The sequence below is a fragment of the Arachis hypogaea genome, chromosome 10, assembly GCF_003086295.3.
Source record: "Arachis hypogaea cultivar Tifrunner chromosome 10, arahy.Tifrunner.gnm2.J5K5, whole genome shotgun sequence".
NCBI classification, from domain to species: Eukaryota; Viridiplantae; Streptophyta; class Magnoliopsida; order Fabales; family Fabaceae; genus Arachis; species Arachis hypogaea.
This window is the reverse complement of record NC_092045.1, coordinates 78,183,897-78,255,985: the sequence shown is the minus strand read 5'-3', so window position 1 is coordinate 78,255,985 and position 72,089 is coordinate 78,183,897. Positions and strand designations below refer to the sequence as shown.

At 34.5% G+C, this 72,089-nt stretch overlaps 2 protein-coding genes and 2 pseudogenes across 31 annotated transcripts; 2 read left to right on the top strand and 2 right to left on the bottom strand.

The window, feature by feature from the left end:
* The first annotated feature begins 21,550 nt into the window (after positions 1-21,550).
* Positions 21,551-24,857, top strand: LOC112715741 (uncharacterized). Of its 28 annotated transcripts, none has more exons than XR_011866658.1 (8): positions 21,562-21,775; positions 21,879-21,963; positions 22,865-23,096; positions 23,196-23,277; positions 23,983-24,070; positions 24,294-24,350; positions 24,431-24,539; positions 24,632-24,857. XR_011866658.1 is itself a non-coding variant. In XM_072205022.1 (8 exons), exons 5-8 carry the CDS (start codon positions 24,037-24,039, stop codon positions 24,701-24,703), a joined length of 276 nt encoding a protein of 91 aa, XP_072061123.1. In that variant the 5' UTR covers positions 21,566-21,775; positions 21,869-21,963; positions 22,865-23,096; positions 23,196-23,277; positions 23,983-24,036; the 3' UTR covers positions 24,704-24,857. The 28 variants fall into 28 exon arrangements, 5 of the variants coding, with proteins under 5 accessions (XP_072061123.1, XP_072061124.1, XP_072061121.1 ...); XM_072205022.1 differs by having other exon boundaries at positions 21,566-21,775; positions 21,869-21,963; positions 24,294-24,354; XR_011866664.1 differs by having other exon boundaries at positions 21,567-21,775; positions 22,881-23,031.
* Positions 24,858-25,537: 680 nt separating this feature from the next.
* On the bottom strand, positions 25,538-28,361 carry LOC112718268 (uncharacterized). Of its 3 annotated transcripts, none has more exons than XM_025770091.2 (4): positions 28,182-28,361; positions 28,037-28,090; positions 27,796-27,919; positions 25,538-25,710 (listed from the first exon to the last, which is right to left on the bottom strand). In XM_025770091.2, the coding sequence occupies exons 1-4, from the start codon at positions 28,262-28,264 to the stop codon at positions 25,660-25,662; spliced, it is 312 nt and encodes a 103-aa protein (XP_025625876.1). In that variant the 5' UTR covers positions 28,265-28,361; the 3' UTR covers positions 25,538-25,659. The 3 variants fall into 3 exon arrangements, 2 of the variants coding, with proteins under 2 accessions (XP_025625876.1, XP_072060125.1); XR_003160731.2 differs by having other exon boundaries at positions 25,592-25,710; positions 27,796-27,950; positions 28,182-28,347; XM_072204024.1 differs by having other exon boundaries at positions 25,592-25,710; positions 27,796-27,928; positions 28,182-28,347.
* Positions 28,362-34,599: 6,238 nt separating this feature from the next.
* Positions 34,600-40,394, bottom strand: LOC112715739 (methylesterase 17-like; annotated as a pseudogene).
* Positions 40,395-40,449: 55 nt separating this feature from the next.
* LOC112715738 (mitochondrial uncoupling protein 5-like) lies at positions 40,450-41,444 on the top strand (annotated as a pseudogene).
* Positions 41,445-72,089: the final 30,645 nt, after the last annotated feature.

Sequence of the window (72,089 nt, the reverse complement as noted above, 5' to 3'; positions counted from 1 at the left end):
ACGATCTGCATGTATAACTTCTTACACTAATTTAGATCTCGTTGCTTTATTTTGTCGACCACCTTACGTCAGACAATTATTTTTGCACTTTTTCGAGCTTAAATTAGTGCATGTTAGTAGGATAATCAATGGAATAAATAACAAATAATCATTACTGAAAGAATAATTTACAAATGCTATTTGGCTACTAAGAGTTTTTATATTGTAACTCCTAATCCTTATTGTGATGCCTCGTTAAAATCCCCTCCAGAAAAATCCTTGTTGGGAAAAAATCATGAGGTCGGAAAAAAAAGTACATCAGGGAACAAGGTTCGCTTCTTAGCTGTAGTATCTCTTTATATTACATGCGTGGCATGACCTTGGGATAGCAATGTACTTATAGTAGAGTCGTTAACCATCTTTTAGAATGATTTCACCTTTAGTAGTAGATAACCATTCCCCTCTACTGGAAAAGTTGTTGAGATCTCATTTTTAAATGAATAGGAGAGATTATAAGAGTTAGTTACTGCTTCGGACAAGTAGGACTAGGATAACGCTGTTGCGTTTGATCTCTGTGAGGTCAGGTAGGTGTCAAACCGGCTACTATTTATTGATTGGGCTTTACTTATTTTGGGTCTGACTAAGTTGTGGGTCAGAATATGAACAGTTCTAAAGTTTAAATACAAAATAGAAATTAAAATGAATTTTAAAGATAGATACTAATAAAATTAAATTAATACGATAGATTTTTAAAAATAAAATAAATGAATAATGAATAACAAAATATTAAATTAAAAATTAAATCTAGGATTTTGAAATTAAATAATATGTAAAAAATTAATTAATTAATAAAATTATAAAAAATATTTAATAATTAATAAAAATTAAAAAATATTTTATTATTAAGACCACTTAATAGTCCAAATATTTTGTCCAAATATTTTGAGATTATGTAAATGTCGAATTTGTCTACTATATTATAATGAAACTCTAAACCCATGTTATTTCTATAGCTCAGCAACAACCTAGTTTAAAAATAATTTAGCACTAATATTACTTAATAGATAATTCAATAAATATATGTACTTTTTATCGACATTGGAATAAATAAAAATAAACTGAAAAATAATTTAATTATTACGACTTCTAGCTAATTCTAATTAACAAAATTTTATATACACTTAATAATATTTAACAAACTTTTATTTCACTCTAACTTATACACCGCGTTAGATGAAACAATGTTTGTAGCAGCTAAAATTTTAAGTAGCTAAGACATTCTATCATAAAAGACACTAATAGTTAAAGATAATTATTAGTTCCTTTCCTACTACTAATCCCTTTGAAAGCCGCTAAAGCAACAACACACAATACCCCTGACGAGGGATGTGTACAAAGTACAAACTTGTAAAATATTATTACTATTACATTGATTTCTCTTAACATTGAATCTATTATCAATTCTAAAAATATAAAAGTTTAAAAACACGTGTATAATAAACTAATTTGTTATAGTTCAATTTAAAAGTTTAGAGCGATTAACTAAAATGTTGAGTTCGGAAAATATTTAATAATTTCAATAATGATAAATATTTAATTTAAGATGTAATTAGTTTAATATATTAATTATATATTCTAAGTGTTGTAGAAAAAATTTAATAAAATCTAAATTTCAGTAAGAAACATATAAAAAAAATCAGTATTCATTGTGATATATTATTCTTACTAAAACAAGAAGACGACAAAAAAAAAATTATGAGATAAAATTTAGAAGATTCACTTTTAAAGATTGACATTTATTATATAGTTGGCAATCCTCCTAGGATGAATTTAATAAAAAGGAAACAATCAATTAACAATTTATAATATTTGCAAAACAACAATTGATTGAGGAATTTTCTTCAAGAATTAGATCATGCTATGATAAGAAAGACGCTGCATTTGTTATCAATATAAAGAAGGAAGAATTTCTTCTTCAATAATGCTAACGGCTACTGCATCGACTAGCTTGATTAAAAGAAAAAAATATATATTAAAAAAGAGATATCAAACTCTATGTATGTTAATTTTGTTGGGCTAACCGTGGAGAGCTCTCAACCACCGGAGAGATTTCGGGAGGAATCAAGCGAGAGAATATAAGATGAGAAGACACCACATCAAACTCAAAACCTTAAGGTGTCAAGTTAATGGGTCTCTCATCTTATAAACTCCTCACTCTTCCATGCTTTCTTTGATGTGGGACTAACTTCAACACTCCTCACACTTGTAACATTAACAATTTCCCCCGCAAGTGTGAGCCTCCACATCAAGCATCAACTCCCCTCTAGGTCCTCCACCACATATGAGTATTCGTCCATCACACCGCCGCAAAACACCGCGGGACACGCCGCCCGAACCACCTTTGTCGGAAGACTTTCGATGCTTCACCTTGAATACCCCTTAAAACCACCAGACCGATTAAACCATCGGCTCTGATACCACTTGTTGGGTCGACCGTGGAGAGCTCTCGACAATTGGGGAGACTTTGGGGAGGAATCAAGTGAGAGAACATAAGATGAGAAGACACCACATCCAACTCAAAACCTTAAGGTGTCAAGTTAATGGGTCTCTCATCTTATAAACTCCTCACTCTTCCATGCTTTCTTTGATGTGGGACTAATTTCAACACTCCTCACACTTGTAATATTAACAAATTCATCCCAAAAAAAAAAGACAACTAATTTGAGCATAATTTAAATCATATACATAATTTTTGTTTTTTTTTTTAAGCTTATATTGAAATACAAAAAATAAAGAGAGTTGATCATACAAAAATTATTTCATTTTTTTGTTTGAGTATTTGATTTCGAAAATGCACTAGGATTACAGTGCACTTAATTTTTTTTTTTTTTGAAAGAAAGAGCTCAACACATATATCGAGCAGTAAAGACAAACAAACCATAATAGTCATACAACTCCTATGTCATTTCCGGCATTACCATCAACAACATGAGTTATTTACAACACTATTCTGTGGTATATGAAAAGGATTGATCTACGCAGTCTCTAATCCCTGTTATCGTTGTGAAAAATGACATCATTTTTACGTAACTATATAGTTCATATCACTGAGAAGAAGCCAACTAGGAAATACTTGCGTACCTCTTTTCTCATTGACACAGATCTCCAACTCTCAAATTACTCTTTCACAATACCGGCATTGCACTTGACTTTTTTTTATCTAAATTGGGTTAACAATAACACTTAGAGGTTACTAAAACTTGGATTAGTTTAGGTGAGTGACAAGAGTATGAACCTCTTGAAATTGATGATTTTAATCGTTTTTGATTATAGTAAAAATTCTACCACAATTCGTGGTGGAGACTGGCCGTAAATCTCATTATATTTGGAGACTAAATCGAGATATATCGCTGTGTCATCTTCTTTCTTTATCTTTGTTACCGCATATTTAAAAATAGACAAAAACTAAAATAATCTCCTGATTTATTAGTTTCATTATATAAACTAAAAAGTGATTATTTGTATTTTTTTTATTCAACTCCCTTTTTTAAATCACTAAAAAATATTTATAAAATAACAAAAATATTAAAAAATAAATGAATAAAAATATACATGAAATATTTTTGGGACCATAAAAATACACATGATATAATTGAAATTTTAATGTACATATCAAAAATGACTAATGATGGACAAAAATAACCTATCGTTAGTACTTAGTGGAGTTTAGTTTTCATTAAATTTGCAATGTACATGGCATATAATGTGATTATAGATAATGTATGCATTATTCTTTTGGGCAAGTGATGAGGTGAAAATTAACAATTTTAATTTTTTAAAAATTATAAAAAAGTAATACCTAAAGGTTAGAGTGCGTTAAATAGTTGGAACTCTAAATTTATTCCCATTATAGCGGAAGAGAAATGAGAGATTAAGATCGAAGTCATATCTAAGTTTGAGGATAAAAAGAGATTATCATCACGAAATAATAATTTAAGCGATACTGGAGAATATCTACTAGTAGTGTATAAAAAAAATATCTTTCTAATGACGGCAAATGCTACCATGACATAGAGACATTGTTGTTAAAGTCGTGAATACTGAAGAATTTAGATAAATGGTTCTTCCAATATCTGTTTTATAAGGTGTGTGTATACTCATCTTCGTGCCTCCTTTATTTATTTGAATTCTAGATTGACGTTAATTTCTTGTTTTGTACTTCAATCTTGTGTGAATCAAAAACTTTTTAGGTTCCATCTATTTGTGGCATCCCAACCTTTGGATATATTTTATTATTTTTAAAAAATTAAAATTGTTAATTTTCACCTCACTTGTCCAAAATAATAATAATAATAATACACACTCTCAAAATAATCACATTCTATGTCACGTACATAGTAAATTAAATGAAAATAGAGCTCCACTAAGAGTAAGTTGTTTTTGCTCATTGTTAGCCATTTTTAGTATGTAAATTACAATTTTGATTCTATCATGGGATTTTTTTATTTAAACTAAATAAATTTAATATTTTTTGAAATGTGTAACTCATAGAATATTTACTAATTCAAATATGTGTTACACATTTTGAGTATCGAGACACAAAAGTCACAAAAAAATGCAATCCAATACTCAATATTGGGATAAGTAACCGTATTTGAAAACAAATAATTTGGTTTAACTCGGAATACACACAAACCTAGAGAAAATTATAAATGTTTAAAGTTTGGTGTTTAAAACTGAGATTCTGCAGATTTAAAAATTTTCTAAGTCTGATGAGAATTGTGTACGCGATACAGTGCACGCGACGCAAGCATTCTATTCGAGTTAGGCATCTCGCGTATGCGAATACTGCATGTGTACACGGACTACCAAAATTTTTACCCTTGCGTACGCAAGCTTCAACTCACAACGCGAGCATTCCATTTGGGTTTGGATACTCGCGTACGCGAACAGGGTGCCGCGTTTGCGAACACCCAATTTTTCATGCATGCATATGCGAGATAGAGGCTTGCATACGCGAGATCCCTGTTTTGCTGAAAATTTATTTTTCTTCGTTTTCAAAGGTTCTCTAACTTTCTAATCTTCTTTAAGTACCGTTTAAGGATATTATCCAGTAATTAGGTCCTAATATTACAAAAGATTATTTAGTGAATTTCTGTATGAAATTAGAAGACGAAGACTTCGATTTCTGGGTTACTGAAGATGGATTAGTTAAGTGAGATACTTTAATGATGATTAAGGTAATGAGTTGTGAAATTACGGACTAATGATGTTTGAGACGAGTTTAGGACTTAAGGTTAAATGATGACTTTACTGATAACTGAAAATGATTTCTAAAATTCACTGATATATTATTTTATACTGGTACTGTTGAGACGCTATGCGCCTGACAAGGACGGTGGTTAATCCTGCTCGTCGAGGTCGTGGCGGTGGCGTAAGAATGGTGGTTAATCCCGCTTACATTGAGATTTGAGATCTGTGGCAGAGTATCCCATTCGCATTCTTTCAAATTACAAGAGTGTGCCCAACACTATATTCGTGAGTAGTGTACCCGGCACTATATCCGTGGGGGGATCCCACTTATATTCGTGACCAAAAGACGACATTCCCATGGAAATGTGTCGGGTTGGCAATTGAATCGACAATGTGATATCACAGCCAAATAAGGCAGGCATTCATCATGTGCATATTCTATATGATTGCTTGCTTTACCGACTTGCACTGTTTGTCTAATTATATAACATGCTTAATTGCTACTTGAATTACTTGATATACATGATTATACTTGTAATGCTATTACTTGTGTTTTCTACTGGGATTGAGGAGGTTCAGAAGGCGATGGCAATTGGATTGCATAGAGGTTAGGCTAGCGAAAGCTATGGGATAGCAGTGGAATTATTAGATTAGAAATCCCCTAAAATAGATGACATGTTTAAGGATTTAATTAAAGTTAATTTTAAGTTGAATCTTATGCTTGATGTGAAGTTCTAGAATTTCCTCTGGTGTCACAGAATCTTATATCTTACATTACTAGGCACTATTACCATATTAAGAACCTCCGGTTCTCATACTATATTCTGTTGTTGTTTTTCAAATGCAGGTCGCAACCCACCTTAGTGAGTTGCGGAATAGTGACAGAGCGAAGGATCCTTACCATCTTTTGGATTTCTTTTGGATATTTTGTTTAGTATTCTGATCACTTTTGTATCTTTACTTGCCTTCGAGGCTAACATTGAGAGAGATACTATATATGGTATTTTAACTTTTAGAACTCTGTTATGTCTGTATATAACTAGTCGGCTTAAACTCCGCGAGCTAAGGCTAGTATTTTATGACTATTATACTCATATATCTACATATGCCTTTTTATCTTGTATCTATATCTTGTGCCTTTATGCTTGTAGCTTCGTGTGGACGCTTCGCGCTTTTCTGTTTCTATTTTTGAGCTGTAATATATACTCATATATATATTATCGTATAAGCCTTAGAACTGTCATGGCACTTATTATCCTTTGCTTTATGGCATGAGGTAAGCCTTAGGGTAATTAGGGTGTTACATTTAGTGGTATCAGAGCGGTTCGTCCTTGTGAGCCTGAAAGATGGACCGATTGTGCTTCACTGCATACTCTGTGTCATTTTCTTTCATGCTATTTAGATTATCTGCTTGATATTGCATATCATGCTTTTTTATGAGTGCTTTTTCGGGATAATTGAAGCACTAGGCTTTTGATATTGACTGTTTGGTGTAGACAGGAATCCTAATGGCTACTCGCAGATGAGGTCGTACGCGTACATGGGGAGGAACTGAGAATGACCAATCGGCCGACAACCATGCCGAGTTCATGGCGGCAATGACCAATTTGGCAAATACTTGTTGGTTCGAGGAGCTTTGTAGGTTCTCTAGGGTATGTTAAGGTGACTCTGCTGGAAGTGTATAAAGTACCAAGGAGGATTGAGGGATAACATCATGACAGCTATGGCTCCTTTGGAGATTCAAGTGTTTTCTGAATTGGTGAACAAGGTCTGAGTGGTTGAAGAGTGCTCTAAGAAGGTGGCACTAGCAAGTGATCCTTGAGAAGGAAACAATAATAGAGGCTGAGGCAAGTACTTTCAGCCGAGAGGTCAAAACTTTAAGAGGGGTGGATACATACGTCAACACCCTTAAGGTCAAGGGGGCTTTAGGAGGAACAACTATGATCAGTACCAGCATGCCAAAGGAAGAGGTAACCAGAGTAAGACTTTGCCGGATTCCATTTATAACTGTTGTGGGTGTTTTCGTCCTTATAACTCATGCAAGCTAGGTCTAGGTGGGTGCTTTACATGTGAATTGCCTGGACACATGGCGAAAGATTGCCCTCGTGGAAGGAATCTGAATACGGGTCAGAATCAACAAGGTCGAGTGTTTGTTGCGAACACCAATGATGCTGCTAAGGCGGATCCTTTGATGAGAGGTAACTATTTATTTGGTGGAAAATATTGGTTGCATTGTATGATACTGGAGCCTTGCATTTATTTATTGCATTTGATAAAGTTGAGGAACTAGGGTTGAAAATGTTTGAATTAGCTTTCGATTTGCATGTGCATACTCCGTATCAGATGGTTATGACTAGATCAGGTTGTAGGGAAGTATCTTTTAAGATTGAGGATAGAGAATTTTTTCATGATTTAATTTGTTTGTCAATGGTTGGGTTGGAAATGATTCTGGGGTTTGATTGGTTATCAAACAATCAGGTATTGTTGGATTGCTTTGAGCGATCAATTTGGTTTATGCCGGAAGGAGAAAGAGGTCCAGTAGTAGCTGAAGGTTATTACCTGAACTCTGTGTTGGTGAATTGTAGTGGAAAAGTGGCAGCGAATACTCTAGGTGATGAACAAAAGTTAGATCGAATTCTGGTAGTTGGGGACTTTCCTAAAGTATTTCCTAAAGATATTATGGAGTTTTTGCCTCAAAGAAAAATTAAATTTGCGAATGACTTGGTGTCAGGAGTGGTGCGGGAATTCGAGATTCCCACAACTTAACCGGCAAGTGCATGGGTCATCCAAGTAATACCTCAGGTGAGTAAGGATCAATCCCATGAGGATTGTCGGACTGAGCAAGCAATGGTTGTCAAGTAGGACTTAGTTAGGAGAATCAGAAAAAAAGGGGTTGGTGGTTGAAACGCATAAAACAGTAAATAGGCAAGTAAAGAAAGCAATAAACAATTTGGTGTGAAAATAATAAGAGAAAAACAGTTAAGGCTTTGGGGATGTTTACTTTTCCAGACTAAAAGTTCTTACCAACTATTTTAACAATGCATGAGTCATTCCATGGAAAACTATAATTAACTAAACCCTAATCTCTTAATGATTTATTTTCTTCTAACCTTCATTAACTGCCACTCTCGTGGTATTTATTTCCAATTAGAAGGTTAAGTGCAAAACTAGTTTATGGCCACAAAAACCATAATTACCCAAAACTAACAGGATTATATATCACATATCCCAATTAGTTCATGCAATTAGCGATTTAGGAGAAATTTATTTTTGATATGTAGTTCAAGTGAGATAACTCTCTCGAGAATCACAGGAACTCATGTAGAATAAGGGTCATACTCTCGTTCCATCCAAATTCAGAAGATTAAGAACGAAAACAATCCTTGAAATTGAATCAAAACATTAATTAAAATAGAAGAATAATAATTCTAATCCATAGAAATAAACAGAACTCCTAACCTTAACCAAGAGGTTTAGTTGCTCATGACTTACAAAGAAAATAGGGTTATGAAAAGTGCGGCTATTTGATCAGGGATGCCCCCTAAAGGGTGGATCTTATTCCTTATATACTAACCTAATTTGATTCTGAAAATAAAATAAAAAATCCTAAAAATAAAAGATATTGTTTGTAAATAAAAATTACAAAAACAAAATAAAATATAACTAATAAATGTTAAATCCACTTGAGAAGCCTAAAGAGAGGGAATTCGGACAGCACTGCTCGCATTAAACACCATATTGGGTGTTTAATGCCCTAAAGGGGCAGGCTTTCATACGCTACTAGTGTTAAATGTTGGCTAGGCATTTAGCGCCCTGGGGGGGAGTTCTGGTACTGGTTATGTCCTTCTTGGGTGGTAAATGCCAGGCTTAGCGTTTAGTGCCAGATTCGGTAGTGATTTTAGAAGAAAAGTATAAACTATTATATATCGTTGGAAAGCTCTGCCAATTGGCTTTCTAACATCGTTAAAACCGCATCAATTAGACCTTTGTAGCTCAAGTTAGGTTTGTTCAAGTGCAAGGGGGTCAAGGTTGATAGCATCTACTTCCTTTATTTTTGCACAAAACTCTGCCAAATTTGTCCGAATTTCACTTGAAATAATAAAAACACCAAAACAACTCAAAGTAGCATCCAAAGAGGAAAAAAGGGAAAAGATGCTCACGCATCAGGGAGCCAGACCAGTGTCGATTGTGCCGTACAGAATGGCTCCGATAGAGCTGGCAGAATTAAAAACTCAGTTGGAAGAGCTTCTAAACAAAATGTTCATTCAACTGAGTGTATTTTTGTGAGAGCGCCAGTTTTATTGGTGAAGAAGAAAGATGGAGGAATGCAACTCTGTGTAGATTACCGACAGTTGAACAAAGTGACTGTGAAGAACAAGTATCTGTTGCCGAGGATAGATGATTTAATGGATCAGGTTCATGGAGTTGGGGTATTTTCAAAAATTGATTTAAGATCCAGTTACCATCAGATAAGGGTGAAGGAGGATGATATTCCAAAGACTGCATTTAGGACGCGCTATGGACATTACGAGTTTGCAATGATGTCCTTTGGGTTGACGAATGCACATGCTGTGTTCATGGATTACATGAACAAAGTATTTTGTCCTTTTTTGGACAAAGTTGTGGTAGTATTCATAGATGATATTTTAGTTTACTGAAAAATGGAAAAAAGATCATGAAGATCACTTGGAAATTGTGTTGCAAATCCTGAAAGAGTGTAAATTATACGTGATGCGTGAGCATCTTATACCCGTTTTCTTACCATTTTCCAGTTGTGTTTGTTAGATTTTATTTAGTTTTACTTGATTTTAGTGAAAAAATCTCCTTTGGATGCTACTTTGAGTTGTTTTAGTATTTTTATGATTTCAGGTGAAGGAGCTAAAAAGGAAAAAGCTTGCAGCACCCTCCCTGGGCGCTAAACGCCCAACTAGCATTTAGCGCCAGCAAGGGATCAAGGCCAGCACTGTTGCAAACCCCTTTATGGAGTTTAACACCCATCTTTGGCGTTAAATGCCAGCAGCGGTCCGAACCACCCTTCTTTGGGCTTCTTAAGTGGATTTAGCATTGGCACCAAAAACCATTGAGTCCTCAAGAAAGAGGAAAGGCAAGGAGCCGGCCACCGGTTCCTATAATTCACAGAGATTCCGCTCCAAACTACATGAGGAGCATTTTATGATGTCACATACAAGAGGGTTGTAATTCCGGAAGTGAAATTTGCACTTCAACCGGATGAATATCCGAAAATTTAGTTTCAGATTCAGAGGCGAGGCTGGCAAGTTCTGTGCAACCCGTACATTTAGGTCAGACAATTGATGGTTCAAAAATTTTATGGCAACCTTTGGGTCACATACAAGGATGTCACTTGGGTTAATGAAAAGGGCCATCAGAGCTTTGTAAGAGGAAAAATCATTGACTTTACTCCAAGGAGTATCCGACGGACCCTCCATCTGCCATCCCCTGATCATATGGCTAATTGTTACAGTAAGAGGATGCATAGAAAGCAGCAATTGGACCAAGTACTTGCTGAAATAAGAATTTTGGGTGCTCGGTGGAAAATAGGTTCAGAAGGGAAACCGAACCATCTTAATAGCACTGACATTATTCCTCTGGCCAGAGGATGGCCAGATTTTATCCGGAGATCTATCATGCCTACTAACAACCGGTCTGAATGCATTGTAGACTAGACTATCATGATTCACTACAGTATGAAGGAAGATGAGGTGGGGGTAGAGGACATCGTTGCATAGCAAATCTATTGCATTGCCTCAAATCCCTCTAAGAATGCTAGGCTGGGCTTCCCACATCTTATTTACCGCTTCTGTGAAGTAGCTAAGGTGAAGGTGGATAATGATTTCCCGATTCCAGTTATCATTAAGAAGACTATGAAACATCTTAGGGAATACCATAAAGTCCCTAGAGAAGATCAAGCTGAATAGGAGGCTCAATAGGACCATCATCCCTTGCCTCAGGGACACTACTTTTTGCCTCAGGAGTACTGGCAGCAGCACATCCTCTCTTGAGCAGATGAGGATTACACAGGACAGCTGGTGGGAGCAGCTAACTTCCTCCCTCGACCAGATGAGGGCAGCACAGGATAATCAGAACACACTTCTCTATCAGTTAGCAGCGGAGCAAGAGACTCATTGCCATGAGCTTTTCCAGTTGAGACATGACTTTGGGTGCCTAAGAGAACCATATGGACCGCAGCCTGAGGAGAGAGACGCCCACCATGGTGACTAAGGTGGTTTAGTCCCTTTTCACTTCCTAATTCCTTCCATCACTATTATGTTATATTCCTACTTTCTATTGCTTTGATTGCCTCCATGATCCTTAGTATTTTTAGTTCTTATGTTTAGTTTCAATCAGTTGTCTTTTATTTTCCTTTATTTTGAAAAGATGTCTCATGTACCGCTCACTGAGCTTGAATCTAAAAAGAAAAAGAAAAAGAAGTGATGTATTGCATGAGAAGTTGAATTATGTTTAAGAGTAGCCTTATTTACTCAAATGTGGTGGTATTATCTGTGATTCTAAATGTATGATATCAACAGTGCATAGTTGAATTTGAATCAAAGGATGTTGATGCATAAAAAACAGAACTTTAGAGAACTATTATGAATTCTCTGAATTAAACAAAAGCTTAATCCTTGAAGCAAAAGAAACAGAAAAAAGAAAATAAAAAAAGCAAGGTCCAAGGCTCTAAACATCAATGACTAGGAAGGTAAAATATGATTAAAAGCTCAAAGAGTTGTTTTCCTAGCCATATGCTTGTGGTGTGAATATGTCAAGTAACCCTTGAGACAGAGCACTAAGAGTCAAGATCAAGTGTAACTAATAGAGTTTGGCAAAGGCTTTGAGCACCACTGTGTAGGGGTAATTAAAAGAAAAATTAGAACTCAAAGAGAGTTCCCCAGTTAAGTGCTTGTAGTATTTTTGTGGCAAGTAAAGCTTGAGACAAAATATTTAAAGTCACGGCTAGGCTCAAGGCCGCACCAAAGAAAAGATAATGAAAGAAAAGTTGCTATGTTCAAGGATTAATACGAAGTAAAAAGGCCAGAGAATTCATAATATTATCTGAATTCTAATTTCGAATGACAATGACATTCCTCAAATTCAAAGGATAGTGAAATTCCAAAACTCTTCAGAGTTTCAGTGTTTTAAACCCTCTTTGAGATAGATAGGAGCTTAATTGAGCACTCACCTCTCATGCAAAGTCACATCCTAAGTTTATATTAGTTTTGCTTGCTTGAGGACAAGCAACAATTCAAGTCTGGTGTTGTGATGTGTGAGCATCATTCCTATCTTTTCCTAGTGAATTGGCATTCGAATTTGTTAAGTTTAATCAAGATTTAAGTATTTTTGAGCCACTATGAATGCTGCTTTGAGTCGTTTGCAATTTGGTTTATTTCAGGTAGCATTCGGATGGATTTGACAGGGTTCGCGTAGAAGAAAAGGAAGAAAATGGATGATGCTGTCAACCCTGATCTCTCTGCACTTCAACGGAAATAACTTGAGCTACATATGTCCAATTGATGCAGTTCTAGTGGCATGGGAAAGCCAAACTTCTAGAGCTTTTCAACGATATATAATAGTATACACTTTTCTTCCCAACCATACTACCTTGGTAGTGCCTAACTTGGGATTCTCCAAGTTAGGCACCAGATGAAGAAAAAGCCTACAAGTTTTGTACTTTGTGTCTGAGCTCTTGTGTGATTCGAGACCTGTCGCTGTCGATACTACCGAATGAGAATTTTTTTGGAGATTGGGCATGGGAGTCGTCTTGGTGAGACGTAGATCTCGGACGTTCTTGAGAGGTCCCCAAGCTTACCTTGCTTTGCAGGCGGGCTCCTCCATCTGCTCGTACCTCTTTTGTACGAGGGATGAACTCCATAGTCGCGTCAGCTCTCCACAGATGATGCCAATATTCGGTTGCTCATCATAGTGATAGGTCGGCTAGCTGCTACGTCGAGAGCAACATGTTAAAAGGGAGGTATCTAAACTTGGGCACGAGCTCTACGAGGAGAGGTGTTGTCCCGATCATCGGTGGACCGGCAGGTGGGGTCACCTGCAAGGACACTCCTAAAGTAAGCATTCGATGAGGCGGCTAATTAAGGTAAATGTGACGTACCTCTGGAGAGAGAAAGGTCCTTTTCCATTTATACCTTGTTTTAGGGTGGGCTTTCTAACTTAGGCCCGTTCACTTGGAAGCTTCTGTCAACTGTCCAGGTCTTCGTTGAGAAGAAGAGTGACGCGCGAGTCACTTGGCGGGTGCGAGTCAAGGACTCGTCAGGTCGGTAGTCCGTAAAATGGATCCCCGGTCTTTATTAGGCTGGCCTGGAACATATTTTAAACTTTGGTCCACGTAAAAAAGATTTGTGAAAGTATAAATTTATATAGGGTAAAGTATACTTTTTGTCCTTGAAGTTTACTAAAAGTTTCAAAATTATCCCTAAATTTCAATTTGTTTCAATTTTATCCCAGAAGTTTTCGATTTGCATCAATTCTACCTTTGAGCATTAACAGCGATGAAATCACTAACAGACGTTAGTGACGTGGCAATAAAGGAGTTTTGAAGTGGCAACATTGTGTGTGAGTCATTTTTAAAACGTTTTTTAATATTATTTATTTTTTGTTTAAAAATTTATATTACAAAAATAAAATGGCTAAAAATGCCAACCTGAAACCCTAAAATCTTCATCTTCATCTTCATATTCTTCACTCTCTGTAAAACAAGAAACCCTAACTAATGGCTTTCCAAGGCTCTATATCATCACAAAAAAACAGTCGGCGACGACGAACGCTTACATGCAACTGTGGTGAACCCCCTATACTGAGATGGTTGAAGACACTAGAAAATTCTGGCTGGAGATTTTGGGGCTGTGTATACTTTGATGTAAGTTTGAGTGATTTTTTTTATGTCTTTATAAGTTTCTTCAAGTTTTTTTTTTGTTTATGTTATAGATTAGGAAGGAGTGCACTTTTTTTCCTGGACAGATGTAGTTGCAGAGACAAAAGAGACTGAGGTTGCAAGATTGAAGATGATGATTTCCACTTTAAAGGCTAAATTAGTTTATACTAAATACAAACTGTTGGTGGCTGTTATTTTTTGTGTTTTGAATTGGTTTATGGTGATTTTAATATTTTATTTGTGAGTGAAAAATAGAACCCACTTAAGATTAGGATATTGATATGCTTGGGTCTGCTGAAATTAGTAGAAATAAGTATACGGTAGCCGTTTGTAATTAGTTACAAAAGTGTACTCAACTCGAAAATTTGTTAATGTAGTTGTCTTTAAAAACTTAATTACATAAGCCATTAGCAAAATATTTTAGTAACAAAGAAAGAGTTGATCCCATATAATTTAATATAAAATGCCAACATTTTTCATTCTTTCAAAAGAAACATTAGACATAAGATGTGAGACACCTAAGACCCTGTGAGAGCATTTTGAGTCTAACTCCCTTGTGATGAGGGTTGTCCTTGTGAACTTGAAGTTGAGTTGCTCCTAAGTATTCTAGTTGGCTTTGGTAGCTGAAATTTTTTATTCTTTTAGTTGGGTGTTAGGCCTTGCTGCAATATTAGCCAACCTGGTCCTCTTATACACTAATTGAGTAGATTCATCATTCCTAGCAGTGTTGTGCTGGGCTAGCGATGTTGTAGCAGTTTCAGCATTTTAACCAAAAAATATATAATGTTAAATTTTAAATAATACAAATTCATTACCACTGCGCACTAGTTATAAGTATCACAAGAATAAATTTAATATTGGTAAAAAATCTCATCAATACTAAACAATACTGTTTAAGCTAATGATTAATTAGCAAAAAGTGTATACTCATAAAAGAATTTGTGACTTATATAAGCTCAGAAGTTAAGCGTAATCATTAGACTCATCACAGGAACTATGGTGCAGCAAATATAATCATTTAATATAATAATTTAATACAAAATCAAACATAATCATTTAATATAACGATTAATCACCAAATAAGAGATAAGCATTCTTTAATTTATAACAACTTAACACTCTAATGAGATCCAATTAGTCAACAAGAAAAAACAAAAGGGAGGCAACATTTGCTCTATTAACAACTCAACAGTGAAAAAATTAAAAGAATACAATCATTGATGAGAGAATTTTAAAATGATGTAAGCTCAATAGTAGAAGCCAAATGATTAAATTTTCACAGTAATTTTTAACTACCCATTAATATATAGTGCAGAATTTTAAATACGCTAAAATTAAAAGAACATCAATATATAGTGCATAATCTTAATTATATTGAGATACAAGTTAGTAGATTACCTTTTGTTGGTCAGACATAAATGTGCTTCATGATAATTTATCCTCTCCTATGTCATCAATTAAGTTTGAGAGGAACCACTTTTATGAATTTTTCGTCTCAGCCTCCACGACTACATATGAGATCGGTAGAATCTGGTCATTCGGATCCCACTTCATAGCAACCAATAGCCATCCTCCATATGGTGTCTTCAAAAAACAGTCATCAATCTCTATTATGGGTCTACACTTCATGAAACTTTTCTTGCAAGCCTTTAAACAAATATAAATCCTATGAAAAAAATGGACTTAAGTCGATTGATGTATCGGGATGCTCAGTTTGAGCTGCTGGAGGTAATTGGACTTGCAACTTCACAGATGCATCAGGATTGGTGAGCAGTAACTCATGGCAATAGTCGTAAAGTCTTCTATACTGCTCCCTAAAAGTTTCATTAATGTCAACCAGTGCAATCTGCTTGGTTCGAAATGTCTTTGCTCTTGATATGTGCACATTCCACTTCCTAAGAGTCATACTTTGTATGGTGCCCAGCTTTAATTTCGGATTCTCTTCCACTTTCCTCCTGAAAACCTTCATTAGCCACTTCGACTTCATCACTTTTATGCCAAATACAGTGTTACAAGAATGATGATCATTAACAATTCTTAGCTGCCAACTATTTTTATTGGCCATCTTCACCGCATATGCAAACCATTCACACCCATCTCCACACTTAGCCCTCACCCGAACATTGTCCACCACTAAAAATTTTATGTTTCTCCCAGTGTGAACAGCATATGATGTCACAACTTTCTTGAATTCCTCTCTTGTTGCATAGAGTTTCCAGCCTCCCACTTATAATTGCTCATATCCTTTAATTCATTTTGAACGAAAAATTTCTACTTGATGACTTCATCATCCTTACTCAATAGCTCCTCTAACTCATCACTATTTAATTCTTTATTATCGCTTAAACGAGAGCTCTTTCTCTTTTCAACAACCACCTTTTGAGTTTTCTTTAATTTCTCAACAGCACTCTTACTTTTCTTAGACTTCCTTATGTCTTGGTGCATCTCCCTTAAGAGTTATATCAACATCAAATAGTCCATTATCACCACAATAATCATCTTCACTATCACTTAAATAAATATCAGAATCAGCCTCATAATCTGGATCATCAGTGTCATCCTCTACTTTACTATTGTTCCTATCACCAACATTCTGAACCACTTCTTCAACATTTAAATGGACATCAACTAATTCCTGCATTTGGGCCTCTGTATTCACCCCTCTACCTTGGGCCTCTCTAATATTACTTGGCCCACTATCAGCATCCACGTACTCTTCCTCAACAATCTTGCTCCCACCCCCAACATCTAAATAACCAATGTCATAATAGAAATTATCAGGGACTGAAGTCTTATGCACCACATACAAGTCAACCACCTTTTTTTCAACTCATTTATTTTCTATTTTTATTGCTTTTTCATCACCCCTCAACTACTTCAACCTTTCTAATTCTAACTCAGTATCTTTATGCCACAATACTCCAATGTTCTCAATAATGTATCCAAATTTTCTAACTACATCATAAGCCTCTATAACACTCCACCTATCTCTGTTACACCAATCAATTGTTGTCACCTCACTTTCAATATACTCAGTTTTACCTTTATCATTATAAAACTTACCCCTGTGATGAACCCTAACACTGAAATCATCCATCCTGGCGTGATAAAAATATTTTTAGACCAAAGAACAGAATAACTAATCATTAAAAAATATAGATCACGTAAAAATAATATTTTTCACAAACATAGAACATAAATTCCTCAATTCCTGGATCCAATAGAACCCTAACATTAATCAAGAGTGATAAAAAAAAAAGCCTAAATCCTAACCATTCAAACATACAGTTTCAAAATTAAATGGTGGCCTACCTCGTCAGAAACTTTGATCAAAATGGCGCTATCCCAGGCTCCCTCATTGATGACTGAATCCTATCCTAAACTCCTCCCTCGGCCTCAACGGCGTCGCCACCTGCGCCGTCCTGCATGTCACCGCGATAGATTGAAGAAAATGGCTTATGTTTGAAAAAGAAAGCCAATTGATATACTTGAGTTACTCACATATCGGTATTTTGGAGATTTCACTTTCTTTACCACATCAGACATTCTATTTGGCCACATCACTAACGTTTGTGACTTATTTAAACGGCATCAATTTAAAGGATAGAATTGATGCAAATCAAAAACTTCTCGAAAAAAATTGAAACAAATTAAAATTTAGGGGTAATTTTAACATTTTTAGTAAACTTTAGGACAAAAAGTATACTTTATCCATTTATATATTTTAGAGTGTGATGCGTATGGACAAAGAAAAATCAAGCATGTTGATTAACTTGTTGCATACATACACGGTTGAGCTTGTATTCTTGGGCTTTTCATTTTGAACATAAACCAGTGAGCTTCTGACTTCTTTTAATCATAAAGAAGAACATATGAATGTTGGAGACATTGGGTTAGTAAAATTTCTAATTAGAAGAACGAGGTTCTGCTCGAGTATTTTGACAATATTGATATGGACTGTATTTTTTATTTTTGATGATTCACATCTAGTCTTAACAAATTTTTAATGAAATCATTCTATTTAAGAATAAGACAATAATAAATCTTTAAGGATAGTGCTTCACACAATTCGTAAAAATTTATTCTCAAAATTTTTCAATTTATTTATCTATAAATTTTATTCGTACTTAAAGTAGTTAAACTATTACTTTAGAAACTTATTTTTCAAAATAGTTTCTTCCCGTCAAAGATACACAATTTGTTTAAGCGGCTTCAAAATTCTAGTTTATTTTTAATTTTATCAATTAAATTTTAAGTGTAAGGATGCATATATTTCTGATTCTTTAAAAAGTTATTATATAACTTGTTTTCTCTATAGTAAAAAAAGAAATTGGAACATGTTGGAGATATTTTGTATATATTCCAACTATTTCATCTGAATGCAAATTGTACGAGGCCCCCTTAGCTAGGGGCATGTCGTGCAGTAAGCAGTAATAAAGAATATTAAGAGACGTTTAATTTGAGCGTGAAACATGGATACCAAAAAGAAATAATGTTATCAAAGAAAAAGTCCACATTTTGATTGGATTTTAAGTCCAATTTGCCTAACACGTCCACAAGAAAATGAAGCTCATGTTCTGATGTTTTGGAAAACACAACAAATATGATATTGTAGGAAGGATGCCCCATCCCTCACTCGGATAGTTAATGGCAAGCACACCACGTGGATTCTGGGATCAGTGGACCCTTCTAACTTGATGGAACATACCATCCCCACTAATAATAATAATAATAATAATAATAATAATAATAAAACAAATCGATTTATGACTTTTTTGTTTGCGGACATTTAAGTCTCTTAAAATTTAAAAATATATTTAAATCTTTGATTTTTTTAAAATTTGAACATATCGATCTTTGTATTTAATTTGTCCAATTTTAAAAATTCTTTCACATGTGCATCTGTATCAACTAAATCAGTACCATGAAAATCACATTTGATTTTTCTGTTAAATTTGATAGACTCAAGTGAACATAAAAAATCGATATATCCAAATTTTAAAAAGATAAAAAATTTAAATATATTTTTAAAATTTAAAAAATTTAAATGTCTACGAACCCAAAAATTAATGACTTATTTATCTTTTTTTCTAACAATAATTATAAGAGTAATAATACAATTAAATTCCTGTGAAATTTTGTGATAAATGTATATGGACATAACGCACTAAATAAGTATTAGAAAAATTTTATTACGGATTTATAGGTCCTTGAAGCGAAAAAATACTAAATAAGTCCCTAAATAATTACAATAATAGATTTATAAGTATTAAAAACTTTGATACAATTCATCTTTCTTAATCTTTCATCCATAAATTACAATGCTTACAAGTTCTTGTAAATTGTAATGTCAGATACAATTGTTCTTCTTGGTCTTCCACCACTTTCCGACAAAATTCTATAAGATTATTATAATTCTTGAGGGACTCAATTAGTAGTTTTCTTTTCTTTTTTTTTTCCTCCTTAAGAGTCTTACAAGTCTATTGCAATTTTTGTAAGGATTTACTTAATACTTTATTTTCTCAAAAGACCTAAATTACTTAAAAATATAGTTGTCCTATTACTATAACTTTCGATAAAATTAAATGTGCATATATACTAGACAAATGCTTCGTTCATAGTTCCCACATTATTGACTATGATTAATATTGTAGGAGAAAAACACAAAAAACAATTACCTCAAAAGATAACGAAATTTTTGACAAAAAAAAGTTTACCAACATAATTTTTGAGTTTTATTTTTATAGGACAGATTAGTTTTTGTGCCAAAAAAAGTTAATATTTTTTTTTTATATAGAGACCAATTAGTCTAAAATAATATCAAGAGTCAGATTGGATGTTTTTTATTTTTTTTGGAGGACCTCATTGTCCTTTTGAGATAGAGTCAAGTGAAGTATTTACTCTAATTTTAGATAATACATAATCTATAAGATATACAGTCATGATGTATATTTATCTATTTAAACTTTTTAAATAAATAACTTCATAGTGTAGCATATTCTATAGCAATAAAAGAGTCTTTTGTATTATTTTAAATAATTTTATTAAAATTAAAAATTAAAAAAATAGTAAAAAGTTGTATAATAATTTAATTATTTTTTATTTATATTTAATTTTTTAATTATAAATTTTTTATATTAGTTTTAATTAATTAAAAAAGCTAATTAGACTAGTCCATTGGCCCACCATAAAAACTAGATATTGAGCTTGCGTTACTTGACAGAAAAGATTAATATTTTGAATCCGCTTTAGATTATATTATTTACCATATATTTAAAATATAAATCTAACAAAAATACATAGTTAAAGTCAACTAGGTATCCATATGATCATCTATATAAGGTTGTAATAAAAAAGGAGGTTGATTATTATTCAAAAAATTCGAAGAAAAAAATATAGTTATTATTATTATTTCTATGTGGTGTTATGATGTTGGAAATAATTATAATTCACGTCTATCTATCGTTCAGTTCTTGAAGCTACATAGAATGGAATAATAAATGTGGATAAACCGTGACAATTTTTTTAGACTTTGAAATCACTCCTGCCAAACATGTTAAAAGAAAAAAATCGAGAGAATAAGAAAGCAACACAAGGTTTCCACTAAAAAAACTATCGGAATAATAATCGATTTTAGCGACCAAAAAAATTGGTTGTTAATAGAGATTGATTTAGCGACCGATACAAAATTTTTAAGACCAAATTAATATTGGTCGCTAAATTAGATTTAGCAACCAATTTTAGCGACCAATAAGTTCGGTCTCTAATAGCAACTGAATTAGCGACCGATAAGTTTCAAATACAACTAAAATATAATTGGTCACTAAAATCGGTCGCTATTTTTTTATTTAGCCACCGATTTAGCAACCAAAACGAAAATAATATCTTTGGAACTGTTGGTCACAAAAGCGGTCGAAATTTTTTATTTTAGTGACTGATTTTGCAAATGATAGTGAAATAGGCTAAATAACTGTTCGGTTGCTAATTCAGTCGCTAAATTACTGGTCGCTAAATCGGTTGCTAATTGTTAATTTAGCGACCGATTTTAGTGACTAACATAATCAGTCACAAATAACCACTAAATTACCAACCGACTAGTTTTATACAACTAGAATATAAATGGTCCCTAAAATCGATCGCTATTTTTTAATTTAGCGACAAAATTTAGCAACTAAAACAAAAGAAAAAATGTCCTTGAAACTCTTGGTCACAAAATCGGTTACTATTTTTTAATTTAGCGACCGATTTTGCAATCGATCTATAGGTAAATAGAATAACGTAGTAGGTTGCTAATTCGGTCGCTAAAGTTGTAGTCACTAAATCGATTACTACTTTTTAAATTAATTTTATAAACTAATCAGTGACAAAAACGGTCGCTAAATTTTAAAAAAAAGATATTATCTAAATTACCCTCACTAACCCCTAACTCACCCAACCATTCTCATCTTCTCACTAACCCTAACAAATCAGTCTCTAAGCACTATTGTAGTCTTCTTCGCCAACGTCTTCTGCGAGCGTCTCGCCGCCGTCTCCTAAGGTCCCATCGGCGTCATCTTCTCTGGTCTCGACACCATCTCCTGAGGTCTTCTCACCGTCTTCTTTTGCAGTCTCGGCGTCGTCTTCATCATCTCCAAGCAGGTAACCTCCTAATCGCCGATTCTGATCCATGCTGTTAGGTTTGGTTTTTCCCCTTTGATTAGGGGTTTAGCGATGTTCTCCCACCAACATTAGTTCCAAACAGAATGATCGTCGCTTGGAGATATTCTCACTACTGGTGGTCACTCTGAGCTCCGCATTCCTCCCTCTGCATCATTCCAACACAGCCGGTAAAATTTTTCATGAACTCTTACGGTTTGCGATGTTTTTTGAATTTTAATTAATCTATTTTTTGGTAAATTTTGTATAGGTTTGCAATGTTTCCTAATTTTAATTTGAGTTACAGTTATGTCTTAATTTTAATTTGAGTTACAGTTACAGTTATAGTTTCTTCTTCTCTGTAACTAGTTTTAGAGTTTCAAAGATATTTGCTCATAGATTTTCTTGTGCCCTATTTTGGTAGAATAATCTAAGTGTCATTTCTGTGGTGCTTGAAGGAATTATTCAGTGAATTTTTTATCTTGATCTGCATCGTCTTTGAATTAGGCTGTAGAGATGAGAACTCAGCAAGACAAGTTTGTTAGGTTGGTTTGATGAAAACGTGTATTTTTTATGTTATGATGAGGATGATTCTGTATATGCTAATTTTAGAAGTATTACAGTTGAAAATTCTTGCAGCAGAAATTAGATGAAACTCAAACCATTCAAGTAGGTAAATTTCTTGAATAGCTTGACTCTGACTCAGAATGAAGAAGTGGTGGAACATTTCTTGAAGAAAAATTTAGCTGCTTGTAGGATTCTCATGCTTTTATTTAATTTTGCAACAAAACAGTTATGTCTGAAGTATTAACCATATATTATATTACCAATAATATTTATTCTTTAATATATATGATTAGCAGCTTTGCTATGCATATTTATTTCTTAAACACCTAATCCTTTTTATACTCCTTATTGATATCTATTGTCTTGTTCTTGGATTTTTATGTGGTCATCTCCTTTAGCACAAACTTATTTATAACTATTGAATTAAGTTTGATGTCTAAAAACACTCCACTTTTAGGTATTCAAAATATAATTTCTCTATAAACAAGTCTTACTACCAATTTCCTTTATGAATCTGGACTTCAGAAAGTTTGGTCTGTAGGTATTTAATCATATTCCCATGAGAACTTTTGTGAAAGTACCATCAACCATGAAAGATAATATTATTGTTCTCATGAGATATCATCCCACTTGACGTGAATGTTGATGCTGAAGAGTCGGACGAAGATGATGAAGTCTCTGTTTTTGATAAGGTTTTGGTGCTACAGACTTTTTTATTTAAAATATATGAAAATTTGAAGGCTCAATTAAACACGAGGTATCATGCATTTTGTGCTTATTTTGATTGCATAAGAATTAGAAACGAAGTTTTTTTAATTGGATCTCATTTGTTTTCTTCTCAAATTTTGCTCAAAAGAATATTGATGATAGTGAAGATGAAGACTTTGACGACGATGAAGAGGAGGACAATGAGGATGCTGATGATGATTTTTCGAAAAGTAAGCATGAGTTTTATGTGTTTGCATATGCATCAAAGTTATTCATTAGATTTGATTGAGATGGATGTTGTATATGATAATATATAAATCCTACCTAAAGAAAGTTACCTTAAAAAAATGCTTGACCTCAAGATTGAATCTCAATCATCCTGCTTTGGTAGTTCTAATTACCTTAAGATAATGCTTGATCTCAAGATTGAATCTCAATTATCCTGTTTTGGTAGTTTCAACTTATATTATATGCATTCTTTTTTGAAGGATGGGGATGCTGGAATTTTGAAACCCAACTTTAAAAGTACTTTTTGTAGCAATCTTTATAAACCATATATGTGAAGGTTAACAAGTTACATTTGTAAACTGACACAAGATAGTATTATTGGTTTGCAATGTAGTCATATTAATTTTCTATATAGATTTCTTAGCAAATGACCTAAAATGTAACCATATTAAAATAAATCCCTATGTGATATATAGGCTTGCAAAAATAAGATTTCTGCTGGGGGGTTTGTGAAGCAGATAATGTTCAATTCTGCTTGGGGGTTTGTGAAGTAGCAAGTTGAATAATCTAATGAATGGAGTAGGTGTTGAGGACGCAGCTCGATTGTTTGACAAACTTGTATTTAGCAGCAAAAACTAGAGTTTATGCTATTTTTTAAATTATCTTATCATTGTTGTTTATAATGTCTGCCTTTAATTTTGTACAAGTTGCTGGACCATCTGGGCAGATGACATGGATTAGAGGTTGTCTAAAATATTTAGATGCCAGCAATATTATTGAAGTCATTGATAATAGGTTGATTGCTCTCTTTCTGAATTCACAGTTTTGTTTGGTCTAGACAGTGAAATTTGTAGGTACAATAAGAATAGTTGTTTATCTTCCAATGAAATTCCTTAACTGAATAAAGAGTAATTATTGTAAAGTTGATGTTGTATTACATTCTATTTGAAAGGGATTGCATCTCATGATCCTGTGTCTGGGACTATATTCTAACAAAATTTTGATTTGATTTATGCAGTTTGTTATGCATACAAATGGATTATATTGATCTTGATTAAATTCATTGGCTTGATCGGTTTGTATGTTTATGTTAGCTTACGTATTTTGGCTTGACTGATATATCATAATTCTTCAATTAATGCATTGACATTGTAGGTATGTTCCAATGTTTGGAGAAACTGAGTATGAACCAATTCATCAATACCCTTCAATTGGTATAGGTGAACAACTTGAAGCTCTCGAAAAAGCTGTCAAAACTGGGAAGGTAATTGGTATTGTCAATATAGTACAATTTTCGATCTTTCAATAAATAATTACCGAATCATGACTAATAAAATGTATTGAACTTCTTTGCAGATTAGATATGTTGGTCTTAGTAATGAAACTCCATATGGCATGATGAAGTTTATTCAGGTTGCTGAAAATTAAATGGAATTTTTTCTACTTTATGTAAATGAATTTTTTTTCTTTGTTTGCTTTTTTGTATACATTTGTAGCCATTAGCTATAAAGCTATCAATATACATTTGGATTGTAAATTATAAATTTGATGTATTTATGAATTTTGTCTCTTTTAATTTTTATATTTCGATATAGATATTGTGAATATTTTTTGTATTTATTTAAAAAATTTATCTATGTTTAATTTTTTTGTATTTTGTTGAAATATAATTATTTATAAAAATCAAGTTTTAATAGTGGTATATGTGAAATTAGTAAAAATATATAATTAGGAAATCAATAACAGTGAACGATTTAGCTACCAATTTTTTTAGATTTTCATATCAGACATTAGCAACCAATTTTATCAGCGACTGATTTAGCTACCGAAAAGTTGATCGCTATTTAGCGACCAATTCTCTCAGCGTGTAACCACACAGAGACTTATGCTTAAGTCATAAAACAGGGATGGCAAGTCATTACGATCTCTGGAAATAAATTTAGTACATATAGTAGTATGAGAAAGGTTTATAACTAGGAGTCTTTAAAGAAAAAGGGGTCAATCGAAGATGTTTAAATCGAAAAGCGCAACACACCGATCGATAACATGAAGGAAACAAATAAAGGCTAAGCTAACACGAAGAGATATACAAAAGTGTACCAAAATACAGATATCAAGACTCTGGACTTGGTTTGCGAAGATAACCGGCCCGAGCATAGGAGTATATATACATACATAAGAAAACTACCCAAAATGAAGCCCAAAACACAAGATACAAAACCTGTTTCTCCAAAATAACCTCTAAGAGGAATTAATACAATATATATATATATATATATATATATATATATATATATATATATATATATATATATAGTGGAGAATATAAGTATCTAAACAAGTCTATATAACCCAAATACAATGCTGAGAGCTAAGGATCTTCGTCAAAATAGAAGTCTCCAGCATGCCTCAGCGAGGAGCCTCACGTCCTGCATCTGAAAACCACAAAATTCGCATGGGTGAGAATCGGAAGTTCTCAACATAGTAACAGTGTCCAAATATCTAACATGTAATGTCCTGGGAAAGTCGAAGATAATTCTAGAACTTCCAAATTTATAACCAAAGCATATAAATATAACTAAACCATGAGAATGAAATTAGGTGACTAACTTAACGATCTTCAGTCTAACTAAATGTCCCCTTTCCAAATCCTGCAAACCTCCCAACCGCCAACAGTAACTTGATATGCAAACACAATTAGTTCATCCAAGGAAATGCACAAGTAGGAAGCAAATATAACAGTTAAGCAATTAGCAAGTAATGATGCAATCAATTAGGCATTCCAAACATATCACATATGATGCATATGATGCACGCCTATCCTAGTGGCTGATGAGTCTCATCTGTCGGTTATAAAGCCAACCCAACAAGTCCTGGTAGCTAACCATTGGACTGCCCCTCTGTCGTGCATCCCCAACTCGAGTTATTCACAATATAAATCATAATTTCACATATAACACTCTCACTGGTGTATGTTCACAGGGGCGAGCTCATCCGAAACTTTCACAGTGTCCGGCCACACTTACGACATAGGGTTAGCAAAGTATCGAGTCTCCACCGGGAGCACGTGGTAGCTAGCAACTGCTTTCACCCAGGAAAACTCGTATCTCAGATAGGTGGAGTGCAAACAATCATAATATCAATAATTCAATTCAGCATATATGCATTCATTCTCAGCCATACATTAACATTCATCTCAGCCACCCGGCTTAAAATCATAATTCATAATCAATAATAAATCATCATCATGCATAGCCCTTCGGCTCGTCTCATACTCAGCCATTCGGCCAATATCATACACCGCACTCCACCACCCTCCTCCACAAACTCATATCATCATTATTAACCATAACTTATCACAATATTCTCTTTCTTCATCCACAAGTTACCTCCTTCCCTAGCTTCCTCTCAATAACTAGGAATTTACTTTGATTTAAGATTTAAATGATGAAATTAGGGGTTTATAAGCATGAAACAACATCTCGGAAGGCTACAAGCCTGTTGGAAATGTGAAAGACTTGAAAACAAAAACTTTAAAAAAGAACAGGGTGGCATGCGTACGCACAGGGGTGTGCGTGCGCACGTCCAGAAATGTTTTCAGAAAGTGTGCGTGTACACAGGCTTGTGCGTATGCACAGAAAGTAAAATTTTCATTATTGAGTGCGCGCACAAGGTGAGCTAGCGCCATCAACAGGTTGGCATTCCCACCGTGTGCGTGCGCACAAGGCTGTGCGTACGCACAGATTACAAACCTTCGTTGGTGACGTGTGCACACAGGGCGTGCTAGAGCTCCCATCAGTAGCCCTGCCCCCGCCTGTGCGTATGCACAAGGTTGTGCGTGCGCACAGGTTCAAAGTTCCACGGGATGTGCGTGCTCACACATTCCCCAAAATTTAGATTTCTACCAAATTTAAACCATTTTAAAGCTTATGAAATTATCTTTATTTTTATATAAAAATCATCAAATTCTGAAAACAATAACTCAAGATATGTTCTGTTGAAGTTCATCAAAATTCCATTTTTACCAAAACTCATAACTCCCCAATTTTTAAAACATACACTTCCAATTCTCATTTAAAACCAAATCAAAACTCACCCTTCCAACATCAGTCATTTCCAAACCTCATTCAATCACTAACACACCAATTCTTCCATATTTATCAAATCTCAATTTAATAGTTCAATTCTTGATCATCCTTCCCTATCTCAATTTCCAAACAAATATTCAATTTCATCAATCACCATATATATACACATATCAATATCACACTCCAAAATATGCTCATCAGCAAGAGCTTCAACCTTATCATCAATTAAACATATCAGTCCATATCACATACAACTCCACATGCTTTGCCAACAATCAACACCACTCATAATCATTCAACCAATCTTTATATATTCAATTCAATCCAATTCATTCAACAACCACATCAATATTCCAAAATCCTATCCTAGGGTCACTAGCCTACGTTTTCATAACCACATTACATTTTAGATACAGAAAATTAAAACCATACCTTGGTCGATTCCCGTTCCACCCTGAACACTTCAATTTTCACTTTTTCCTCAACTTCCAATGTCCCAAAGCTCCCAAAATCAGATTTCCAAGCACAAAGATCTTTTTCAAGCTTTCCAAAACCACTAATTAAGCTCCAATACACATATATAAAGTCTAAGCCACAATATCACACCAAAACACAATAACTCAATACCCAATACCTCAAATTCAGAATTTTGCTAGGATTTGAGATCTCTTACCTTACCCAAGAACCAAGGAGGCAAGAACAAGCCTTCTCTTCAGTTAATTTGATCCTATAACACAAAAGAGCTCAAAATTTCAACATTTTTGCCCAAAATTTTCAAAACTAAGGACTGGGAATTCTAAGAAGAAAACGTGGATTACCTTAAGAATAATTGTATAGGTTTTGTAGAGCTCGACGCAGCAGTTGCGTGGCCACAAATGGTGCGTCGATCGGAGCTCCACATCAAAAGTTATGATCAATGGAAGTTGGAAGTGAATAGGAACAAGGGTTTCATGTTTCTCCCCCTTTCCCTTTTTAATTTCAGCGTGTGTGTTTGTTTTGGAGAGGGAGAGAGCAGATCTCTCTCATTAAATGAGGGCTTGACTGGACCCTAGGGCCCAAAATGGGTCCGGTTGGTTCGGTTTGGCCCGTTCGGTCGAATCTTGGACTGATTTTTTTAAAATTGGTGTCAAAATTCTCGTTTTAATTTCCTCTATCATATTAAACCATAAAACTTACATTTTTCATTTCCTAGAATATATTTTAATTTAAAATTTAATTAGTTATTAATTAACCAGATTTTACACAATGGCCAATTTAGCGACAAAAAAAGTGGTCACCATTAGCGACCGATTTTATTAGCGATCGATTTAGCGACCAATATCGTTCGGTACTAGTTTGGTAGCATTGGTTGAAAATCGGTCGCTAACGGTTAGTGACCAAAGTTGGTCGCTATTCTTAAATTAGCGACCAAGGGTTTAGCGACTACCAGAATCAGTCGCTAAATCGGTCGCTATTTCGATAATTTCTTGTAGTGATCAAACAAAAAAGCAACCAACAAAAAAATACTAATAGATCATACCAAAAGGATAAAAAAAACACAAAACAGATAATGTGCAATCATGCAGCATTATAACATTGAGCATGTGTCTTCCCTAACCTTATCCTCAACACTAAATGCCTGCTCCATTGGTAGGTAAAGAATTTCACTTCCTCCTCCACTTTCTTCATATTTATATTATGGTTATTAAACACTATCTAATTTTTGTGCTTTTAGACACACCAGACTACGCTAAAAAAAATATTAACCAATTCTTCCTAATATTCTTTCCAGTCCTTATACCTACCTAAGACTTAAACTCTGTCTTTGGAGAGTTAGGCCACACCCATCTCAAATTACAAGAACTCAAGACCAAGTCCTATAACCTCTAAACGATTTTACATGTGAAAAACAAGTGCTAAATAGTCTTTGGTGTTTCTTGATGCAACACACAAAATGCCTTAGATTTTAGTATTATATTACATCTATATAGTCTATCTCTTCTGTGTATTTCATAGAAATCAAAAAGTAAAAAGATGTATTTTGATTCTTGATTTCTTATTGAAAAGACGCGTGTTTTTCAACGGAAATAAAAAAATGTGTTCAATCAATCATATAATTTTTTAAAAATAACATACTTTAAATATGAAATTATTGTAGAAAAAATTGTATAATTAAAAGTAAAATATTAAAACCATATTATAAAAGCACTTGTATGTAAACATGTAAAAAAATAAAATTAAAATTAGTGTATCCAAAGATATTAAGAATTTTGAATTAAAAAGAATAAAAAATCTGGTGGAGGGACTAATTTGATATACAACATTCAATTTAAAGAACTAAAACGAATCACTTAATACAAAATTAGGGATTAATTTGGTGCATCTACAATTATGATAGTAGTGGATGACATGTAGCACAATGGCCAAATAGTATTGTGACACATGGCACATCTGTCCATGATAGCATGCCACATGTCACTGATCGACCCGTCATTGTATCATTATCCGTAACCAAACCATGAAATAACACGTATTACTAATGGTCCACTTAATCAAGTCACATCAGCATGTGGTTAATGAAAAATGAGTTAGAGACCAATAAAGTGTACTTTTGTCAATCTCAAGAATGTAATTGCTACAATTAAAATTTCTGAAATGATTTTGGTACACGAGACCAATCTCAAATACCACTTTAGAGCATAACTCATTATTTACAAATTACATAACTATATCTGGTATTAATAAATTTATTTTATTAAAATTTTGATACATTTTTTTTCCTTTACTATTCTACATATGGTTTTCAATTTAGTTCATGATTCTATGTATATCTTCATGGGCTTGATTGCAGTACAATAACCCTAATTAGGCAAATTTCGATCAACTGGATAAATAATAACATTTCTAAAAATTAAATAAATAAGTTGGACAAAGACTTGATGTCTTGATTGATCTAAAAACAGTTTCATGGTTGTTCCATTGACTAGGACCGACATGGAAACCATAGTCATGGATGTCTACATTTATGATCTCCATAGTGTTCCAAATCTCATTGCTTTAAATAGATTTACGAAAGTGCAATTTGACCAACCATAAAGAAGTATTATTTTTTTTTCACAATACACCTCCTTAGATACTATTAAGGTACCATCCAATATCTTTCTGCTCCCTTTTTCCCACAAAAGCCGTCTGTTCCTCTTAGCAAGAATCTTAGATATTACTTTATATATACAGTCTGCCATACTTATCGGTCTGTAGTCCTTTATGTCATTCTCTCCCCCGTTTTTATGGACTAAAACAACCTATGTCAAATTTGTCTTTCTTAGTAATGTTCTTTTATCGAAAAACTCCTCTACCATAGCGCAAAAGTCATTTCCTATCACCTCCCATAAGCTTCTAATGCTTTCAAAGTTAAATCCGTCAAGGTCTGGTGCTCTTGTTGGCTCGCACTCCCTTACTATAACTTTGATATCTTCTTTTTCTAGTTTCTTCTCCTGCCATCTTGCATTTTTCTTCTTAATTTTACCCACCAAAAATTTTTCAAATCCAATTTTCTAATGATGTTCCTTCGAATAAAGTCTAGAGAAGTAACCCCTTCTTTCTCTCATCACCCTCTCTGGTCCCTCTATGATTCTTCCATCAATATATATTATCAATCAAGTTATCTCTCCTTTTTATCTTAATAATGATATAAAAATATCTTGTGTTTTGATTCATCTACGATATCTACCTTGACTTAGCCAATTGTCTCTAATATTTCTCTTTCCTAACATACTATTTTTCTAGCATAATCTTCATAGTCCTACTCCTCGCCAGTAGACATTCATCTACCTCTTCCGTCTTTATCTTTTCATCCATCTTTTATATGTCTGACTCTAATTTCTGTAACTGATTTTCAATGCAACCAAAATTTCTTTATTCCATATCTTTGAATTTTTTCATATTTCCAACTTGTCTAAAATATTTAATCCCTCCTTTTTCATAACCTCTTTGAAGCTAGCATGTGTTATCCAAGCATCTAATGTCCTAAATAGTTTTGGATCCCAATCCATTCTTCATAAATCTATCATTAATGTACAGTGATCCAATAGAGCTCTTGTAATACATTTTAGTAGCAAAAAATCAAACCTTTCCAACCATTCTACATCAATGAACATCTTATTTATTTTGTTGCAACATCGTCTCGCATACTAGGTATATTTCTTGCCTTTCAGTTCTAAATCCATCAATTTTATAGCATTCACCCACTCTTTAACCTCTTTGCTATTTTTAACAAAGATTTGCATCCCACCCCTATCCTCTAATTCTAAGATTTCATTGAAATCACCCCTATCAAAATAAGAATCTGCCATCTACCGCTTAGCTCTATGAGTTTAGACCATACTATTTCTCTACTCTATCATGTGCACTATAGACCACCACTATACCTTAAACCTAAATCCTAAAATCTAAACCGTGACATTTTTCTATGTTTTTTGTTTTTTATTTTTTTCATGTAAACCCTTTTAGCATCGAACAGTTTATTCACAATTCAATACAAGCATAAATCGTGATCTTCTATAGCAATTCATGTACAAATTTTGAAATCTTTACCTCTTATAACGATTTATATAGAGTAAGTTCAGGAACAAAATGTAACCATTAACCAAATATTGTCATTGGGTAATTTTGAGCTCCATTTTATTTATTTATGTAATTTGCCCTTAGAAAAACATCCTCCTCCATATTTTTTTTCTTTGTCCTTCATCATCCTCCTTTTCATTTTTTTCTTCATTTTCACCTATCCCAAGTCACCGTTTTCTACCGCCGGAGCTACCCACACTGTAATTTCTTGTTCCATCTTTTCCATCAGCTCCCTCTTGGCTCTCTGCCTTCTCCCTTATCACACCATCGGCGACCCTCCTTGCCTTTTCGGCAGAACCTCCTGCGCCTCCCCTCCTCTCCCTGCTCGCGCCTTAACTTTGTCCCCTATCATAACTTCTGTGTTTTTTCTTGCCGCCGTAGACTTTTTGCACAGTGTCGCGATCATCCACGTTCACTGTCACCAAGTTGTTCACTATCACTACCATCACAGGTAAGTTGGTTCAGGTTCCTAATTTTCTGATGTTAGGTTTCAAAGATTGTAAATTAGACTTCAATAATTTATGAAGTCAAACTCTCTTTGTTTCATTTTTCTATGTTGTTGTTATTATTGAATTTGAAAAAGTTATTTATTATTATTTTTGTTGTTGTTGTTGTTAAATTTAAAAGATTTAAAATATGGTATTATTGGTGGTGGTGACTGATAACCATAAAAAAAGAGACAGTACTATAGTGATAGTGACAAAAGGATATTTGTATAATCTAAAAAATTATTATGTTAAAAAAATAATTTTAATATTAAATATAATGTTAATAATCATTTTTCATTAAAAAAAATAAAAATAATTTTGATTTTAATTCCAAATTTTAAAAATAAAAAGAATACTTATCCCTCTGAATTGTTATGTATGATTGTGAATAAAATGGTTATGCAAGCTTCGCATATATAGCTAAGTTCCCATATAGAATATGTTCTTTCCTTATTTCCCATGGTCGAAGGATATTAATTATAACAAAAGTGATGAGGATAGCTAGTGATGGACAGCAAGACTCCTTATCTAAATCATGTCAACTATGATTTTTGCATAGCATAAGGTAGCAGAGCAATAGAGGTACTTTTGCCATTTAATTCCTCAATTATTTGTTGCTTTCTTCTGATCTCCATGTGGTAAAAGGAAAATGCCATGGAGATCAGTCTAATGGAACACCTTGGTTTTCAACCCACTCACACTGCACATGCATATTTACGTACATTATATTGGACACAACAAAATGCTAGTTAGTGGATTCATTGAATTGGATGCATGCCAATAATTTTAACGTGTTCTCAATTTAATTGATCAACACGTAGGGTTGTTTTAATTATAGGATTTAATGTTTTATGTATTATAAATAAATTATCATATAAATAGAATGTCAATAATAATTACTCTGTTGGTATAGTTTTAGCTGATTAAATATATGCGTAATTCTTTTTATGTCGATCAATTTCATAGGACAATGATTCATAAATTATTCATTATGATGAATAATAATAAAATTAATTTCTAAACAATATTTTTGTCTTTTTAAAATTAATAAAAAGTTATTTTAATCTTTACAATTAAATTTAAACTTTTAATTTATAATTTATACAAAATATGTAATTCCTTTTTGACAACAATAAAATAACCGTCAATTTTTTCGTCCATAAATAATAGATTTTTTTATTATTTTATCGATGCTAATATTGCTGACATCTTTCCCATTAGTATTATTAATTTAATTTTATCAATAGTCGAACTATCGATTAAATTAGATTGGATTTTTCCAACGATTTTGCCGTAAGTAAAATCAAAACATGTTGTAGTATACAATTAAATAATTTTAATCCTAAAATCATATTTTAGTCTTTTAAAATTAACAAACAAATATTATTATTATTTTTAAAATTCAAATTCAAATTTTATCTGTAAACAAATTAATCAAAAAATTTATTTTAGTCTTCTTAAAATTAATCCTTAAAGAGATATTTTAGTATTTTAGAAGTTAGTCCTTAATGGGATATTTTAGTTTTAAAATTAATTAAAAAAATATTTTAGTCTTTTTTTAAATCAAAATTTTAATTTATATTAGAATCAAACAAAACTAATCTTACAAAATTATTTTTGTCTTTTAAAAATTAACTAAAAGATCTTTTTATATTTTTGCAAAATGAATAAAAGAAAGCATAGTTTGGTGAGGAAATTAAAAAGGATATTTTAATTATTTTATAAAATTAATTAAAATTGTATTTTAGTCAATTATAATTTATGACAAAAAAATTTAGATTTAATTACTCTGTTGGTCTATAACTTTAGTAAATTTGCAATTAGGTCTTTATACTTTAATTTTTTTTCCTTTTCAATTGAAACTCTACCCTGTTTTCAATTTTGTAATTGTCATTCTTAGTGTTAAAAAATATTAGAGTTAACTGAATTTTTCTGCAAATTGAAGGTCTCCACAATTAAAAATCTAATTAGATCTTTTGACTACATATTTTTTAAGAGAAATATTCTGTTAATTTTAATATTTTTTATATAAAAATGACCTAATTACAAAATTAAAAACAGTGTAGGAACTTAATTGAAAAAAATATAAAAACCTAATTATAAATTTAATAAAAATATAATGACCAGCAGAATAATTAAATCAAAATTTTAATATAAAATATTATATAATATATTTTTAAATAATATAATTCACTTATCACATTCTTATTCATCCACATTTTTGTTGTACCCATAGGTGTTAATTTATCATAACTAATGAATTAGACATGAATTTGATGTCTCACTGACTCGGAAGTCTCATAATCACAGCACATTTATTCATGTATGGAAGCTAATTAAGATGAAAGCTAAGAAGAAAAGAAGTATAGATACATAGTTATTATTATTAATTAGTTGCATCCAACGTCAAAAGGTAGCAGCAGCCTTAACGAGGAAGCCAAAGAGAAGGAATGGAGTGGAGAAGAAAGGGCTATGGTCACTGTCCAATTCATAAACAGTGCAAGGTGGCCAACTCTTAATCATGGCTTCCTGTTGTTCTGCCTTAATCACATTGTCATGCCTTGTCCTTATGTACACGCGCGCCACCTTCTCCACTTCTTCCTCATTGTTATTGAATCTTGCACTTGTTAATGCTTGTACTGGCCCTGCCCTTAGCAGCATTTCAGCTAGGGTTGAATCCTGTAATTATCAATATTAATTAACATTCATTCATCATCAACCAAATTTAATGAATTCTTTTTTAACCTCATGAGGGCTCAATTGGTATATGATTTTGCGTTGATATTCTTTCTTCACCAAAGCACTTGTTGGAGGCTTATCTGCTCCCAATCCAAATCCTAGCTTGTATACATCATCACCAAATTCTGATAAATCTGGTGCCCCCTGCATTCATCACAAGACTTTCTATCAATCATGGTCAATAATACTTCCTACCTTTTTAAATAGTTGCCAATTTTCTTTCTTTTTTTTTAACAAGTAAATATCTATTTATTAAATCAATGTAACATTATTATATTTAGAGTAAGGAAAAGTCTAAGGGTCTGCAACTTTTGTATTTTGTGGCCAACACTTAACTATCAAAAGAAAAGTGAGTGATCTTCCACTATTGGATGTAATCTCACATCATTAAAAATATTATTGATGGCCAATTGATGGTTACAAAACACAAAAGTTTCTGGCCTTAGCACTTCTCTTAAAGTAATACTCGAAAATTAATTTTTCTGAGCCAACATCAGTTAATTTTTTAAAATTATTTTATTTATTTATCTTAAATACTAAAACCTAATTTATAAACTCTTAACTGCTAAATCTTAAATTATAAATGATAAGCCTAAACCCTAAAGTTAAATAATACTGGTTAACTAAAAATTAATTCCTATAATTTTTCTTACATTTATCTCGCCCATATCTTAAAATTAATATATTTGAGAGAATATATAAAAATAGTAAAACTTATTTTTATTACTATTGTAATTTATTTTTTTAATTTATTATTTTTAAACTCACTTAACCATCAACTGAATTCCTTTAATCTAATTCTTTTAGTTTAATAATTTTATAACATATTTTATTTTATATTTTTAAATATTAATAAGTAACTAATTACTAAAAATAATAAATTTTGATAATTTTCTAATATTCTTCTATATGAAAAACTAGAAACAAATATTTATTTGAATACCAAAAGAGTATATCTTAATATTTTCCAAGACTCACATGCAACTTATAATAATAATAATAATAATAATAATAATAATAATAATAATAATAATAATAATAATAATAATAATAATAATAATAATAATAATAATAATAATAATAACTGCAGCTCCTCTTCTGCTACTAGCACTACAACATAATGCTACTAAAAGTTATGGTTATTAATTAATCCCTTTGTGACTTTTCAATGATTTACTACTTCCGAAAGACAAACTGGGCGTGTGGAAGAGACAGGGTTGTCGGAAACACTAATTTTGTTTGAGAGGATAGAAGAAAGCAAAGATTTTTTACGATGCTATGTCTCCAAATAGCATAACATTGGCCATCAAAGGTTTTTACAATGATTAACACAAGGATTGCCATTTTATAGGTGGTTTAATTTGGTACACAGTTATTGATGATAAATTTAGTAACAGATTGAACTCGCTATAATGATTGTGAATAATGATTATTAGCTTTTGTTCGTACACATCTTTTGATAGATTGGCTTAGCGTAACATTAGAGTGTTCTCCATCATTTTGGAGAAATAAAAGCAAATTTTATATGCTACAATAATAGGCCATATGCATCATGGGTCAAATTTCAAAATGCATAGCAGTTCTGTTGACCATATAAAATTGTAACTTGTTTAATTTTTAAAGCCAGAAAAATAGGTCCGGTGAGAGACCTTAACCCATATCGACTAAATTTAAAATTCGAATATTATGTCAAAAAAAAAAAAACTTGTCTCCCAAAAAAAAAGGATAGAAGGGAAGTCTAAGTAGAATGTATTGAGAATGTATTTTTTTTCTTTGATTGAATATTTGTATTTGGATATGAAATAATTAAGTAGGCACTTAGAAGTGTGATAATACATAATGAATAATTCAAATTTGATATTTTATTAATATAATTAAATTTTGATACAAGTATAAAAAATAATTATTTTCTTATGTGACATTGTATAATTAGATACATGTATAAAATCATTTTATAAGGACAACATATCAAAATTAAATTCTTATTAATATAAAAAATCTTTTAAAAATATTGTTATATATTATTTGAATATATTTTTTGAAAAATTTTTTATATGTTCATGTATCTTGTTAATTGAATTGTATAGTTTTTCTTTTATCTACACAAACACATAAGTTTTTAAAAGAAAATTGAAATAATACTTATATGAAATCTTTTTTCAGTAATAATGGATTAAATTATTAAAATTTAAAACGAACCTTGTAAAAGACGTAGAGAAAAGAAATCCCCCACAATAATTATTATACATTTTGTACCAAAAGAAAAGGCCATTTTGGTGCTAAAAAAACTGCCTTGTTGCTGAACAGCTGCAAGTTTGTTTGTTTGTTTGTATATGGCGAAATTCTCAAAGAAAAAACGTGAGAGTGAGAGTGGGTAGAAAAACATTTGTGATTTGTCAGAAAGAATCATCAATACCAAGTTGGCAACCAACCAACCCAATTATTTTAAGAAAAACACAGTATATCATATCAACATCATCTTTGCTGTAAAAATTCTTGAAGATTCTAAGCCAAATAATGGCTAAAAATTTTAATTATGAAAATGAGATGAATGATATATTTTAAAATTATAATTTTTGGTATTTTTTAAAATGATAGAAAATTTGTAAATCGATCTTTAGATTTGTGTTTAAAAAATTAAAAAATTTTTGGAGTATTTGATTTGTGTACTCCAAAGAGGGTCTTATTTTTGTTTCTAACACTACAGCTTCTAAAATATTTATATACTCCATAACTGTATCTTACACCATCTTACACCATTCCCTTTTCCTGTTTAAATTAAAAAATGCCAAATAATTCTCTTGCCAATTCGATGGCATATACTATTATGTCATAGGTTTGAAAAACGAGAAAAAGAAAAATGCATGAAAAGTGAAAATAAGTTCAATTGTTATGAAAAACAAACAGTGTGGAAGCAGAGGAAAGAAAAAAACAGAACAACACTCACTTGTTTAAGATCTTGGTCGGTTAAGAACCCAAACTTGAGCATAGTTGCTGCCACATACACTGCTAAACGGATCTTATTAGCAAATTTATGACATGCTTGAGTAACACTCAACCCTCCTGCACTGTGCCCCACTAGTATCACCTGTGAAGTAACAAATGTCGAAGAAATTTTGAATGAAAAGTTAGTTGAACTTTGAATAATAATCGAAAATGTATACTTTCACAAATCATTAAATATTTCGGTAAAACATATTAAACTATTTAACAATTCACAATATTATCTTCATACAATAACGTCTTCACATACCTGTTCGTTGTCTGGCAAAGAAGACATGAAATCCATGAGAGGCTTATTGTAATCATCAAAAGAGAGAATGGAATCAACATCGGATTGATCAATTCCGGCACCTTTAAGGTCTAGGCATGAGACCTTGTAGCCGGAATTCTCCATAAGACACCGGATTTTGTACCAGCACCAACCTCCACCACCTATGCCATGGATAAGTACAAAGTGTTCTTGCTCTTTTGACCCTCTACCTTCCTCAATCCCTTCTTCTCCTCCCATCACACCCATGCCTCTATGACTTTTCACCCTTCTCTCTCAAATGCATTTTCCTCATCTCTCTATATATATATGATTAATAGGAAGATGATGACGATGGAATAGCGTTAATAAGGGTATTGACTTGACGTTACCCTCCCCCTTTTGGAGCTTTCCTTTGATTAATTAATCATGAAATTGGAATATTCACGAATTTATGGATATATATATATAATCATATCAGGTAACCAACTGGTATTAATCAACAATAATTAACTATTAATTAGATTGTAGATAAATTAGAAAATTATTCAAAATTAATTAAAAATAAACATAAAAAATATAACAAAAATAAATATTTAAAATTAAATAAAAATAAATATCTAAAATTATTATAAAAATATTTAAAATTTAACAAAAAAAATCCAAAACCTAACAAAAATAAACATATAAAATTATTGTAGAAGAACTTTTGAAATCTAAAAAAAAAGTCTAAAATTTGAACACAATAAAAATTCTTTTAATTATAATAAAAAAATGCATTATCATCCAAAATCTAAAACAAAAAAATATCAAAAATAAGAAAAAAAAACAACCAAAATTTATAAAAAAACACATTTAAAACTAAAAAAAAAGAAATATTCAAAAACTTTTAAAATTATTAAAAAATACATCGTAACCGGAGAGAGGCATAGAACTTTTCAACGTTTATGTTAGTATTTTCTTGCTTCTCGACTCTTGACTGTATACAGAGTCGATTCCTTAATTTTTTTTTCTTCTATTATATATATTATATATGGGTGGATGCTATAATATTTATATTATAGTCTCTTAAAAATATTGTTAAAATTAAAATAATATTTATTATTATATAATAATTTTTTAATTTAAAAAATACAAAATATTACTAAAATATAAACAAAGTGTAACATTAATTTTAATAAAATTCATATATGTAATGATAGACATGATAAACTCTATCTTATATATAACGAAAATGATGGAGAGAAATTTAGTATGTAATTTTTTATAAAATATTTTTATTAAATTTATTATAATAAATAAAAAAATAAATTAATAAATTAGTGTCCATAATATATTAATATATAAAATTTAATTTTAATATATTAATATAAAAATATTTTTCACACATTTAATTATATATTGGTACATTATTACTACTTTCTACAATTATCATTTAAATATTCAAATAATTAAACAATTATTTATATAATGTGAGTACAAAAAAAATAATTCTCTTTTTTATTGCTATGGGTCATCTTGATTCTTAAACCATCATCTCAACATTGAAAATGTCATACTAGTGGATTACTTTACCCTTTTCATGTTCAGTGTGTAAAATATAATAATATACAAAATTAAAAATAAAATATATTTTTTGTTTTTAATATTTTTAAAAAATTTTAAAATAAATTTTAATATTTAATTTAATTCAATTTTACTCTTAACATTTCAATAAATTTTAATTTTATCCTTAAAATTTTAATAAATTTTAATTTTATCCCTACTACCAATTTTTTAAACAATCAATAATTAGTCAATTATTTTCTTCCAATTTTATCCTTAACCAAAATCCAAATTTTAACTCCAATTCACTCAAAAATTTTAATTTAACCCCAAACCCTTTTAATCTCATCCTCCATCATCTCATCCTTCTCTTCTCTCACCATCATCACCTCCCCTCTCCCATCATTGGCGGCGCCACAACAACTGCAGGGACTCCGGCGCTGCAAAGATGTCACCCGACCGTTTACTCAACTAGACACCAACCTCGTCGTGCTACTCCCACTCCCTCCTACCTCAGCTTCGAGTTCTGGACCAACCAACCAAGGGCCACTAAGTTCAATAGCCTGTGGCCTCCATTTCCATCTTATGGTCTCTAGTGATATCTCCAACTCCAATTGGTCCCAATAATCTCAATTACTCTCTAATCCATTCTTTTCATTCTAATATACACTAACCCTAATTCATCGATTTTGCACAACCACAATATCATGGGAGTTAAGGGTTTTGTAGAAGGAGATATAGCTTCAAACGTTGCAGGTTGTTCAACCCACCTACTCGACCTCATCAAGGTCCACATGCAGCTCAAAGGCGAGTCAAATCCAACCTCTGTGCCTTCCCTTCGACCCGTACTCACCTTCCAAACTGGATCCTGATCCATCCACGTCTCACCACCTCCGCAAATCACCCGACCTCTTCGTCTCGGGCTTGTAATCGTCGGTGTCAAACTCGTCCAGCAAGAAGGCCTCACTGCTCTCTTTTCTGGTATCTTCGCCATCGTCCTCAGCCAGACACTCTACTCTACCACTCGTATGGGACTCTACTTTATGACCTCCTCAAACAGAAGTGGTCTGTCCCCTCCCCTGTTTCCGGAAGCGCCACCACCATGCCTCTCTCAGGCAAGATCGAGGCAGGGCTAATAGCCGGCTGCGTTGGAGTCGCCGTTGGTAACCCAGCCGATGTCGCCACATGGTGAGGATGCAGACCGATGGTTGTCGTGGTAACCCAGCTGTTGTTGTGGCGCCGCCAATGATGGTAGAAGGGAGGTTATGACGCTGAGAGAAGAGAAAGATGAGATGATGGAGGGTGAGATTGAACGGGTTTGGGGTTGAATTAGAATTCTTGAGTAAATTGGGGTTAAATTAGTATTTTGGTTAAGGGTAATATTGGAAGAGAATATGATTAATTATTGACTGTTTAAAAAATTGACAATAAAGATAAAAATTAAAATTTATTAAAACATTAAGGATAAAATTTAATTAAATTAAACGTTAGAAATAATTTTAAAAAAATATTAAAAACGTTAAAGATAAAAGATGTATTTTATTTTAAAATTGATTAAAATAATAAGTATATTATTTTTTTGATGAGTAAGATTAAGTATAAATTTTTGGAATAACGAAAATTTATTATGATCTGATAAAGGAGATTATTTTAGAAAGAAAATGGTAGATATATAAAGAAATTGTTAAATTAAAACTATGTATATGAATTAAGAAAAAATATAAATATTTTGATTTTTGACAGTTAAATTAATTGTATAGAAGTTTTTAATTAATACCTTTTGTTCGTAATTGAATGCTTAATTTAGTCTTAATAATGTTGATTAGTCTGTTTTATATTTGAGGTTAACCCTTAACGGTGGCGTAGCAAGCGCTCATCAAGTGGTTTGAAAAGCCTCCAAATTGCATCCATCCATGTTGCATCAGTACTCTGTACGAAATCTACAATAGTTTCCGTTCATTGTTTGTTTTTGTTGGTCAACAATTTAAATTACTTGTATATTATATTGTCTCTAAAGAAAGATGTTATATCATACTAATATAACAGAATTTTCTTTAGGAAAACTAAAATAAAATTTGGACATTCCTGCAGATGACGTTCAGCTTCGGAAATGGTGTTTTGTCCATCAACAGGACGGCAAGAATTTTTGTTTTTTATTAAATTTATCATTATTGACTGTTTTGATATATTAGAAATTCTTTTATATTGGAATTGGTCGGTTGAGTGTCACTAATTTCTTTTATTATTATTATTATTATTATTATTATGATTATTATTATTATTATCGTTCATCATGTATTCATGTACATATATTATCGCTTTGAATTTTTTAAACCTGATAATCAATTACTTGTATGAAAATATTTTATAACGATTACAATAAAACATATCTAATACTAAACAATTAAACCATCTAATAAGTCATCATATTTTCCTTACATGAAATATTTATGTGCTTAGTCACTTACTTATTTTTTTTTTTTTTCTAAAGATAATACTTTTATTGCAATTAAATGATTCAATTATAATACCCACATAAATAGGAATAAGCATATACAATAATAAAATTTGGAAACTCCCAAAAACAATAATACCAAGCTAAAGCAGTAGGAATTAAAATAAAAAGGACAAGCTATTCTCTCCTCTTTAGTTTCAGTTGCTATGCCTCCCAAGTCGTCCAAATTCTTTCGCAAATGTCAGAACTTGGGATAGAATTTTGCCAACCTCAACTCTGCAATTTTAAAAAATAAGAGCGTTTCTGGACAACCAGATCTGCCATAGAAGGTAACTTACTTGACTGATTTTTTCTTTTGAGTCTCTTCTTCTTCTCACCGCTTCCATCAACTGACACCACCACTCCCATAGTTCCATAGTCGGATCTCTGGAAATCACACTTGTTACTGGTGATTGATTCCAGACTTGCACAACTCCCGAACAGAAAATCAGAGCATGGAGGTGCGTTTGAAGAACATCGCGGGCATAAATTGAAGATCTAAGATTTGACAATGTCGATTTATTGTTTCTTAACCAAAAAATTTAGAATTGTATTGGCATCACTTGTCAAGAGAAAATTAATCTTTTTTCAAATAAATTAAAAATATTATAGAACCATGCAGACATAATTTAAATTTGAAATGGAAATTAAAATGGTGTTATACTCGTATGTAGGGAATAGAACTATAGAAGTGTTTGATGGTGGATGTGCCGCCTGCAGCTTCTCACACTCAGCCAACTGTCGACACTTTCTCGCACCCAGCGAGATGCTCCAAAACTGTCATGCGTCTGACCGAACTGCGTGCGAATGCTGCTGCAGTTTGTGCTTCCCGTAGGCCATACCATGCGTGAAGAAAATTAGATCGACTGATCGAGAAGTGGTTGTGTGTTTGAGAGAAAGATGTGCTTATGTGTTCCAACATAAATTCCTTGATGGCGGATGTGGATTTTAGTTGTTGGAGATTTTTTTGTGGATTCTAAAATTGATCTTTCTGTACTAAAAGTGAAGGCTATAGTTTAAAGTTATTTACTTGAACTGTGGATTTTATGGATTTGAATCTTTTAAAGTTTGAATTTCACTTTAGAGAGTAAAGTGTAATCTCTCACCATTGATTTCATAGGTGGGACCAAAAATAAATATGAAAGAGAAACTATTCAAGGGTAGAAGATCACACTTTATTCTCTAAAATGAAATTATAACTTTAGAGGATTCAAATCCAGATTTTATTATGTTAATTTTATGACTGATAAAGGTGGATGTGTTGTAGTCTTCAAAAATTTTTCTTGCATTGTTTTGATTGTCTGTCATTTTCTCTTCTTTTTGTCTCCTAGCTCTTGCTTTTTTAATTGAAATAGAGTTAACTCTATATCAGGATGGTACCAAAGAGGAGGTGCGGGATTTCCTCCTTCTTCCATGCAAGATACTAATAAAACAAGATCAAACATACTTTGTGGTATAAAAAAAATTACAGAAAAAGAAATTTAAACCAACTAAAAAAATACTTAAAAAAAGAAAATAAACATGATTTAATTTTAGAAAAGAATTAGACAAAGATAAAAAAAGAAAAAAGAACATGGAATGAAAAAAGAAAAAAAATAAGAAAGCGAAGAAAAACGTTAAAAAGAAAAGAAAAACAAAGAAGATAAAAGAAAAAGAAAAAGAACGTAGAAGAAAAGAAAAGAAGATAAAGACCTAAAAGTGAAATAAAAGAAAATAAAGTAAACAAGATCTAAGTTAGGATTTAATCGGACGTATGTTGTCAATCTTAATTAATCTCCAGCAATGGCGCCAAAAATTTGATGAGCGAAAATTTAAGTTCACGGATACTGGCAAGTGTACCAGATTGCTCAAGTAATACTACGATGAGTGGATATCGTTTCCATGGGGATTAAAGGATTAAGCAAGCAAATATCATATTAAATACCTAATTAGATTAAAAGAACCTGGATTGAAGAGGGCAAGATTGAGTCTTGCTGAGAACTTTAGAACTTGATTGCTTGAATGCTTACGGATAGAGAACTTGGATGTTAATTTGAGAGAAGACAATGATGATGAGAGTCAATGGTTTCGGAGATGTTTATGCACTTAGAGAAATCAAATCTTGTTTATTTATCTTGAAGTATGCAATGATCTTTCACGACATATCTTTAGTTACTGATTTCTAATTTCTTGGTTCCTCAATTTCTCAATAATCAATTAGTTGTCGGTTAATTAATTAAAAAGGTTAAGTACAAAAACTAATTTTGATTCAAATAAGATTTAAAAGTAGTCTTTAGGTCGAATTATATGTCGCGTTCAAGCTAGTCCTATCCAATTAAATCTGAGAAGAAAACACAATTTTCAAAAGTTATTCTAATTCGAATTATATGTTACTTATTCAAAATTAGAGTGATTGAAAATCATGCATGTGTCGCACACTAATTGAACTACTATTTCTAACTGAATTCAAAGAGTCATGTGAAAGAGTTTTCAAGCTTTAATTCAAATATTAAAATTTTCAATTATAATAAAAAAAATTCAAAAGGGATTAGCATACCTTCCGATGATACTAATTTGAATGAAGAACGAATAAGCCAATCATGAAATAGATCAATGCAAGACTTCGAAATAAAATAAACGTAGATTAATAACCCACAGAAAACATAAATAGAGCTCCTACCCTTTGACAGAGGATTAGTTACTGGTGCACGAATTTGTAATTCGCACAACTAACCAGCAAGTGCACTGGGTCGTCCAAGTAATACCTTACGTGAGTAAGGGTCGATCCCACGGAGATTATTGGTTTGAAGCAATCAATGTTTATTTTATTAATTTTAGTCAGGAGGCCAATGAAGTTATTTGGATTTAATTGTAAGAAGTCAAAGTATTTAAAATTGTTGGACGAATAAAAGAGAATAATAGCGTTACTTGTTGTGCAGTAATGAGAAATATGTTGGAGTTTTGGAGATGCTTGTCCTCTGACTTCAACTCTTCCTTGAAATCCTTCTCCACACGCAAAGTCCCTTCCATGGCAAGCTCTATGTAGGGTGTCACCGTTGTCAATGGCTACTTCCCATCCTCTCAGTGAAAACGTTCCTATGCTCTGTCACAGCACGGCTAATCATCTGTCGGTTCTCAATCAGGTTGGAATAGAATCCATTGATTCTTTTGCGTCTGTCACTAACGCCCAGCCTTCAGGAGTTTGAAGCTCGTCACAGTCATTCAATCCCAGAATCCTACTCGGAATACCACAGACAAGGTTTAGACTTTTCGGATTCTCATGAATACCGCCATCAATCCGGCTTATACCACGAAGATTCTGATTAAGGAATCTAAGAGATACTCATTCAATATGATGTAGAACAGAGGTGGTTGTCAGGCACACGTTCATGGATTGAGGAAGGTGATGAGTGTCACGGATCATCACCTTCTCCATAATTAAGCGAATGAACATCTTAGATAAGAACAAGCGTGTTTGAATGGAAAACAAAGGAATTGTATTAAATCATCGAGACGCCGCAGAGCTCCTCACCCCCAACAATGGAGTTTAGAGACTCATGCCGTCAAAAAGTATGTAATTCAGATCTGAAAATGTCATCAGGTTCAAGATAAGTCTCTAAAAGTTGTTTAAATAATAAACTAGTAACCTAGGTTTACAGAAAATGAGTAAACTAAGATAATTGGTGCAGAAATCCACTTCTGGGGCCCACTTGGTTGTCATCAGCACTTATATGTGACTGATCCCCCACTGGCATTTGAATGCCAGGGGTGGAAGCTGGAGTGGCGTTAGACGCCACCTCCTTGTTTGTTACTGGCGTTTGAACGCCAGAACCATGTTCCCTTTGGGCGTTCAACGCCGGATTCATGCTTGTTTCTGGCGTTGAACGCCAGAAATGAGCATGGTCTGGGCGTTCAGCGCTAGCTTTATTCCTCTCTGGGCCCTGACTGTCCTCAGAGGGATTTTGAGTAACCAATTGTTCATTTCTTGGTTTCCTGCTGCTTTGAAGTGAGGTATTTAATGTTTTCCCACTTCTTAATTGAACTGCTTGGCATTCTTCTGCTATTTGTTTTGACAGTTGCTTTTCTGTCTGCTTTAATTGCACTTCTATATTCCTGTTAGCCATTCTTGTTTCCTGTAATATTTCCTTGAATTCAGCTAGCTGCTGAGTTAGAAAGTCTAATTGCTGATTAAATTCATTAGCCTAATCCACCAGACTGAGTTCTGCAGTTACTGTTTTAGCTTCTTCTTTCATGGAAGATTCACTGCTTAGGTACAGATGTTGATTTCTGGCAACTGTATCAATAAGCTCTTGAGCTTCTTCAATTGTTTTTCTCATATGTATAGATCCACCAGCTGAGTGGTCTAGAGAAATCTGAGCTTTTTCTGTAAGCCCATAGTAGAAGATGTCTAATTGCACCCACTCTGAAAACATTTCAGAGGGGCATTTTCTTAGCATCTCTCTGTATCTCTCCCAAGCATCATAAAGGGATTCATTATCTCCTTGTTTGAAGCCTTGGATGCTTAGCCTTAGCTGTGTCATCCGTTTTGGAGGGAAATAGTGATTCAGGAATTTTTCTGACAGCTGTTTCCATGTTTTTATGCTGTTCTTAGGCTGGTTATTTAACCACCTCTTAGCTTGATCTTTTACAGCAAATGGAAACAGTAATAATCTGTAGACATCCTGATCTACTTCCTTATCATGTACTGTATCAGCAATTTGCAGAAATTGTGCCAGAAACTCTGTAGGTTCTTCATGTGGAAGACCAGAATACTGGCAGTTTTGCTGCACCATGATAATGAGCTGAGGATTCAGCTCAAAGCTACTAACTCCAATGGAGGGTATACAGATACTACTCCCATATGAAGCAGTAGTGGGGTTAGCATATGACCCCAGAGTCCTCTTGGACTGTTCATTCCTACTTGCTTCCATGATGGAATACAAGAGATAATTTATATGTTGATTTTATTTATTTTATAAAAGTGGAATAAATAAAAACGAAATATATAAAAAGAATTTTAAAAATATTTTGTGAAAATTTTTCGAAAAATTTTGAAATTGAAATCTGAAATTTAAAAAAAAAATTTCGAAAATGTAGTTTTAAAATTAGTAAGGAAAGATATTTATTCTTAAAATTTTTTTTTTGAAATTTATGATGAAAGAGAAAAACACACAAAAGGCACAAGACTTAAAATTTTTAGATCTAATGCTCCTTATTTTCGAAAATTTTTGGAGGGAAAACACCAAGGAACACCAAACTTAAAAATTTTAAGATCAAGACACAAGAAAAACTCAAGAACACTTTGAAGATTCACAAGAACACCAAGAACAAAAGAAAGAACACCAAACTTAAAATTTTTAGAAAATCAATATAAATTTTCGAAATTTATAAAAAGATCTACAAGAAAACACCAAACTTAAAGTTTGGCACAAGATTAAATCCAAGAAAAATTATTTTTGAAAAAGGTTCCAAAGGGGATAACCAATTGTCAAGAACAACTTGAAGATCAAGGAAGAACCAAGAACACTAACACGGGAATTTTAAAGAAAATATAAAATATGCAATTAACACCAAACTTAGAATAAGACACTAAACTCACGAAAAATTAACAATTAATTAAGAAAAATAATATTTTTAAAAAGAAATTTTTGAAAAGAAACTATCCTATCAAAATTTAATGACTCTATAACAACAAAAATAAATTATTCCTAATCTAAGAAATAAAATAAGCCTTCAATTGTTCAAACTCAACAATCCCCGGCAACGGCGCCAAAAACTTGGTGCACGAATTTGTAATTCGCACAACTAACCAGCAAGTGCACTGGGTCGTCCAAGTAATACCTTACGTGAGTAAGGGTCGATCCAACGGAGATTATTGGTTTGAAGCAATCAATGTTTATTTTATTAATCTTAGTCAGGAGGCCAATGAAGTTATTTGGATTTAATTGTAAGAAGTCAAAGTATTTAAAATTGTTGGATGAATAAAAGAGAATAATAGCGTTACTTGTTGTGCAGTAATGAGAAATATGTTGGAGTTTTGGAGATGCTTGTCCTCTGACTTCAACTCTTCCTTGAAATCCTTCTCCACACGCAAAGTCCCTTCCATGGCAAGCTCTATGTAGGGTGTCACCGTTGTCAATGGCTACTTCCCATCCTCTCAGTGAAAACGTTCCTATGCTCTGTCACAGCACGGCTAATCATCTGTCGGTTCTCAATCAGGTTGGAATAGAATCCATTGATTCTTTTGCGTCTGTCACTAACGCCCAGCCTTCAGGAGTTTGAAGCTCGTCACAGTCATTCAATCCCAGAATCCTACTCGGAATACCACAGACAAGGTTTAGACTTTCCGGATTCTCATGAATACCGCCATCAATCCGGCTTATACCACGAAGATTCTGATTAAGGAATCTAAGAGATACTCATTCAATATGATGTAGAACGGAGGTGGTTGTCAGGCACACGTTCATGGATTGAGGAAGGTGATGAGTGTCACGGATCATCACCTTCTCCATAATTAAGCGAATGAACATCTTAGATAAGAACAAGCGTGTTTGAATGGAAAACAAAGGAATTGTATTAAATCATCGAGACGCCGCAGAGCTCCTCACCCCCAACAATGGAGTTTAGAGACTCATGCCGTCAAAAAGTATGTAATTCAGATCTGAAAATGTCATCAGGTTCAAGATAAGTCTCTAAAAGTTGTTTAAATAATAAACTAGTAACCTAGGTTTACAAAAAATGAGTAAACTAAGATAATTGGTGCAGAAATCCACTTCTGGGGCCCACTTGGTGTGTTCTGGGGCTGAGACTAAAGCTATCCACGAGTTGAGGTCTTTCTTGGAGTTGAACTCCAAGTTATAATGTGTTTTGGGCGTTCAACTCCGGATCATGACGTTTTTCTGGCGTTTAACTCCAGACAGCAGCATGTACTTGGCGTTCAACGCCAAGTTACGTCGTCTATCTTCGCGCAAAGTATGGACTATTATATATTTCTGGAAAGCCCTAGATGTCTACTTTCTGACGCCATTGAGAGCGCGCCAATTGGACTTCTGTAGCTCCAGAAAATCCATTTCGAGTGCAGGGAGGTCAGGATCCAACAGCATCAGCAGTCCTTTTTCAGCCTAACTCAGATTTTTGCTCAGCTCCCTCAATTTCAGCCAGAAAATACCTGAAATCACAGAAAAACACACAAACTCATAGTAAAGTCCAGAAATATGATTTTTGCCTAAAAACTAATAATATTCTACTAAAAACTAATTAAAACATACTAAAATCTACATGAAATTACCTCCAAAAAGCGTATAAAATATCCGCTCATCACAACACCAAACTTAAACTGTTGCTTGTCCTCAAGCAACTAGATAAATAAAATAGGTTTTAACAGAAATTAAGAAGCAATAATGTTTTAGAGTTTTAAATGAAGCTCAGATTCGTATTAGATGAGCGGGGCTTGTAGCTTTTTGTTTCTGAACAGTTTTGGCATCTCCCTTTATCCTTTGAATTTCAGAATGATTGGCATCCATAGGAACTCGGAATTCAGATAGTATTATTGATTCTCCTAGTGTAGTATGTTGATTCTTGAACACAGTTATTTTATGAGTCTTAGCCGTGGCCCTAAGCACCTTGTTTTCCAGTATTACCACCAGATACATAAATGCCACAGACACATGACTAGGTGAACGTTTTTCAGATTGTGACTCAGCTTTGCTAGAGTCCCCAGTCAGAGGTGTCCAGAGCTCTTGAGCACACTCTTTTTGCCTTGGATCACGACTTTAACCACTCAGTCTCAAGTTTGTAACTTGAACCTGCATGCCACAAGCACATGGTTAGGGACAGTTTGGTTTAGCCGCTTAGGCCTGGAACTATTTCCTTGGGCCCTCCTATCCACTGATGCTCAAAGCCTTGGATCCTTTTTACCCTTGCCTTTTGGTTTTAAGGGCTATTGGCTTTTTCTACTGCTCCTTCTCTTTTTTTTTTGAATGGACTGCTTTTTCTTGCTTCAAGAATCAATTTCATGATTTTTCAGATCATCAATAATATTTTTCGTGTTCCTCATTCTTTCAGGAGCCAATATTCATCAAATTCAAAGTACAAGTTATGCACTGTTCAAGCATTCATTCAGAGAACAAAAAGTATTGCCACCACACATAATTAATTATAATTTTTATTATTAAGAACTCGAAAAATACAGATTACTTCTTTATTCTAAAAAAAATCCACTACTTTATTCATGCCTGATGATGATGAGAAAAATAAATTATAGCTTAATTTGGAAATAAAATCAAAATAGATATACTAATTACTACTACTACTACTATCACTATATATCTCCTAAGGTAAATTTCCATAATAACACTATCACAGAGTTAAAGTAGAAAAAAATTTTGGAACTCAGCAACCTGTTGTTTTTGAGGAGTAGATGTTCCTCTAGTCTGTGGGGTGTTGTTCAAGGATTAATTTTTGGCGCTTCAGCTCCCTTAGATCACGCCCTTGCTCTTCCTGTTCCTTAAGCAGTTTGCAAAGCATGCTACTTTGATTATTCTGTTCTTCCTTTATTTGGTCCATATCTTCTTGCAATTTGGAAATAGAAGCCTCAAGATGTTCCCAATATTCGAATTGAGGCAGTTCTGGGAGGGCTTCCTGTGCTCTCCTCTTGGCTGAATCATCTTGTTGCTGTTGTCTGACCATTGATATTCCAGTGATTGGCCTTTCAACTGGGATATACTCTGTTATTCCCATCTTCACTCCAGCATCTTTGCAGAGCATAGAAATTAGGCTGGGATAGGCCAATCTGGCGTCCTTGGAGTTCCTGTTTGCTATTTTGTATAGCTCACATGAGATCAGTTGATGGACTTCTACTTCTTTTCCCAACATGATGCAGTGAATCATTACTGCTCTTTTAATAGTAACTTCAGAGCGGTTGCTGGTGGGCAATATGGAACGCCCTATGAAATCTAGCCAACCTCTGGCTGCTGGTTTTAGATCTTCTCTTTTGAGTTGAACTGGGATGCCAGTCGTGCTGGTGGTCCACTTGGCTTCAGGGATGCATATATCCTCCAGAATCTTATCCAGACCTTTATTTACCCTCATCATTCTCCTATTAAAGGAGTCTGGGTCATCTTTCAGTTGGGGAAGCTTAAATATCTCCCTGATCATGTCAGGATGGGTATGAATAATCTTTCCTCTGACTAAGGTCCGATGGTCAAAGAGAGCAGCTCCAATTATTCTTTGCCGGTCTGTCTGCCATAGATTAGCATAGAACTCCTGAACCATGTTCTTTCCCACTTTCGTTTCAGGATTGGCCATAATTTCCCAATTCCTGTTTCGAATTTGCTCTTGGATCTCCGGATATTCATCTTCTTTCAGATCGAATTTGACTTCCGGGATCACTGATCTGTGACTCATTATTTTGTAATAATGGTCTGAATGTTCTTTAGTTAAGAACTTCCCTTGATTCCAAAGTGGCTTTGGAATGTTTTCTTTCTTTCCTCTTGGGGTGGTTTGCTTTCCTTTAGGAGCCATGATCTTTAATGAGTATGTTTTTGTGATCACGGATAAACACACCAAACTTAGAGTTTTGCTTGTCCTCAAGCAAAAGAGGAGAAAGAAGAGGGATAGGAGGAGAGCAAGTGTGGTATGGTGAGGAGGAGATGGGCGCCGGATATAATATAGAAAGGGAGGGGGTGGGGAATTTTCGAAAATCAGAAAAAGATAGGATAAAAGATATGATTTGTAAAAGATAGATATGATGAGAAAAAGATATAGTTTAAAAAGAGAAAGATTTGAAATTAAAAGATAGATCTGAATTTTAATTTTGAAAAAGATTTTAAAAAGATAATTGAGTTTTTGAAAACAAATTTAAAAGAGTTGGATTGGAAAACAATTTGGCTTTATGGATTAAGATATATTTAAAAAATTTTTGAAACATGGATTTTTAGAAATTAGGATTTTTAGAAAACTAATTTGAAATGAGGGATGACAAATTGAAACATGTTTATGTAAGAAATCATGAATTGAAACATAAAAATTTAGAAAAATTAAGATTAAAAACGAATTTTTACCTCCTCCCACCATCCTGGCGTTAAACGCCCAAACGATGCATGTTTTGGGCGTTTAACGCCCAATTGTTGCTTCTCCTGGGCGTTCAATGCCCAGCTGATGCTTCTTTCTGGCGTTGAACGCCAGGAAGTCCTTTGTCACTGGGCGTTTTTCTGAACGCCCAGGATGCTAACAGTCTGGCGTTAAACGCCCAGAAGGTGCTTCTTTCTGGCGTTTAACGCCCAGAAGATGCTCCTTTCTGGCGTTTAACGCCCAGATGGCTACCCTTACTGGCGTTAAACGCCCAGTGGGTGCTTCTTTTGGGCGTTCAACGCCCAAATTGTTTCTTACTGGCTTTTTCACGCCAGTGAGCTTCCAAATTTCCCTGTAACTCTGTGATTTCAACCAATTGCTATTTCACCTTTTGAAGATACTTTAGCATCTACCTGTAAAACTTTAGTTAATTAGAAAAACGAATAAAATTAAATTTTGTGATTGGCTGGGTTGCCTCCCAGCAAGCGCTTCTTTAATGTCATTAGCTGGACTATTACTGATCTTCAATTAAGTCTCAATTTTGAGCATTCTTGCTCGAAATTACCTTCAAGATAATGTTTAACTCTTTGTCCATTAACAATGAACTTTTTGTTAGAGTCATTATCCTGAAGCTCTATGTATCCATATGGTGATACACTTGTAATTACATATGGACCTCTCCACCAGGATTTTAATTTCCCGGGGAATAATTTGAGCCTTGAATTAAATAGCAGAACTTTCTGCCCCGGCTCAAAGACTCTGGATGAGAATTTCTTATCATGCCATCTTTTTGCTTTCTCCTTGTAAATTTTTGCATTCTCGAAAGCATTGAGTCTAAATTCCTCTAGCTCATTTAACTGGAGCAATCGTTTTTCTCCAGCTAACTTGGCATCAAGGTTTAGGAATCTGGTTGCCCAGTAGGCCTTGTGTTCCAGTTCCACTGGCAAGTGACATGCCTTTCCATACACAAGCTGGTATGGAGAGGTCCCTATGGGGGTCTTGAATGCTGTTCTGTATGCCCACAGAGCATCATCCAAGCTTCTTACCCAATCCCTTCTACGGTTAATTACAGTCCGTTCCAGGATTCTTTTAAGTTCTCTATTTGAGACTTCAGCTTGCCCATTAGTTTGTGGGTGATATGGAGTAGCTACCCTGTGGCTAACTCCATAACGTACCAGAGCAGAGTAAAGCTGTTTATTGCAGAAATGAGTGCCCCCATCACTGATTAATACTCTAGGGATACCAAATCTGCTGAAGATATGTTTCTGGAGGAATTTTAACACTGTTTTAGTGTCATTAGTGGGTGTTGCAATAGCCTCCACCCATTTGGATACATAATCCACTGCCACCAGAATATAAGTGTTTGAGTATGATGGTGGGAAAGGTCCCATGAAGTCAATACCCCATACATCAAACAACTTAATCTCCAAGATTCCTTGTTGAGGCATGGCATAACTGTGAGGTAGGTTGCCTGATCTTTGGCAACTGTCACAATTAAGCACAAACGCTCGGGAATCTTTATAAAGGGTAGGCCAGTAGAAGCCACTTTGGAGGACTCTTGTGGCTGTTCGCTCACTTCCAAAATGTCCTCCATACTGTGATCCATGGCAGTGCCATAGAATCTTTTGTGCTTCTTCCTTAGGCACACATCTACGGATTACTCCGTCTGCACACCTCTTGAAGAGATATGGTTCATCCCAAAGATAGTACTTCGCATCTGTGATCAATTTCTTTGATTGCAGCCTACTGTACTCTTTGGGTATGAATCTCACTGCCTTGTAGTTTGCAATGTCTGCAAACCATGGCACTTCCTGGATGGCAAACAGTTGCTCATCCGGAAAGGTTTCAGAGATCTCAGTGAGAGGGAGGGACGCCCCTTCCACTGGTTCTATTCGGGACAGGTGATCTGCTACTTGATTCTCTGTCCCTTTTTTGTCTCTTATTTCTATATCAAACTCTTGCAGAAGCAATACCCATCTTATGAGTCTGGGTTTTGAATCCTGCTTTGTGAGTAGATATTTAAGAGCAGCATGATCAGTGTACACAATCACTTTTGATCCTACTAAATAGGATCTGAATTTATCAATGGCGTAAACCACTGCAAGTAGCTCTTTTTCTGTGGTTGTGTAATTCTTCTGTGCATCATTTAGAACACGGCTGGCATAATAAATGACGTGCAGAAGCTTGTCATGCCTTTGTCCCAACACTGCACCAATGGCATGGTCACTGGCATCACACATCAATTCAAATGGTAATGTCCAGTCTGGTGCAGAGATGATTGGTGCTGTAACCAATTTAGCTTTCAAAGTCTCAAATGCCTGCAGACACTCTTTATCAAAGATAAATGGCGTGTCAGCAGCTAGCAGGTTGCTCAGAGGTTTGGCAATTTTTGAAAAATCCTTTATAAACCTCCTATAGAATCCTGCATGCCCCAGAAAGCTTCTGATTGCCTTAACATTAGCAGGTGGTGGCAATTTTTCAATTACCTCTACCTTAGCTTGATCCACCTCTATCCCCTTGTTCGAGATTTTGTGCCCAAGGACAATTCCTTCAGTCACCATAAAGTGACACTTCTCCCAGTTTAAAACCAGGTTAGTCTCTTGGCATCTCTTTAGAACAAGTGCTAAATGGTTAAGGCAGGAGCTGAATGAGTTTCCAAATACTGAAAAGTCATCCATGAAGACTTCCAGGAATTTTTCCACCATATCAGAGAAAATTGAGAGCATGCACCTCTGAAAAGTTACAGGTGCATTGCACAGGCCAAATGGCATCCTTCTGTATGCAAATACTCCAGATGGGCAGGTGAATGCCGTTTTCTCCTGATCCTGGGGATCTACTGCAATTTGATTATAACCTGAGTATCCATCCAGGAAGCAGTAGTATTCATGACCTGCTAGTCTTTCTAGCATTTGGTCTATGAATGGTAAAGGAAAATGATCCTTTCTGGTGGCTGTATTGAGCCTTCGATAATCAATACACATACGCCACCCTGTAACTGTTCTTGTAGGAACCAGTTCATTTTTTTCATTGTGAACCACTGTCATGCCTCATTTCTTAGGAATAACTTGGACAGGGCTCACCCAGGGGCTGTCAGAAATAGGATAAATAATCCCAGCCTCTAGTAATTTAGTGACCTCTTTCTGCACCACTTCTTTCATGGCTGGATTCAGCCGCCTTTGTGGTTGAACCACTGGCTTGGCGTCATCCTCCAGTAAAATCTTGTGCATGCATCTGGCTGGGCTAATGCCCTTAAGATCACTGATGGACCACCCAAGAGCTGTCTTGTGTGTCCTTAGCACTTGAATTAGTGCTTCCTCTTCCTGTGGATCTAAGGTAGAGCTTATAATTACAGGAAAGGTATCACCTTCTCCCAGAAATGCATATTTCAGGGATGGTGGTAATGGTTTGAGTTCGGGTTTTGGAGGTTTCTCCTCTTCTTGAGGGATTTTCAGAGGTTCTATTATCTTCTCTGATTCCTCCAAATCAGGCTGAACATCCTTAAATATGTCCTCCAGCTCTGATTCGAGACTCTCAGCCATATTAACCTCTCTTACCAGAGAGTCAATAATATCAACACTCATACAGTCATTTGGAGTGTCTGGATGTTGCATGGCTTTGACAACATTCAACTTGAACTCCTCCTCATTGACTCTCAAGGTTACTTCCCCTTTTTGGACATCAATGAGGGTTCGGCCAGTTGCTAGGAAAGGTCTTCCTAGAATGAGAGTTGCACTCTTGTGCTCCTCCATTTCCAGCACCACAAAGTCAGTAGGGAAGGCGAATGGCCCAACCTTGACAATCATGTCTTCAATCACTCCTGATGGATATTTAATGGAGCCATCAGCAAGTTGAAGACATATCCTGGTTGGTTTGATTTCTTCAGTTAAACCAAGCTTTCTGATAGTAGATGCAGGTATTAGGTTGATACTTGCCCCAAGATCACATAAAGCTTGCTTGGTACAAGTACCCTCTAATGTGCATGGTATCATAAAGCTCCCAGGATCTTTAAGCTTCTCAGGTAAGCTTTTCAGAATGACTGCACTGCATTCTTCAGTGAGGTAAACTTTTTCAGTTTTCCTCCAATCCTTCTTATGACTTAAGATCTCTTTCATGAACTTAGCATAAGATGGTATTTGCTCAAGTGCTTCTGCAAACGGAATCTTTATTTCAAGAGTCCTAAGATAGTCTGCAAAGCAGGCAAATTGCTTATCCTGTTCCGCTTGGCGGATTTTTTGAGGATAAGGCATTTTGGCTTTGTATTCCTCAACCTTAGTTGCTGCAGGTTTATTACCTACAGGAGTGGGTTGGGAAGCCTTTTTAGAAGGGTTGTCATCAGCACTTATATGTGACTGATCCCCCACTGGCATTTGAATGCCAGGGGTGGAAGCTGGAGTGGCGTTAGACGCCACCTCCTTGTTTGTTACTGGCGTTTGAACGCCAGAACCATGTTCCCTTTGGGCGTTCAACGCCGGATTCATGCTTGTTTCTGGCGTTGAACGCCAGAAATGAGCATGGTCTGGGCGTTCAGCGCCAGCTTTATTCCTCTCTGGGCCCTGACTGTCCTCAGAGGGATTTTGAGTAACCAATTGTTCATTTCTTGGTTTCCTGCTGCTTTGAAGTGAGGTATTTAATGTTTTCCCACTTCTTAATTGAACTGATTGGCATTCTTCTGCTATTTGTTTTGACAGTTGCTTTTCTGTCTGCTTTAATTGCACTTCTATATTCCTGTTAGCCATTCTTGTTTCCTGTAATATTTCCTTGAATTCGGCTAGCTGCTGAGTTAGAAAGTCTAATTGCTGATTAAATTCATTAGCCTGATCCACCAGACTGAGTTCTGCAGTTACTGTTTTAGCTTATTCTTTCATGGAAGATTCACTGCTTAGGTACAGATGTTGATTTCTGGCAACTGTATCAATAAGCTCTTGAGCTTCTTCAATTGTTTTTCTCATATGTATAGATCCACCAGCTGAGTGGTCTAGAGAAATCTGAGCTTTTTCTGTAAGCCCATAGTAGAAGATGTCTAATTGCACCCACTCTGAAAACATTTCAGAGGGGCATTTTCTTAGCATCTCTCTGTATCTCTCCCAAGCATCATAAAGGGATTCATTATCTCCTTGTTTGAAGCCTTGGATGCTTAGCCTTAGCTGTGTCATCCGTTTTGGAGGGAAATAGTGATTCAGGAATTTTTCTGACAGCTGTTTCCATGTTTTTATGCTGTTCTTAGGCTGGTTATTTAACCACCTCTTAGCTTGATCTTTTATAGCAAATGGAAACAGTAATAATCTGTAGACATCCTGATCTACTTCCTTATCATGTACTGTATCAGCAATTTGCAGAAATTGTGCCAGAAACTCTGTAGGTTCTTCATGTGGAAGACCAGAATACTGGCAGTTTTGCTGCACCATGATAATGAGCTGAGGATTCAGCTCAAAGCTACTAACTCCAATGGAGGGTATACAGATACTACTCCCATATGAAGCAGTAGTGGGGTTAGCATATGACCCCAGAGTCCTCTTGGACTGTTCATTCCTACTTGCTTCCATGATGGAATACAAGAGATAATTTATATGTTGATTTTATTTATTTTATAAAAGTGGAATAAATAAAAACGAAATATATAAAAAGAATTTTAAAAATATTTTGTGAAAATTTTTCGAAAAATTTTGAAATTGAAATCTGAAATTTAAAAAAAAAATTTCGAAAATGTAGTTTTAAAATTAGTTAGGAAAGATATTTATTCTTAAAATTTTTTTTTTTGAAATTTATGATGAAAGAGAAAAACACACAAAAGGCACAAGACTTAAAATTTTTAAATCTAATGCTCCTTATTTTCGAAAATTTTTGGAGGGAAAACACCAAGGAACACCAAACTTAAAAATTTTAAGATCAAAACACAAGAAAAACTCAAGAACACTTTGAAGATTCACAAGAACACCAAGAACAAAAGAAAGAACACAAAACTTAAAATTTTTAGAAAATCAATATAAATTTTCGAAATTTATAAAAAGATCAACAAGAAAACACCAAACTTAAAGTTTGGCACAAGATTAAATCCAAGAAAAATTATTTTTGAAAAAGGTTCCAAAGGGGATAACCAATTGTCAAGAACAACTTGAAGATCAAGGAAGAACCAAAAACACTAACACGGGAATTTTAAAGAAAATATAAAATATGCAATTAACACCAAACTTAGAATAAGACACTAAACTCACGAAAAATTAACAATTAATTAAGAAAAATAATATTTTTAAAAAGAAATTTTTGAAAAGAAACTATCTTATCAAAATTTAATGACTCTATAACAACAAAAATAAATTATTCCTAATCTAAGAAATAAAATAAGCCTTCAATTGTTCAAACTCAACAATCCCCGGCAACGGCGCCAAAAACTTGGTGCACGAATTTGTAATTCGCACAACTAACCAGCAAGTGCACTGGGTCGTCCAAGTAATACCTTACGTGAGTAAGGGTCGATCCCACGGAGATTATTGGTTTGAAGCAATCAATGTTTATTTTATTAATCTTAGTCAGGAGGCCAATGAAGTTATTTGGATTTAATTGTAAGAAGTCAAAGTATTTAAAATTGTTGGACGAATAAAAGAGAATAATAGCGTTACTTGTTGTGCAGTAATGAGAAATATGTTGGAGTTTTGGAGATGCTTGTCCTCTGACTTCAACTCTTCCTTGAAATCCTTCTCCACACGCAAAGTCCCTTCCATGGCAAGCTCTATGTAGGGTGTCACCGTTGTCAATGGCTACTTCCCATCCTCTCAGTGAAAACGTTCCTATGACAGCACGGCTAATCATCTGTCGGTTCTCAATCAGGTTGGAATAGAATCCATTGATTCTTTTGCGTCTGTCACTAACGCCCAGCCTTCAGGAGTTTGAAGCTCGTCACAGTCATTCAATCCCAGAATCCTACTCGGAATACCACAGACAAGGTTTAGACTTTCCGGATTCTCATGAATACCGCCATCAATCCGGCTTATACCACGAAGATTCTGATTAAGGAATCTAAGAGATACTCATTCAATATGATGTAGAACGGAGGTGGTTGTCAGGCACACGTTCATGGATTGAGGAAGGTGATGAGTGTCACGGATCATCACCTTCTCCATAATTAAGCGCGAATGAACATCTTAGATAAGAACAAGCGTGTTTGAATGGAAAACAAAGGAATTGTATTAAATCATCGAGACGCCGCAGAGCTCCTCACCCCCAACAATGGAGTTTAGAGACTCATGCCGTCAAAAAGTATGTAATTCAGATCTGAAAATGTCATCAGGTTCAAGATAAGTCTCTAAAAGTTGTTTAAATAATAAACTAGTAACCTAGGTTTACAGAAAATGAGTAAACTAAGATAATTGGTGCAGAAATCCACTTCTGGGGCCCACTTGGTGTGTGCTGGGGCTGAGACTAAAGCTATCCACGAGTTGAGGTCTTTCTTGGAGTTGAACTCCAAGTTATAACGTGTTTTGGGCGTTCAACGCCGGATCATGACGTTTTTCTGGCGTTTAACTCCAGACAGCAGCATGTACTTGGCGTTCAATGCCAAGTTACGTCATCTATCTTCGCGCAAAGTATGGACTATTATCTATTGCTGGAAAGCCCTAGATGTCTACTTTCCAACGCCGTTGAGAGCGCGCCAATTGGACTTCTGTAGCTCCAGAAAATCCATTTCGAGTGCAGGGAGGTCAGGATCCAACAGCATCAGCAGTCCTTTTTCAGCCTAACTCAGATTTTTGCTCAGCTCCCTCAATTTCAGCCAGAAAATATCTGAAATCACAGAAAAACACACAAACTCATAGTAAAGTCCAGAAATATGATTTTTGCCTAAAAACTAATAATATTCTACTAAAAACTAATTAAAACATACTAAAATCTACATGAAATTACCTCCAAAAAGCGTATAAAATATCCGCTCATCACAACACCAAACTTAAACTGTTGCTTGTCCTCAAGCAACTAGATAAATAAAATAGGTTTTAACAGAAATTAAGAAGCAATAATGTTTTAGAGTTTTAAATGAAGCTCAGATTCGTATTAGATGAGCGGGGCTTGTAGCTTTTTGTTTCTGAACAGTTTTGGCATCTCCCTTTATCCTTTGAATTTCAGAATGATTGGCATCCATAGGAACTCGGAATTCAGATAGTATTATTGATTCTCCTAGTGTAGTATGTTGATTCTTGAACACAGTTATTTTATGAGTCTTGGCCGTGGCCCTAAGCACCTTGTTTTCCAGTATTACCACCAGATACATAAATGCCACAGACACATGACTAGGTGAACCTTTTCAGATTGTGACTCAGCTTTGCTAGAGTCCCCAGTCAGAGGTGTCCAGAGCTCTTGAGCACACTCTTTTTGCCTTGGATCACGACTTTAACCACTCAGTCTCAAGTTTGTAACTTGAACCTGCATGCCACAAGCACATGGTTAGGGACAGTTTGGTTTAGCCGCTTAGGCCTGGAACTATTTCCTTGGGCCCTCCTATCCACTGATGCTCAAAGCCTTGGATCCTTTTTACCCTTGCCTTTTGGTTTTAAGGGCTATTGGCTTTTTCTACTGCTCCTTCTCTTTTTTTTTGAATGGACTGCTTTTTCTTGCTTCAAGAATCAATTTCATGATTTTTCAGATCATCAATAATATTTTTCGTGTTCCTCATTCTTTCATGAGCCAATATTCATCAAATTCAAAGTACAAGTTATGCACTGTTCAAAGTCCTTAATTGTTGCTTCTTGAGAGTTGTAATTATCTTTAAACTGGGCTTGTATTAGAGAAAATTGAGCAAAAGCCCAAAAGTCCACCTTCCAAGGACACACATACATTGGGCGTAGGTACAGGTCCGCTGTGTGTGTAAGAGGAACACATGGGAGGCCGCCGGGCGTGGGAAGAAGCCGTCAGAAATGTAGTGAGGCCGTCGGGCCGCCTAGCACAAGGGCTTGTCCACTAGGCGTGCAGGAGCGACGCGTGTTGTCTTGGCTCCATTTCTCCTCCTTGCTGCATACTTTTGTTCCTTAAATCACGCTTTTGCTGTACTTTGTGTTTTCTTGTGAAAAAGCTTTAATTTTTCCTTATTTTGTAGCCAAACTCTTGAAAACACAAAATCACTACCACAACTCCAAATATTTGATTATTTATTAAATTTTTTTAGAAAACATAATAAATTTGATTAAAACCTAAGAAAGTAAATGAAGAAGAACTTTAAAAATTGCTTAAGATGACATGTCATCACAACACCAAACTTAAAACTTTGCTTGTCCTTAAGCAAAAAAGAAAGATAAACAGAGTTTAGCTTAATAAAAAAGATTTGAAAAGCTTTTAATATTGAAAACAAAAGTGGGATTTATTATAATTCTTGTGGTTACATTCAGTTCTCTTATCCTTGATGAATCTTGCATACTTACGATTTGGAAATTTTCAAAACTGAAATCCGAATTATATTATGAGAATTCCTTTGAATTTGTATGACTTGAAGGCATTTTACTTCTTATTTGAGATAGGGAAAAGAACTTCACGGGCTTTTAATTCTTAGTGTTTTGTCACAAGGCAGTTCTTAATGGACTTTCAATTGATGATTCCGGACTAGTTGACCCAAGTTACCAGGTGATAAAGCACCCCTCAAATCTAATTATCTAAGTCTCTCCTTGACACAGTTACACCACAAGCACATAATTAGGGTTTTGATCCAGACATCGAAGTCCAGAGCCTCTTTGGACTTCTTAATATTTTGTCTTAAGGCTACTTGATAAACCATAATTTTATGGTTTATTTTGAATTGAATTTGGTAGATTTTATCAACTTATCCTATATTTATTCATTGAATTAGCACGATTTTGTGAATTCATCCTAAATTGTACTTAAGAGTAAAAACATGCTTTTTAGGCTCTTAAATTGCTAATTTAATTTACTTTAATTCCATTCGATGCATTGATGTGTTTGTTGAGTGATTTTAGGCTTAGAAGGCAAAGATTGAATTGAAGAAGTGAAGAAAAAGTATGCAAAGTGGAGAATTCATCAAGAAATTAGATTTTGGAGCAATTCATGGTCATGCATACGCATGCCTTGTGCGTACGCATGTTTTAGAAGTTCGCCCAGCCATGCGTACGCACAACTGCCAGCACGTGATCTCACTTAAGTGAACATGTGGGTCGCGATTTCAAGCATTTCCAAGCCTAATCCAACTCATTTCTAAAGCTATTTCAAGCCAAATTCAAGAAGGATGAATGGGGAGCAATTAGGATAGCTTTTAGCATTTTAAGGTTAGATTTCTAGAGAGAGAGAAGCTCTCTCTTCTCTCTAGAATTTAGGATTTTAGACTTAGTTCTCTCACTAGATTTAGGTTTTCAATCTTGTTTTGATTTAGTTTTCCTGGTTTGTTATTGTTCTAGCACCTTAGCTCTTGTAGTTTTACTTGTTATTTCTTTTATTTTGTTGCTTTTGATTTTATGAACTCTTATTGATTTTGATTTTGATTTAATACAATTTTATGTTTTCATGTTCTTTGATGTTTGTATTGGTTATTGTTATTGTTATCTTGCATTTGGTAGTTTTAGATTTTATTAGTATTACAATTTTACCAGACTTTCATTTTATACCTTCCAAGTGTTTGTGAAAATACTTCTCTTAGTTTAGGGTAGATTTTCATATTCTTGGTTTGGAATTGGGTAATAGAGGTGACCTTAATGTCATTAATGTTCGAATTGAGTGACAATTTGGAGAATTTAATTAATCGCATTTTCATTAACGACTAGACCTATGGATTGAGATTAATTAAGCCCGATTGACTTATCTCACCATTAAAGGTTGACTAATTGGGTTTACTCTTATAATTGTCATGCATGGTTAGTGACGCAAGAGTCGTTGATGTCCAATATTGATTGGCGATTTAGGGTTGTTAGTTGTTCTTGTTTCTATTGATGAGTAAGACTTTTGGATTAAGACTGACTATGCCTATTTGACTTTCTCCCGATGGCGGAGATGACTAAATGGGATTAACTCTAAGTAATCACCCTTGATTCTCAATCCTAGCCAGGAATGTCTTTTAGCATTTATACTTCTTTAGTTGTTGGCTCTACTTTCTTGTTATTTTAATTTCTTACCCATTTATCCGCAAACCCCCTTATATTCATAACTGATAAAACGCACACCTCACTGCAATTCATTTGAGAGATGAGCCGGGACTTAAAACTCTCGATTTTTATAGGTTTACACTTGTGACAAACAAATCAAACTCTGATTGGGAGTTAGTTATCGGTTCGGAACTATACTTGCAATGCAGCGATTTTATTGAGAAATTCTAGACTGACATTTACCGACCATCAAGTTTTTGGCGCCGTTGCCAGGGATTTGTAATATGCGGTTGTTATTGGTTATTTTTTTATGTGAATATTGTGAATAGCTTGTTTTTTATTGGTTACTTTCTTTTGCTAGTTTTAGGAGTTTGTTATCATTATTTCTTATTACGTTTGTTTTTATTTTCTATTTTCACTATGAATTCTCACTCTTTTGGCTATGAATTTAGTTACAACTATGTTGCAGAAAATCTGAACTTCAATGATGGTACGCGCTATGGGATTGGAATTCAATTGAGGGAGGAATCACATTCTTATGAATGGCTTCATGGTATCCGTATCAATTTCCTCCGCCCGACAAGAATCATACTTTGCCCCATAATGGACACCAATATAACCCAACTTCTTAACATCGTTCTCAACCTTATTCACAAGCCCCATCTTACCAAACATCTTCCCATAATCCATGTCCACCATACCACTAACCTTATGTGCCACACTCTTGTGACCACTATGAATGAGTACCCATAGAACCACCACCATTCCAACACCAATACTCCCAAGAACCACCAATTTTATATACACCACCTCAATATTGTCACTAATATGAACCACCTTCCAATTATGAAACCTTTCTCCAAAACAATGAACCCCCCTCTCCACCTCGATAATTCATGGATGACACTCTCATTTTATTTTTTCAAGAGCAAAGTGAAGCTTGAAGGAGACAAGAAGAATTCATGACTACCTTAGCCGAAGTCGTAAGCAACTTACCCTCATAATGCTCATGTGATCAAGGCATTCCCGTTGACGAATGAGGAGAATCAATTGAAGAGAGTAGTATGAAAGAGAGGTTAGAATCTCAAGTGAAGAACAAAGAGTGGACTTATGTATTGCAACAAGTGCAGGAAGCTGAAATCATTAAAGAAGAGGAAATGGTTAAAGATCTAAGAGACATTAAGTGCGAGGCGGATTCCCAAGCTGTTAAACCTTCTTTCATTGAGCTCAAAATTGATGTTGAGGAGGATAATGTGCAACTTCCAAGGCATATTATGAATAATGAGGAATTGAAAGAAGTTGAGCAAGCTTCAAGTTTTGTTATTGACAATGATTTCACAACAACTGATGAACTCTTTGAGTTTGATGAATCTTCTGCCATTGAACTTGAAATGGATGTTGATATAGACTTTACGCAACCTCTAGGTTATAACTTAAATGATGGGAAAGAGTTAGACAATTTGGTGAAGAAGAAACTATATATGAGGAATCTTGTCGAGTGGTGGAAGTCCTTCAAAAAGGTAGAACGGGAGTGGAAATTGTTTTGTCGAGACCGCTGGAAACGTCTCTTCCTAGGTTACCATCCATTTTCTCATTCAAGTGGGTAAAACTTTTATCCCTTAGCTTTTGTATTCCATTTAAATGGTTTGCTTGAAAAAGATGGTCAACTTAGATCTCTCTATGGATTCAAGAGCAATATAGAGATGGTTAGTGGTTGAAAACACCATTCTAGGTTCATTGTGGTTGCATCATAAAGGTTTAAATGCAAACATTGGTGTAGTGCTCAATTGATTGGGTCTAGGAGGATGCTTTAGTGTCGGTATGAAAATTCTAAATGCATACCACCTAGATGAAATTTTGATGATCAACTAGAAGACGGGTGTAAGAACAAGATTTAGGACCCCGAAATACATGAGGATCAACTTTAGGAGCTCCTAGCTTGTTCGAAACTTCATCGAATCTTGGTATCTTATGCTATGGAATCCTAGCTTCTCACTAGCTAATTGCTAATCCGTTCTCTTTCCAGCGATTAATTTGGAATTCTAGAGCATATTGGAGATTTAAGCATTGATGGAAGTTCAAGGATGACTTCAAGCATAAGTCGCCATGATAAGGAACTCGCTAAAATGTCCAACTTAAGGACTATAACAAAAAGTGCTAGGTGAGAGACATCCCACCATGGTAAATTTTTTCTATTTTCTCTTTCGTATATATGGGTGAATAAGTTTAATTTCTGTTTTAGTTTAGTTAGTTAAATTTTCTTGGTAGTTTAGTATGTTTAAATAAAGTTTGGCAATGTTTTGGTAACCTTTTGGGTGTTTGGAATGCTTGGTTTGGTGCAAAAAGTTGGAAAATTTTTGAAAAATAGAACATCAATCATGTGTGCACATGCCTCATGCGTACGCATGACCCTCAAAAGTTCACCAAATCATGCATATGCATACCTCATGCGTATGCATGACACCAAAACAGGAAAAAAATAATTTTTTGCTAGTATCATGCGGACACCATGCATGCGCATGGTACCCCGTTGTTAGCAACACAAAAAAACATGCGGCATACGTACACATGGGAGATGCGTACGCATGGTTGATAAACCCCAATTTTGTGGTTTATCTTGTGTTGAATTTGGAGGATTTTATCAATATTTTTCACACTTATTCATATAAACTGCATGATTTTGTGTTTCCTTCCTAATTTTGCTTCATGGTTGAAAACATGCTTCTTTAACCTTAAAAATGCTATATTTTAATCCTCTTCTATTACCATTCGATGTCGTGATGTGTTTGCTAAGTGGATTCAGGATCTATAGGGCAAGGATGGCATAGAAGATGGAAAGGGAGCATGCACAAGTGGAAGGAACATGAAGAATGGAGCTTTGGAGAATTGACCATGACGCGCACGCGTGACCGACGCGCACGCGTGGATGCATGTTGCTAGGACTAGCGAGCAAAAGTTGACGCATTCGCGTGGCTGGGCAAAAATTCCACCGACACGTACGCGTGGCTTGCAAAACTAAGATGACGCGCATGCGTGGCCGACGTGCATGCGTGACGCTCGGCACGTGACATCCTTAATGAACTCATGGCTGGCGATTTTTGAGAGGCTCCAAGCCCAAATCCAACTGGATTCTACATGGAAAAGACCCAGGAACTGATGGAGGAAAGGGGGGATCAATTATACACACTTTACACACAATTTTAGCTAGTTTTCAGTTCTTGTGTTCTAGAGAGAGAAACTCTTACTTCTCTCTAGATCTAATTTGTTTTGATTCTCTTTTATTGAATTTCTAAATTAGGTTTTGTTAATTTTAGTTTCAATTATTTAATTTGAGTTCTCTAGTTATAATTTTGTTTAGATCTTGTGCTGAATTTGAATTCTCTTGTTATTTCCCCTTTTCTTCTCATTTTATGAACTATGTGGATCTTGAATTTCTAGTAGTACATTGATGTTTTCCATGATTGATAGTGTTATTTGAGTTGTTTTCCATTGATATTTATTAGTGGATACTTCTGATTTCCAATTAATTTGCAATTCGAATATGTCTTTTGTTAATGCATACCATGTGTTTGATGAAATGTTTTCTTTGATTATGGAGTAGTTTCTTACTCTTGGCCTAGGCTAAGGGAATTTGGTAAACTTGAGTCATTGGGTTTAATTGATTTGGTGATTTGAGAGCCCTAGTAGTTAAATTGATACCTATTGACACCAATCTACTATTAAGCCAATTAGTAGTTGAATTGTGACTTATGAGTTAAGATTGATCAAGCCATTTAACGTACTTCAAGCTTGGAAGTAGACATTATACGTACTTCAAGCGTAGAGGTAGACTTAATGAGCTTGGTTCCTCATAATTGTCAAGGTATGGTTATTAGACAAGGATGGTGACCCCAATTCCTATGCCTAGCCAAGAGTTCCTTTTATTATTCATATTTGAAACCCAAAAATCCCAATTGCTTGATTCTTGTTATAGTTAGTTTAGTTGTTTACACAGTTCTAAAGTAGAAATAGATTTATGTGTTTCCTTACTTAGATTGAAATTGCTTATACTTGGCTTTAGTTGTCTTGATCTAGTTTCTTGCACTTTAAGATTCATTGCATGTTAAGTCTAGTAGTTTAAATTCTTGTTTATGACTCCCAACCCCAGAATTCTATCTAATATTGATGCACATGTTTGCCCATTTCTTGTGAGATGACCCGATGTTTGAATACTTCGGTTTACTTTTATTGGGGTTTGTACTTGTGACAACCAATTATTAAAATTTGATTGAGAGTTATTAGTTGGTTTGGAACTATGCTTACAACGAAGTTCTTATTTCTATTGAGAAAATTCTAGACCGACAATAACTTTTACACCAATGGTCCCTTGATAGTGGGGCTAGTTATTCGTGCGTGTTTTATGTGCGCACGCACAATTGCTATGTTATGCATACGCATAGTCCGTGCATACGCATGACACCTAAACTGGCCCTAAACATGCGTACGCATAAGTGATGCATATGCATGAATTCAAAATCACTTCCACTTTTGTGAATGCTCTAATTGCGTTCGCATACCACACCCTTTTCTTACCCAACATCTTTCTTCTTCTACGTCCCATTCTCCCTCAGCCAACCTCCATTGTCGCCCCTCACCTTCCAACACCATCACCCACCTCCAGTCCAGAATCACCGCTGCCACCCCCTTCTTTTCCTTCCTTCCCATATTTCGCCTTTCTCTTCCTCTTCTCCTCTTTCCTCTCCTTGCATCCCCTCTACCCATCACCGGCGGCCACCACAGCCACCACAACCATCCCCCATCAATCTTTCTTCCACTCACTCTCACTACATCACTAGCAATCTCGCCTAGCTCCGCCCTATTTTCCACTATCTTCGAGGAATCTGAACAGGGCACGACTCCCTATTTCCTTCTTTCTCTGCCACTGCCGTTAGTGCTGCTCCTTGGCTGGCCAATCTGCTGCCATGGCACCACTGCTACACCACCATTTTCCTTCCCCTGTCTCCATTTAGTTCTTGTTCTAGGTTTTTATCATTTTTTCTTTTTACTCTCTGTTAGTTTATTTGCTAGTTTAATTTGTTGATTTTGTAATATTAGACTTAGTTAGAATTGCATGTTTTAGTAGATTTTAGGTGGTTAGGTAGGTTTGAACATAGTATGTAGTGGATTCTAGGTTTGTTTAATTTTGTTGCCACTAATTGTGTTTGGATTATTTTGTGATTTGTGATTTGTTAAATGATGATGACTTTCTTATTTTCTGGATTGAATTGTGAACTGTTGCTCACTCAAGTTTGTTTATTTGTTTAGCTCATATGAACTGATATGTGAATTGTGTTTTTGTTTGTTGCATTCATATGGAAACCTGTTGATTGAGTGGACTCATGTAATGTGCTAATTACTGCTGAATTGCTGCCGAAAATTGTTTAAATATATTTTCATTGTTCATTCTTGATGCAATTGATTTAATTGAGTTTGGTATTCCACTGCTTCTGCTTGAAATGTTGTTAAGCTTAATTAATCAATTATATGGCTGACTGCATTACTATTTTGTTACTGGAAGCTGAGATTTCCTGTTGTTCTGTTTCATTAAGATACATTGCTTGATTTGATGTAACAAGGCCCTATTTGACGGATTTCTGTGTCAATAGAATCTTGCTTACCAAACGGGTTTGAAAATTGCCTCAAAGAAGCTTTATTGCAAATTTTGGTCATACCTTTAAATTCTTTGCTTGTTTTTAATTGTGATTTACTCATATGCATTAAATGGCTTAAATTGATTTTCAAATTGACCAAAACATAGATTCTTTTGTGATTAGAGCTCCTTTTGCTTGAAGTCACAAGATTGAGAAATTTAAAAAACATATGTAACTACTTTCATCCATTTTCATTACGCTCAACTAATTTGAGTTACATAGAGCATGAAACTTTTGTTCCTTATTTCAATCTTGTGATTCTAATGTTTGATTTTACTTTGGTATTTGAAATTACCTTAATTGCCTGGTTAATCAATACTTTAGCTTTTTAAACACCAAATGCTTAAACTTATGCAAAGTGACTTGTGACCACTATTCATTTGATTATATGCTCTACACATACATTTGCATCACTCACTTTGGCATACTGCATTGTTGTGAAGTGAATGTGAACTTGCTTGTTTTGGATTTTTTGCAAACTTTCAGGAATAAAGACCATTTTTTACTATGCACATAACCTGTGACTTTCCTTTTCTTTTTCTTTGCTCATAGTAACAGTATTTCTTTCCTCTCTTTATTGTTGATAGTCAAGCAAGTTAACCTGACTTTGATCACTTTGATTAGTCGGAATGCATTTTTGTTTGATTTTACTTTGAATTTCATGTATGTTTTCAATCAATTTTATATTATCCGTTCACTTCACATGTATGCTATTATTTACCTCAATTTTCTGTTTCTTGCCTGCTTGTCACATTATTTTGCTCCGTGTGCCTTTAGAATACATTTCATATGCCTGTTCTCTATATTGTTTTTTAGGATGTCTAGCAGAAAAAAGCAAGGGTAAGGCCACGGGATCCGAAAAAAGGAAGCGGACACAACAGACCGCTGAAACTACGGATGCGACATTCTATGAGAGACGGGTCAATGGGAGAGATAGAGTTGATCAAAATACACCTCCCGCTGATTCGTACAAGTTCAATTACCTTTACTCGGAGCAGAAGTTTCCTAAGTTCCTAGAGTGGATCTTGCATGTCAAGAGGAAGCTCCAGATCCCAAATGACCTGAGCCAGTACGCTGATGATAGGATTGTTCAGCGGGGATGAGATTTCCTAGGTAGGGAACTTCCGATAGTGAATGTGTCGTAGGTCTGAGAGTTCTACGCAATTTATTATACCAGGGCCCTCGACGCAGTTCACCTACGAGGCAAGAAGGTACTAGTGACTGAGGAGGTCATTGAGTGGACCTTTCACTTTCTGCCTAAAACTAGTGAAAAGGATGCTTATGAAGAGGTAGGAAGTGAAAGAAAGATGTTGACTTTCGACTAGGATAAGGTATTGGTTGTGATTGCCAAGCCTGGGAGTTCATGGATTTTTGGAGCCGACAAGGCAACTCCCCAGGGATCTCAGTTCAAGCTCTGACTGATGAGGCTCATATTTGGTTGCAGATTTTGACTAATTATGTGATGCCAAGCACCCACGAGACTAAAATCATTGCTGACATGGTGGTCTTGGTCTGGTGTGTCATGGAAGGTAAACAGTTGTACCTTCCAAGGCATATCAAACAGAACATAGGACGGGCTCACTATATTGGCAACCTGGTCTGTCCGTGCATGATTACTGAGCTAGCCACAGAGGCCGAAGTTGTTTGGCTGACCACAGATGAGAGGATGATTGTCGTAGGTAGCAAGAAGGTGATTTCTCATGGAGACTGGTTCGGACCTCAGTCAACCTCCAGACGACGAAGCAGACGGCAAGCAGCATCTTCTTCAGAGGCGGGATCCTTAGCCTCAGCTCCTTCGGCAACACCCTCAACACTAGCATCGTCATCATTGCAGCCACTCTACCGTCTGACCCACCGGTTGGTCGAGGACATAGCTCGTTTGGAACACCGCTCCTAACAACGCTATGAGAATATCAGGAGACAGCTTCCAGCTTGGGGCTCAGCTATAGAGGTGCTCGACACTCCCTCCAAGCACAGTAAGGAGGAGGAGGAGCAGAACGCATCAGCTCATGATAGCGACGAGGACTCCTTCCACTACACCTAACTTTAGGAACACCGAGTACGGCGCTAAATATTAAGTGTGGGGAAGTCGTCCGACTCATCGGTGATGTATATTTTGGGTGACAATTTTCATTCTGAACACTTTAGTTGTAGTTTTTATTATGTTTTTTGGATATTTTGTACATATTTTATCTTTTTGAATACTTTTTACTTAATTTATTCCACTTTCTTAGTTTATTGCACTTTTTAACCTTGTTTGTACATAACCTAGTTTTATGTTGTAGTGATGCATACTGCAACACTCTCACTACCAGAATGTCACGCTTCTGATTGCGCCACTCTGATAGCAACAAGAATTATGACTACTTTATATACTTAATATTAAAAAACGAGCCTATAACTCGACACCGTATCGCTGATTTTTTTAAAAACCAGAAATAAATACTTTACCTTAAAAAAACAAACAGACATAGATTCATATACAAGACTTCTTACATAATAGCTTATAATGTAACATACATATAAAACATACAACTCTTATCCCTATTACAAAATTGTAATCACAAAGATAAGGGACGAAAAATTATCTAATTAATACAATATCATATAAACCAAAAAGCAGTATAACTGGTGCGCGAAATTGTGAACAATACTTTTCACAACTCTCATAATCCCCGGTCATGAACCCCAAAAACTTGGTAGCTCAGTACCATGGCATTACACAACTTCGCACAACTAACCAGCAAGTGCACTGGGTCGTCCAAGTAATAAACTTTACGCGAGTAAGGGTCGATCCCA

Bases quoted from the DNA above. Each gene is read 5' to 3' on its own strand.
- LOC112718268 (XM_072204024.1), bottom strand. From the start codon at position 28,264: ATGTGGAGCTCCGATCGACGCACCATTTGTGGCCACGCAACTGCTGCG. The intron at 27,929-28,036 runs GTAAGAGATCTC...TGTGTATTGGAG, and splicing joins CTCCTTGGTTCTTGGGTAAG to CTTAATTAGTGGTTTTGGAA. The intron at 25,711-27,795 runs GTATGGTTTTAA...TGTGGTTTTCAG, and splicing joins TGGAACGGGAATCGACCAAG to ATGCAGGACGTGAGGCTCCT.
- LOC112715741 (XM_072205022.1), top strand. From the start codon at position 24,037: ATGCCAGCAATATTATTGAAGTCATTGATAATAG. The intron at 24,071-24,293 runs GTTGATTGCTCT...TGATTTATGCAG, and splicing joins ATTGAAGTCATTGATAATAG to TTTGTTATGCATACAAATGG. The intron at 24,540-24,631 runs GTAATTGGTATT...ACTTCTTTGCAG, and splicing joins AAGCTGTCAAAACTGGGAAG to ATTAGATATGTTGGTCTTAG.